This window comes from Chaetodon trifascialis, chromosome 23 (genome assembly GCF_039877785.1).
Source record: "Chaetodon trifascialis isolate fChaTrf1 chromosome 23, fChaTrf1.hap1, whole genome shotgun sequence".
Taxonomy (NCBI): domain Eukaryota; kingdom Metazoa; phylum Chordata; class Actinopteri; order Chaetodontiformes; family Chaetodontidae; genus Chaetodon; species Chaetodon trifascialis.
In genome coordinates this window covers 3,323,053-3,385,167 of record NC_092078.1, presented here as the reverse complement: position 1 = coordinate 3,385,167, position 62,115 = coordinate 3,323,053, and the positions used below count along the sequence as shown (strand labels likewise).

Genomic DNA, 62,115 nt, shown 5'->3' with positions numbered 1-62,115 from the left:
AATTATGGTCTTTATTTCAGTGTCAGACTTGGAAGGCATCTTTGGAACTTTCTCTACTATTTGTAGTAAGGAAATACATCCAGTCCCAGAAATTGCATTATTTGGAGTAATATTCAGAGTGTCTGCTCTTACAGGTGCACAGGAGGATGCTTTAGCCTTTCTGTCTTTACTAGCACGAGGTTTAGCGTTGATTCACTGGAAATCTACCAGAGCACCGTCTCACAGTAAATGGGTGCAAAGTGTTGTGGCACATCTCAAGCTTGAAAAACTTAGATACTCCATTAGGAGCTCTGTACAGACCTTTTTAAAGTCTGGAGGCCTTTCCTTTCTTATTTTGAACACTCTCAACATTGTTGAGTTGTGATGCTGTTTGATGTGATATATGTCAGGAGCGTATGAATATGTTTAAAAAGTTCAATAAAAAGACTTCAAAATAAATAAATAGACTTGGAAGCCAGCAGCACAACAGCTGTTCAGGAAACGCTTTCTCCTCACCTGAAGAAGAGCCTGTGTCTGAGCCTCCTGGTCCTGAGCGAAACAAACGGCTGGTCCCCGACAGGTGAGTCTGTTTCCTGCGCCAGGTAGGTGTTTGTTGCTGTTGTTGTTGTTGTTGTTGTTGTTGTTTTTAAAAAGCGCAAATGTTATTTTCGGTGTTTTTAATTTCACTTCCGCTGCCAGTAAGCAGAGGAACGAAATTGAGTTACTTGTCGTAGTAAATTTACTGCGAAGAGAAAACGGCGCGGGGACTCCCTCGATTATTTCCAGTTTCTTCGACTTATTTCCAGTTTCTTCGACTCCCCCCCCCCCCCCCCCCCCCCCCCCCCCCCCCGGTAGGGTTATTTCAGGTTCCCTTACAGCTAAGACGAACATTACTGGAAGTCTGCCACAGAAACCCCGCGGCAGTCAAAAGTAATTTCTCTCTCGTTGACGTTTTATTTTGAAATGGCTAAATTCCCGACGGCACCTGAGGCCACGCGCAGCAGACACATGCACATATTAACGCATATTAAATGTACACGTGCAGAGGCAGGTTACAGTTAGAGTTTGAGGCAGCAGTCTTTGAAATCATCCCAAACAGCACACATCTGTGTTGTAAACCAGCCTTTAACTAAAGGTGCTGCCCCAGAGAACAAAGACCTCTCCTCGCCTTTACAGGAACCACACTAAACATTTCAGTCAATCTCATGTAAATACATGTCTTTCATTGCATTTCCACGTGGGCTACTGTCACCTTTATAGACCTGCAGAGCCCAGCAGTGACAGGGATTTAACCTCCCAGCGTCCAAATATGAGCGGACATGGAGTTTGGCGAGCAGTAAACTGGTTTTCTGGAGGCAAACTGTCTTTCTGTCTTTCCTATGTACATTATACACAAGAGCAGCACTGCCATAAAAACACAGTTGCCATATTGAATTGCACGAGTCAGATATGCATGATGAAAATAGTGTTTTGTGTGATTACACAGTGGAAAATATAAGATAAAATATAAGAGAGTGAGGAGATATTTAGACAGCCTAGATATAGATGTAAGTAAATATGCATTGTCCTTAATTTAGATGTCTATTACATTTTATTTATATTTAATAATAACATAAATATAATAATGGTAATGTGTTAATATATATTCTACATTAACTTCATATTATCCATGACCACCGCGTTTGCGGTTCCTGCGGTCGGTCCTCCTCCCACGGCTGCGTCCTTCCTGCTGCGCGCGCGGTCGATTCCCACCTGTGCCCTCCCCCCTCAGTCCACCACGTGAGTTTCCCCCGTCATAAAGACAAAATAACCACGAAAATGCCCCAAACACATAGATGTAATGCGCTTCAATTACGCCGTAGGTGAGTGAGCGTCTGCGCATGTGCGGCGGGTTTTCCGCGCTGGGTGAGTCACCTGTGACGCTGAGTTTAAGGGCTTCGGGATGGCAGCTGTCGACTTCAGACTCAAGTCAGCTGGCTGAAGCTACAACAACGTGTTCAATGGATCTGATGGAGCTCAGTGACTCTCTCTCGCCTCCAACCTTAAGATGGACCATCGTCGTTGTTTTCCTGCTTTACTGTCACACGTCTGCCGAAGGTAAGAGCAGCAGCATCCGCCCCCCAACCCACCCATCCGCTCATGGAGGGGCCAAATCCTCTGATTCAGTTCGATTTCTAAGATAATTCAGCCTGCTTTAATGTCACACAGCGTCGGTCAGGTTCGTGTTTTTCACCTCTTGTGCCGCCGTTAAATCACCGCTGACTGTTTGTTCATTGGACGTGTCGATTCATTTGTAGCCTGTTAATGAAATCAGCTCATCAGACAGAGTTCAGGTTGAACTGGACACTTTTCCTTTAGTCTTTAGTTATTTCATAAATTCGTCTTTGATGTGTGTGTCTGGACCTTTGGTGACCCTTCAGCACTTCCTAATGTTCAGCTTCTGTCAGTTTGCTTACTTTACTACTTACATTGTAATGTTACTGGATGTTTGACCCCTTCGCTTCTCTAATTTGGATAAATATACCTCAAATTAAAGAGTAGCTTGTTGTTGTTTAGAAGAAGCTCACGTCCTGCCTCGTCATCAGCGGCGGCGGTTTGACCTGCGCTCGCTGTTTTGGGGTTGCTGCCTTCTTGCTGCATACTGAGTTTAGCAGTTTAAAGGCTGTGTGGTCAGAGTGAGGGCAGTCGACAAAAGCATGAGGCAGATCTTTTAACAAATGAATCATTGTTTGAGTCATTTGTCAAGAAAAAGCCCCGTCTGGTGTCTGGTTATAATTTCTCAGACTTGTTTGCTTTTCTCAGGTTTATATGGTAGAAAACTAAATATTTGTGGGTTTTGGACTGTTGGTTGGACAAAACGAGACATCTGAAGGCGCCAAACCATTAATCAACTAATCATGATAATGATTGGAAGGTTGATAAAAATGATTGGTTAATCAGATTTTTCCTCCATTTCTCAGGCCAGTTTCAGGTGATTGGGTCAGGTCAGCCAATCGTGGCCGCTCCGGGCGATGACGTCATCCTGCCGTGTCTCGTGGAGCCTCGGCTCAACGTGGCGGGACTGACGGTGGAGTGGTCGAAGCCCGACCCCAGAAACCGGCCGGGCCCGGTGGAATACGTGCACGTGTACCGGCACGCCCGCGAGGACGCAGACATGATGAGCTCGACGTACATCCGGAGGACGGAGCTGTTCGCGGACGGTCTGCGACAGGGAAACGCGTCGCTCAAGATCCTCAACGTGACGCTCGCAGACAGAGGGAGGTACAGGTGTAACCTCCCGAAGCTAGGAGGCGACAGCCACGCTTCAGTCGTTCATCTGGTTGTTGGTGAGTTGATGTGTGAAAATGTCCAGATTGTCTTGAAAGAGCCAAAAAATAAGACACATAGAAGACCAGTGTCTTTAGAACTGTGTGGGTCATGACGCTTTTTGCTCATTTCAGACCCAAACGCTGCTAAAGCCTCGACCACAGAGCCGCCGCTGCAGCCCGTCAGTCTGCAGACTCCTGATCCGACGGAGGAGACCTCTCGCAGCAGACTGATCTTAGCTGTGGTCCCCAGCGTCTTGCTGATCCTGGGTGTTGGCGTGGCGGCGTATACGAGATGGAAGTGTCGAAAACAAGAAGTAAGTCAGGATTTCGCTTTTGCCGGAAAATAAACAAAGAGCTTCTTTTCTGGGATGCTGATCGTTTCCTCTGCTTTGTCCCTCCAGCTCGTGAAGCTTGTCATCTAGGTGCCTTGCTCAAGGGCGCGCTGATCGGTGTAAGACGAGAGCTCCACCTGCTGGGAGGCAGTGGATCTGCGGAAGGGCTTTCATGTGGGGGGAAACGGACCACCGCCGTGAAATCCTGTTCGTGTCTCTGACTTGGACGTGAACTTTGACCCCTGTACTGACGGTGCCTTCAGTGTTTTGACCCTGTGACATCTGGACCCAGGTCAAGAAGTAGTGCAATTAAGTCATCACAAAGTATATAACTTTTAAACAGATACACTAATTCTATAGTGTACTAAATTAGAAATTTGAGTGTACTTCAAGGTGACAGAAACAGTTCAAAGTGTGCTAAATGCATTCTTTAAAACGTCTAATGTAAGTAGAATATTCTCTCACCTGGTGGTGCGTTTAAATGCAGCCCGTCACTTGATCAAATGCTGACACCGACACTGGCTGTACTTTCGTCTCTCAGCTGCTGTGCATGCAGCTTTTGGACGTTGGACGTTGGCACAAAGCAGCATCTCATCTCTACTTTCCTAACTTTGCATCAGAGATGAAGGCGTTTGAGCCTTTGAGCAGGGCGCCTTCCTTCCTTCATGCCAATATGTTTAATATTTGTTGTTGTGTTGTTGTTATAAGCTATTTTTTCTTTTCCACTAAAAGCTGGTCTTTTTTTGGTTAGACATTGATCTCGCTGTGATGTTGTGGACTTGACTACCTCCTGTTCATTTTGCACTCTGAGTCTGAAGTCGCGTCGTGTTTGACTGTTCAGCTGTTAAAAGCTACCTCATGTTAACGTCATGCTGCTCGTGCAGGCGCCACGTTTGTGGTGTGTGTTCATCATTTAAGCTGCTGTGAGGATGTATCAGAGTCCACCTTAAAAACGCCTGTTGTATCCTGTTATTTCTGTTTGTGTTCATGTACATCGTTCAGTTCTGAAAAAGCTTCATTTTAGAAGTTGCCAAATAAAGTATATTTGAACAGTTGCAGTGTGTTTGCATCATGTGTGTCATGGCTGGTTTACAGTATCTGTGCTAAAGGTGTCAGCAGCTGCTCACAGTATCTATCGCTGATCTCTCACAGCTGTTTCTCTAACAGTTAACATCCTCACACCAAAGTATTACACATTTGTTTAGGCGCTGCTACCTCATAATATAGAACACATTCAGATTTAACCTCGTGTGTCAGAGTGGTCTCCTCTCAGCTGGATGAGTCGGGTGTTTCTGAGCTGCGTCAGCTCTGCTGTGGGTTCAGCAGAGTCATGATAACGAACAGCAGCGCTGCACTAACTCTGCGTGCTGACGCTCTGGCTTCAGGTTTTGCCAGTGAGTGTCTGAGAGCACGTGTCAGGCTAAAAACTGAAAGTGAAAGTCGTTTACTCGTCATGGGACCTGAGCTGAGGGAAACTCTGGGTTTTTCGACGCTCTCACTCCGAACCCCCCGATGACACTGGTATTGTGTGGGTGTTACACTTTCTGTGTGATTCAGCCACTAATCAGCTTCTGTTTTCATTATTGATTTGCGGAGGATGTGAAAGGAGAAGACGGCTTTCCCGAGGAATATTTCTTCTTGCTGTTTTTACGCAGGATCATCTTTCGCATTCACTTGGCACACAAATGAACAACATCCCCGAAGAAAGGTTAAGGTTTGAACAAACTTGAAAAAAAAATTTGAAAAAGCTTGTGATCAGCTTTGACTGATGGGTTCCTGGAAGCAGCAAAAAGAAAGCGCAGGCACAAATGTGTTTTTCCGTGGCAAAACTGTAGGTTTGGTGTTGACGTTTACATGCTCGCTGTTCTCTACCCACGAAAAGAACACTGAGGAAACGTGGGCCGATGGAAAAAACAAATACAAATGTCAAAAATTGTGCCATCAAAACTAACCACGGAGCCGAGATGCTGAGTGTGCTCAGACACTTCCCTCCTCAGGGTGTTCCAGGATGGACAATACAGGAAGAAAGAATTCACAGCATTTCTACAAGCTGCTGTACAGCAGTGACCGAAGAGTGACCGCAGACTTCATCCGAGCTGAGCAGGCAAAACGTGCTGTCCAAGCTTTTGAAACAGATGAAAAGTAACTCTGCAAAAAGTGTCTGCTGGGACATTCTGGACATTCATCAGTAAGGAAACAAACTTTTTTTAAATGTCGTTCATTTTTCAGCTATTGTTAAGTATAACTTTCCAGATTAACATCACAGTATTACATTATTTCCTTACATTTATTTATTTATTTATTTACAACAGCGATTATTGATAGGCCTGGGCTTTCAGGGACCTCTGTTGGTCCCTGGACCTCACTTTGAGAACCACTAATCTCTTTTTCAGCATTCATCTCAAATGTCCCAAAAATTGTGCATTTATGTGAGTAAAAAACAAATTTTTGTGGCGTGCACAGGTGGGGTGGGGGCCCCAGGGACTTTTTGCTTGGAGCCCCAAGAGACCCCAGCAACACCACCGCGAGACGCATGAAAGCTGTGACTGAAAATCAGGGTTTTTCCACCAAATGTTGATTTCTGAGCTCTTCCTAAGTTAAAACATTAGTGTTGTGTTGTTTAAAAATGAGTATGAACTTGTTTTCTTTGAGGTCTGAAAACACTGCATTTTTTCGTTATTTGGACCATTTGGGCATTTTCTGCCAATAAATTCTCTAAATGACAATATTTTTACTTGGAATTTGGGAGAAATGTTGTCAGTAGTTTGTAGAATAAAACAAAAATGTGCATTTTACTCAAACACATACCTATTAATAATAAAATCAGAGAAACTGGTCATTTTGCAGTGGTCTCTTGATTTTTTCCAGAGCTGTATATTTATATTAATGTATAACCCTGACAGAGGTCACTCTGCTGAGTACATTCTGTCACTCTCACCACTGAGAGGCAGCACCAGTCTGCTCCACTGATTTATTTTTATGTTGTTTTTCATGTTGCTTGTTGTAATTTTGCTAGAATCCCTCTGTGTTTTACTACAAAGTTGAAGCTGTGACTCTCATGCAACTCGCATTTCTGCTCAATTTCCATGCTTTAATTGTTGTAAGTTAATCAGAACCGCGGCTGAAATCATGCAGCGTATTTATTTAATAGGTTAAACATTAACTCTTTATTTGAAGGGTTGTAAAAGGGTTGAACTTAAGTCTGATCATAGCTCACTACAAAGACAAGGGAAAAAATTAATTCATGCATTGTAGAGTTTTCTTTTTTTTTTATTCCAGGTGATATTCAAAGATAACTTTCACGCGCAATGAATTTCAAAAGCATCGTTTCATTATTTCATCCCTCTGGAGTTCGTGGAGTTCCAAATCTCGTGACCTTCCCTGTCCACCAACAGTTTGCCGTCATCCGTCAGGTACAGACGGCACATGTTGCAGCTGGAGCTGAACGAGTTTGTGTGCCATCTGGGCTGATCACATTCGTTGTACATCACCAGGTTGCAGTCAGCCTGCATGCAGAGACGAGCAACATCTGTTCCGGCAGTGTCTGAATCCCACACAGGCTTCCAGCCATACAGGACGAAGTTACCGTCTTCCTGCAGGCAGACAAAAAAAAGACATTTGGTGGTCTCAGTATGTGCACTCCTGAACAAATGTTCTCTTACTTTTGCATGTACTTTTACACAGACCTTAAAAAGTACATATAGTGGCTATCTTTAATCTACATGTTTCTCACTTCTTAATATAACCACCTTCATGACATAGACGACATGAAACTGTTTTACACGCTGAGTCACTTCCTGTTAATTTGTTGCTAGTCAAGGAAAACTGCACAGGAAGACGAAAGGAAGCTCAGAGGGCAAAACAAACAGGAATAAAGTCACACAAAATATTCAACAATATTCCCTGACCCTAAATTTAAATATTCTCTCATTGTGCTCAACAAGAACCACAATTTAACAGTAAGCAAATTAACTAAATGATGAATGGCGCTTACAGTACACATCATGCATCCTGATAAGCGTCTCAGAAGCAGGTTACTCACCTGGAACACAGCTTTCCACTGGCCATTGTTGGACAGGAGAAAGTCTCCCTTGCGGAGTTCATCATTTTTGGACAAGAAGTTCCTGCTCATGATTCTGCAACAAAAACAAATCCTGTGTTGCACGATTTTTTTTTTTTCGTTTTGCAGTAGCTTAAACCCACAATAAGCCCTATAACTTCACATCAAAAGGCACAGATTTAAGAGAAAACTGTAAAGACTCACTTATGCATTAAACTGATCTTGCACAGTGTGCATGCATGAATCCATCCATCGGTGTAATTGTACAGAGTACTTACAGGCTTGAATGTTCCACCTCAGTTGGACCGCAAAAGGAGCGAAGTGTAAGACGAATTCAGTCCTTTTTTATATACCAAGGTGTGGGTGGAGAGAGAAGAGGGGACAGTCAATCCCTCTTTTTAACTAAACACTGCTGGTAGTGAGGAGTCTCCTTCAACTTGTCCCCCACAGCATCATACCATGCACTCATGGGTTTAGGCTTTCATGACAAAAACATGATCCTTGAAGGGTGACATGTTTGAAAGGAACACTTAGGAAACGTGCTTTTATTGTGAAACGTGTCCCTGGCCGAGTTTAGCGCTGACATGGATTCAGATTCGTCAGGTGGATTGTCCACTCGCAGCAGACTGATCTCAGCTGTGGTGGAGGCAGTGGATCTGCAGAGGGGCTCTCGTGTGGGGGGAAACGGACCACCGCCATCAAATCCTGTACGTGTCTCTGACTTGGACGTGAACTTTGACCCCTGTACTGACAGTGCCTTCGATGTTTTGACCCTGTGACGTCTGGACCCAGGTCAAGAAGTAGTGTAATTTAGTGTATTATAAATATGTCATCACAAAGTATATTTGACATAAACCTTTAAACAGATGTATTAAAAATGAATATACTAATTCTTCAATACGTAAAGTGGTATTTTGAAGTACTTATTGTAAGTGTATTATAAATTGTACTTAAGTGTACTAAATTAGAAATTTGAGTGTACTTCAAGGTGACAAAAACGGCTCAAAGTGTGCAAAGTCTAATGTAAGTAGATTATTCTTTCACCTGGTGGTGTGTTAAAATGCAGCCCGTCACTTGATCAAATGCTGCCTTTGAGTTTAAAGATTACACTCTGATACTGGCTGGAGCTTCATCTCTTAGCTGCTTTGCATGAGGCCTTTGGACGTTGACACAAAGCAGCATTTCATCTCTACTTTCCTAACCTGGCATCAGAGATGAAGGCATTTGAATACTTTGCGCCTCTCTAGATAGATACAGATGAAAAGTAATTCTGCAGAACGTGTCTGCTGGGACATACTGGACATTTATCAGTGACGAAGCAAGCGTGCTGCACAGGGAGGCTTCAATTCTAACGTTTCCTCATCGTTGGCTGTGTTCATAATTTGGGTACAAGATAAAATGAGTTTAGATAAAAGGGAATTTTTCTCATTTCAAAGGCAGATACATGGTAATGAAACTGTCAGGATACTTTATATTCAGTCATTTGTATGCATGGGCTTTGCATAGTGACTCAGAGGCTCCTGGTTCATGTGGTTCGCGGTAATGCTAAATAAAATTCTGCCCATCTTGCCTCCCAGGGGCCTCAAGCAGTCAAGCAATTGTTTTATGGATCTGATTGTTCTTATTCTTAAAATTGTTCCTGTAAACATGATAAAAAAATAAAGAAAAAATAAACTGTCGACGGCTCCAACACTATTTTGTTTTTATTTTTTTTATCTTATCTTATGACGTCAAGGGATTACCGGAAGTAGTTCGGCTAGCTTCGCTTTGTCACATGATTTCTGATGAAAAAACAAAACAGACGGGCTAGCAAGGAGCTGTAATGAACCTGAACCACAAAACTCAGCTTTCACCGAGTTTACCATGCGTAGGATTACGGATTAGGCGGTGAATTAGCTAACGACACGGGAAACTAATGTTGGTCAGCTGAAAAGCCCCTTTTCCACCATGAATTTAAGAGGACTGTTTCAGGACTTCAATCCCAGGTAACGTTAGCTACGACCTAGCACTTGAGCTAACTGTGGAGCTAGTTAACGCTGCTCGTCTGGGCAGCGTTTGTAGCGTGTGTTTGTTTGTAGCATACAGAAAATGAATGTTTTCTACGTGTGGAAACATATACAGATTTGTCTGTTAGCTGAACAGTTAGCGTAAACTATTAGCTAACTGAGTACAGAAGTTAAAGCGAGAAGGAGTCTAGCTAAACAAGGCCTGGCTAACATGCTAGCTGAGATAACGTTAAGGTTTGCTAGCTAAAGCTGTCTAACGTTAAGTGCTGCTGTTAAGTCGGTTCCTCACGCATGTTTTCATTATTCACGCTTAGCTAAACACGTGTTTTTCTCAGGTATTACATACAGTTAAAGTCACTCAAATATCTTTACAGTAAGTTCGGGAAATACTTAATAAAAAAGAAGAAATAAAGACATGTCAGGGATTACAGCCACGACAGTTAGCCTAAAGTTGAAGCCAAACTACAAAATGCACCAATTGTTGATTCTTACAAAAACGGAGTGCAGCCCAACAATAAGTACAGTGCTCATGCTGCAGATCCAGTATGTGAAGTGTAAATGTTTAGGAAACAGATCCAGGTCTTCACATCGTGAGGTGGCAGGTGGGATTTATATGCAGCGTCCTTCACATTGTGTCAACTGTCAAACATGTCTCTCTGTCCCCCGCTGCAGTAAGTTCCTGATTTACTCCTGCCTGCTGCTGTTCTCCGTGCTGTTGTCTTTGAGGCTGGATGGGGTCATCCAGTGGAGCTACTGGGCCGTGTTCACCCCGATATGGCTCTGGAAGCTGTTGGTCATCATCGGAGCCTCTGTGGGCACTGGAGTCTGGGCCCACAACCCCCAGTACAGGTAGACACTGGGGGACGTTTGTGGCTTAGTGGTCAACGCTCAGGTTTTGATTTAGCCTTCGTGAAAGTGTGCAACGTGTGTTGATGTTGATGTTTCTTGTTTCAGGGCTGAAGGGGAGACGTGTGTGGAGTTCAAAGCCATGCTGATCGCAGTCGGCCTCCACGTGCTGCTGCTGATGTTCGAGGTCTTAGTTTGCGACCGCGTGGCGAGGGGAAACTACTTCTGGCTCCTTGTCTTCATGCCTCTCTTCTTCGTGTCCCCCGTCTCTGTAGCAGCCTGCGTTTGGGGTTTCAGACACGACCGCTCCCTCGAGGTAAGGACTCCGGTGTGTGTGAGGGTTCGCTGAGACCAGAGCAGGAAACATTTAAAACCACAGCTGAAAGATGCTCATCTGAGGTTTGTAAAGTAAACAGGGGAGAAAAAATGCTAAATCTTCCTCTTCCTCTGCTCAGCTGGAGGTGCTGTGCTCAGTTAACATTCTTCAGTTCATCTTCATCGCTCTGAGGCTGGACAGGATCATCAACTGGCCTTGGCTGGTGAGACTTTCTCAGTGCTTTTTGCATCATTTCTCAACCGTGTGTTCAAAGTTAAGGCCACTGTCAGTCCTGACCTTCATCCCGTGTGTCACAGGTGGTGTGTGTCCCACTGTGGATCCTGATGTCCTTCCTGTGCCTTGTTGTCCTCTACTACATCATCTGGTCCGTCCTCTTCCTTCGCTCCATTGACATCATCGCCGAGCAACGGCGGACTCACATCACCATGGCGATCAGCTGGATGACCATCGTCGTGCCCCTCCTCACCTTTGAGGTGAGTTTGGGTTGTTAATGTGTTGACCCGTGTTTGGGAGCACGTTTTAATAGAAAGGTTAACAAACATGTGTAACAGTTACAATAACGGCTAATTATTGTAGAAAATTAGCTAGTTTACAACATTTACAAATCTATTTTTAGACAGATTTTCTCGAACCCAAATCACAGCTTTTAACTCCTCTCTTTAACATCAGTGAAGTCCACACATGCCGATCAGATGATCACAATTAGTGCGCTTCTCTAACCACATAAAACAGGGCAGTTGCACCTAAAGCGAGTTGCTTTAGTAGTAACATTAGCCTGCGCTTCCCTCTGCTGGCTCACAATGTGCACAGCTTTCTTTAAAAGTCCATTTACACTGCACGCAGGAGGTCTGAATAACTTCTAAAAACCACATGGCTCAATCTGTGGGACAAAAACAGAAAGCAAAATCTCAGATGTGCAGGTCAGTTTGTGATAGAGTGAACGTGAATGAATCAGGTTTCTCAGCCTGTGTCTGCAGCTGCAGTGATCGGGTCTCATCTTTGGGATCTTTGGTTAATCAAAGGCTTTAACGTGAATCAGTGAAAGCAGCAAACACCACGCATGCACCCAGTGACGCCCACGTCTCTCTCCAGATCCTTCTGGTGCACAAGCTGGACGGCCACAACAGTCTGAGCTACGTGTGCGTGTTCGTCCCTCTCTGGCTGTCCCTGCTCACGCTCATGGCCACCACGTTCGGTCAGAAGGGAGGGAACCACTGTGAGTATCTACAGGCAGAGACGTGCCGCTCAGTGTTTCCACCGCTGCTCTGTCCTGATGTTGAGCCGCTGACGTTGAACTCTTCAGCTCAGAATATTCACCTGTAGTTGAGTTAAATGGTCTTCTCTCATGCAGAAAGCAGGAAGTAACGATTATTTCCATTATTGATTCATTTATATTGATTTCTCAGGCTATGAGAGCTTGTTCTGGCTGATGCAGAACGCAAAGATATTCAGTTAACTATCATCACATGACTTTCATGGTTAAAGAATAATGGACATTTTGACCAATGGCGTCACTGTTAAGAACCGCTTTGTCCTGATCTTCCTGCAGGGTGGTTTGGCATCCGTAAGGACTTCTGCCACTTCCTGCTGGAGCTCCTCCCCTTCCTGCGGGAATACGGTAACGTGTCCTACGACCTCCAGCGCAGCGAGGACCCCGAGGCGGCCGAGGACCTGCCCATCCCAGAGCCGCCGCCAAAGATCGCCCCCATGTTCCACAAGAAGACGGGCGTGGTGATCACGCAGAGCCCCGGGAAGTACTTCGTCCCGCCGCCTAAACTCTGCATCGACATGCCCGACTAACGCGCGGCAGGGCTGGCGCGGCAGGGACTGACGTGCACAAGTCGTGAGGCCGAAACAGCAGAGGGCGCTGTGTTTGGTTTTATCCGCTGTCCTGAAGGATTTGGTCCCCTCACCTAAAACTCTGCATCAGCGTGACTGGCTCGGGCGACACTTGAGCGCCAACATGGCGCTGGATGATTAGTGGATCCAGAATTGTCCCGCTGGTTTCACGGCTGCCTCACCCCGTCAAGGACTGAACCACAGAACCAAAAGAAAGGACCGCTTCGTTTTTCACCTGCAGGGGACGTCTCACTGTGTTACTCACTCCTGATTTTATCCGATCTGAAGGCGGACGTTTGGGGGGAAACCGACCACAGAAGCGTCTCAGACGAGGCGAAACAGAAGAGTTGGATCTGCGAGGACTCCTGAAAGCGCAGTAGATCTTTAGGTTTGAAGCGTCTGAATCCCAGAGGACACTTGCTTTGCGATGGGGACCACTGGAGACTCTTTAGCTTGAATTTGGGATCAGCAGACCCTCATTGCTCCTGTTGTCTTTCAACACGTGGGTGGAGAAAACAGGTGGAGTTAAAAGGAGGCGTTCAGGTTTTTTCAGGTCTGTCTTATGCCAGCACCCACGTGCAACGAGCCGCCGACAGCAGACCGCCTCCATGTTTGATGACGTGTCCTGAGGAAACACTACTCCTCAGTTTATAGCGTGTGCGCTCCTGCGTCTCGATCTGTCCTCACGTCTGTGGCCTCCCTCGTTTTTAAAGCAACACTCACGTGGACTCTGAAGAAGTGACGCCTTCCTAACTTGATTCCACTTTTAGAGATGGAGGTAGATCCACGGTGCTCATGCAGCCGAAGCTAACGTGAGGCTTCGTCTTTTCAATGGGACATTCCCTCTTTGTGTTTCATGCTAAGCTACGCTGGAGACAGTAACACAAAGAGAGGAATACCACGTTCTGCCTTGCGTAGCTTCAGCTGGACCGCGGATGTCGTCTCGCTTCAGTCGAGCCAGGATTGGATCTCCTCCAGCCTTCATTTGTCATAAAAGTAATATTTTAAAGACAGACCTGAAAAAACAAACTGAGAGAAAAGAGAACAACAGAAAAGGCACTTTGTTAACCCGTCAGCTTTTTGTATTCCTTTTTGTTTGTGTGTAAATAACAGAAGTTGTCGTGTCAGGGACCAGACGACCGGGTTCAAGGTTGAAGACGAGTCCCGTCTTAGTTCGTTCTGTCGCTGTTTTGCTTTGTTCAGTTCAGTACGAGTCGAATACTGTATCCCCACGTGGGACTCACAGCACCAAATTACTGAATTTCTGGGTGTAGAAGCGTTAGACAGTCCAGTGAACTCGTGTATATTTAGGGGCCATCGGCTTTGACGTGTTAAACTCTTACACATCGGCTTTAACAGGTTTTTTTAAGTCTGATCCTTTAGAGAGTAAAACTCCTCAGAAAAGCAAAAGTAATGATCCCACCTCTTCTTTTACTTTGGACGACCTGATTGCTGGAGTGTCCTGCAGGCTGTGTGTACATTTTTTCTACATGTTGTCCTTTTTTTCCATTAAATTGGTCTGATTTACCCACTGATCTCCCTTCATGCTGCAAGTAGAGCGTCACTGTTTTGTCCTCGTATTTATTTTAGAGTTAAACGGAGACAAAACGCACCTTTAAACTGCGTGATGTCGTGATGGGACATCAGGTTTTACAGACCCGCTGGTGTCAGATAATATGGTTTCGTGACTACTGGAAGCATTTGGGTGAAGTGAGTTTATCAGTGTGTTCGCAGGTTTCATCTCTCTTTGGTTTAAAGTCGATCTCTTCTATCAAAAATAATCAACTTTATTGATGCGGCAAAATTCTTCAGTATTTTACAGGATTCAAAACATCAGCAAACGTACATTACAATTTAATTCTGTTCCAGTAAAACAGGAAAATGAATGGATCGACATTACGAGCTGGAGTTCGCGTCCGTCTGCGAGACAGGAAGTGACGCCCAGTCGCTGCAGCTACGACAGAGCTCCTGGAGAGCAGTACAGCTGGTAGACTGTTCTGCCCAGAGCTGGACCCAAGTTTCTGAAAAACAGGCAGAGTGAAGCTTTAAGCACCATTAAGACGCTCCGCTGTGTCTTATTTAGTGCTGTTTAATGTGTAGTTTTACAGTAATTAAACTTGAGTGTGTTATCAGTTACGTCGCAGCACTTTGACTCAGCTGTGATATTTTCTTTCTCTCAGCCTGTTCACACTCACTGTTCATCGATGAACATGAATGAAACTGGACTCTACAAACCTTTTGAGCTTCCCGTATCGGACGGAGGACAGAAGTTTCTCTTTCTCTGCTTCACTCGCACACCGATCATAGGCTGTCAGAAGGCTGAGGCGGAGGGAAGAGAGGTTCAGGAAATCACCGTAAAAATCTGTTTTTACGACACAAACATCTGGCCTGGCCTCACAGAAGTGAGAGTGAGTGAAAACCCCCCACGTTTGGAAACGTCTGGACTTTCTGCACAGAAGTCACCCTCTGCTCTACAAACGAAGCTGATCTTTCTGATCTCAGCAGATCTTTGTTGTTGCTGCGTGAAGTCACTTCCTGTTGCAAAGACCACTAAAACGTCGGCACAAACAGTCATGTGTGAGTCACCTGTTGGGGGTGTCGTAGCGCTCCAGTATGGCAGCTGCTTTGTCTCCGGACAAACCGCTGATCTGCATCAGCTGTCGGGCAAAAGCCTCTCTGACTGTCTGACACTGGGCGGGAAAAACAGGGATTCACAAACACACCTGCGACACGACGTGCTTTGAAATGTGCTGGGTGATACACACGCACCTTGTTTTTGACTGCTCCGTGGTTGAACTCTGCAAAAGAAATAAGGGAGCACGAGGGGGTCCCCCTCTCCTCGTCGGCGCCGCCTCCATCGCCCTCCAGCTCTCTGGAGCGACAGATCAGCGTTCGGTTCTGAAAGAAACGACAAAATGAAGCGTTAAACTGCGTCAAAGAGGAGGAGGTGAGGCTGTGGTCCGCCGTCTGGGTGGAGCAGCCCGATAGATCATCTTCCTCTGTGCCACAAAAACGTGTCCGAAAACTGTTAAAAACACATCATCGAGCCTCCCCGTCGCTCTGGATGACGTGTTCCTAAACACACACTGTGACTCAGTCCCACAAACATCATCATCCTGACAGAAACGTTAGCTCGAGCACCAGATGTGTATTCCTCCGCAGCTGAAAGTAGTCCCCAACAAACACACTATTTAACCCCTTTAGAGTAATGTTTGTTAAAAGCTACAGCGCCTGTGTGTGTGTGTGTGTGTGTGTGTGTGTGTGTGTGTGTGTGTGTGTGTGTGTGTGTGTGTGTGTTTTTCACCTCATACAGTTTACTCAGGTATCTCGTCATGACGGTGAGGTAGGCGGCCGACTCCCTCACATCCTGGACTCTCTTCACAAAGAAGCCGTCAACGACCTGACACACACACACACACACACACACACACACACGCGCGCGCACACACACACACACACACACACAGATTAGAGTTTCCATCCAGAGCTGGTGGTGATTTGAAGGAGTTTGAATGAAGTGAGGTTTACGATGTTTAAATTACTCATTTTGTAAATGGAGTCTGGTGGCTTTGGCCAAAAGGTCGGTGTCTGTTGGGATCCATAATGTTATCAGTCAGTCTGAGCCTGTTGGTGTGGACGTACGCTGACGGTCACATTGCAGCCCTCTCGCTCCCTCAATACAGTTTCAAAAACTGTTGTCTGCGTTGGTCATTGGTAAAACAGGATCCATAAACACAGATAATATCTGGACTTTGTCCCTTTTTTCCAGGACGCTGAAATCTTGAGGACACGATCCTGCGTTAAGGCGGTATTGTCCAATAACATTGGCTCATAAGTGGGTCTGGATCGAGTGTGTGTGTGTGTGTGTGTGTGTGCACGCGTGCGTGCGTGCTGGCACCTGTGTGTTGACTATGGCCTGCTGCAGTGTAGCTTCAGGCAGACTCAGGTGGGAGGCGGCTGTCCCGCACTCCTCCACCAGGTAAACGGGCTTACGGAGACCACACCTCTTCAGTCGAAACTAAAGCAGGGAGGGAGAAAGAGAAACGTTACGTACGGTTTGGTTATCGTTCCTAAACGAGCCACGAGGCTGAACGCGCACCAACCTTCTGCTCCCTGAAGCGTCCGTCGATGATGCTGCCGCACAGGTCGTCCATCCTCTTCCTCTCGATGACGTAGTCGAGGACGAGCTCCCTGCCCACGGGAGCTCGCAGCTGACCTGCGTGCAGATAAAAGGTGGCATTCATGATCCAATCACAGAGCCTTTGAGGTCCACGTGGTTTGAAGGTATTTCCGTCCCTGTTACCTGGAACCGGTGCCACTTTTTCGCGGGCGACCCACAGGAAGTCCCCCACGTTCAGCTTCCTGACGTCGAAGTTCACTCCGTTTCTCTGCAGCTCTTTGACCAGCTCCTGCTTCCGGTGGAGGCCGACGCTGCACGAACGCATCAGGGTGAGAAAAGCTTCAGTCTGAGCTACAGACACACGAAAGCTCAGGTAACAACATCCAGACGGCTCTCTCACCCTGTCGTCTCAATAAAGTCGACACACAGGACGATCTCGTAGCTTCCAGGTCGAAGACTTCCTGCATTCGCTGGTCTGCTCGCCATCTGTGGATTCTGGGCTTTTCCTGAGCTCGTCCCCTCTTCCTCACTCCTCCTCGTCATCCTCTCTGCAGGACTGTGAGGACGTTCAGTTTGTTCCAGCAGCAAAACTTACCTCTAAAACATCCTGTATTTAATGTACACTCACTGTGCTCTCTCCTCTTCATCGTTATCACTCCCAGTCAGGTCCACCAGCCTGGGACCGCCGTCCTCTTCCTCCTCATCCTCCTCTCCTTCACTCCTGGCCTCCTCTCCGCCCCCCTGCGGACCCTCTTTGGTCCCTTGCTCTGCTGACTCCAGTCGCTCCGCCAACGCCAGACCCTCGTCTGTCAGAGAATACCTGAGCGAGGAAGGGGAGTGAAGAAGAGCTTGACTGAGTGGCAGAAATGACCATGAAAAACCGTCCTCCACTCACTGGCTAACCATCACCATCATCATCATCATCATCATCATCATCATCATCAGTGAGCCTGAACACCACAGTTAGCTCAGGATGAGCTCCACGTGTGTGTTAGCTTCATTGAGCCTGCAGCCGTGATGGCAAGTGTGTTAGCATGCTTAGTAAGCTTAGCACACCAACACACTCGTGACAATGCTAACATGCTGAAGGAAACAACAGGGAATCACCAGAGTCATTAGATTTCATCCTCTGGACGTCTGGGATACGTATGCTGCCAAATGTCAACAAACACAAACCAAAGGAAAAGAAGAGACGGACGTCGGCAGACAGACACGCTCGTCTGAAGTGCGTCTGCTTCCTGTGTACCTCGCAGGGTTGTGGGTCTTCATCAGCAGGTTCTTCTGGATCAGCGTGCTCACCGACGACCAGGCCGTGTATTTACTGCCCAGATCTGGCTGCAGACGGACAAACAAAAACAAACAACAAAAGACCCAATTTCAAAATGAAGCTGCTGCAACAGCAGAAGATCGACGGCAGGGATGAGCCTGAGCGACAGGCGGGCTGGGCATGTTTGTTATCAGCCACTTACGACAGAGAAAGACTTGTCACAGAGCCCCTGAGCTTCTGCTTGTAGCTCCATCTTAAACATGTAACCTTTGCTGCCTGAGATCTAGAAGAGAGGAAGACAACACATCAATGAAACCTGGAAACACGGCAGCTGGACGTGATGGAAAAGGCGGTGCGGCGTACCTGCGACTCTCTGTAAAGGGTGAGCAGTACAGCGTAACCTCCAGACCTCTTCTGGGGCACATAATCCCTCTTCTTCTTCCTCCCTCCTCCTCCTCCCTCATTGTCTTTCCCTTGATCCCCCGCTGCATTCGTCTACAAGGACAGGTGGATCATACAGGTTTGCATACAAGGCTGCAGCAGACTGACGAGACACTATTTCCTGATGATTATTAGACTGAATAAAATGAGTGTACGTCCTCTAAAAGCACTGATACTCACACCAGGTGTCGTCTCCTCATTTGAACCCCTGATCAAAACCTGCCATGATCTAAAGATTGCCTTTAAAATAGCTGTGAGGAGGCTGAACACTCAGGTATTTGAGTCTACATCCTCACAGTCTTCATGGACATTTATCTCCAAGGAATTTATACATTTCCACAGTTTTCTCTTTGGAAAGTTTACGGCACATTGGTGCAAACTGTGTGTTTACACGCTGCCTTGTTTACCTTTCTGGAGGGAGCCAGGCTGTTGTTGTCCTGCCTGCCAGGAGGGGGCGCTCCTTCCGGGAGCGCGTGAATAGGAGCGTCTGGACCTGAAGAAGAGACAAAGAGATAAGGTAAAAATCTCCTTCTGTGACATGAACAGCTTGATCATACAAATTCACTTCAACATCTGTTTAATGTTATTGCATTCTATCTTTTATTTCGGCGTTTTCTTGTATTTTGTCCCACCGTTCTCTCTGTAGTGTCGCTGCAGCTTCTCGTCCAGTATTTTGCAGATGCCGTCTCCAAAGCTCTGGAGGATCTTTGCCTCTTTGGCGCTTTGAAGCGGTAAAGGATACTTGCTCAACGAGCTGATGGCCTGGAAAAAACAACAACAACAACAAACAAAACAAAGACAAAACGTCTTATCCTCTGTATCTTATATAATAATGACAAGATGCTTCCATGCATCGGTTAACACCCCTACAAGTGCTGTAGACCTCAACCGCCTGTCGATCCATTTCTAACTGAAAACACTTAACAGCTGCACACAGAGACAGAAATGTAAACATCAGAGCTGAAGTGTGCCTGTTTACCTTCTGGTAGGTGTACTGGGTCTTCAGGCCCTTCTCCTTCGCCTGGTCCCGCAGCTCGGTGAGCCACTTGAGGAACAGCGGGTTCGGGCAGGAGGGCAGGACGCGTTTCCGACCCAACCGGACCGGCTCCGAGGCGGGCATCCCTTTGGAGGAACGACACGGTAGACTGACAGAAATACTACAACATCACCACGACAGAAGATGACTAACACGTAACATTAGACAACAAATGCAGCTTTAGCTAACACAAGCTAACGTTTGAGGACCCTAATTAGCTATTTGAAAGTCGTCGTCACGCCACCAAATGCAAAAGTGACACGCAACATAAATTCAGGGATTTAGTCGAGAAAAAGAAAGTTAAATCGGGCCTGAGCCGGGAAATGTGTCTCACCTTTCACTCGTAAATTTGCAGCAGCTCCTGGCGCCTCGTATTCAAAGACACAGCGCACTTCCTTGTTGACGTCGTCACGTGGCCGGAAGAAGAAGGCGGGGCAAGGAGCAATAATACGAACAGTGACATCTAGCGGCGAAACGAGCAACAAAAAGACAAATACAGGGATAAACGAGTAAATAAATAAAGATTAACGAACAGGAAGATTGGAAAACAGATGAACATGTTGATTGGTATCATAGATAAGTAATCAATAAGTAATAATAACTCATCCTGAGACATTTCACTGGAACAAAGTGGAGCAACTGACTAATTTACCCTGGAGCTACATCTCCAGCATGGCTGAAAACAAGGACTGCTCCAGTGAACCCCAAAAACCCCAAAAGGCCTTCTATAAAAATAATAACAATAATAATAATAATAATAAAAATAAAAAAATGTGAATGAATGACCACTAAAATCAATAATCAAACAAACCAGTGAAGCTTTAGCTTTAAATATATTCTGAAGGATCAAACGTGATTTTATTCCGAAGTTGGTGTGAAAGGCAAACTGACTGTGTCGGTTAACCTTCGAGACCGTTATCTAGTTGTTACCTGAATCTTTGCTCCTCCATGTGTCCTCAGGCTGAAGGGAGTCTGCAGGATTCCTCCAACAAGACCCAACAGGGACCAAGAATCCAACCTCACCCTCCCAACCGCAGCCTCTCTCTCTGCAACACACTGAAGCTTGGGGGGAAAAGCAGCATAATTAGTGCTTAACAGTGCTTTCATGCACAAGTTTGAAGAGGCATTGACGAGTGTAACCACTCTTTTATATTCAAAGGAGACATGGCTGCCATGCAGACGCATTTAACGTGATAAAATGAGGCGCAATCAGACTGAAGAGTTAAAAAAGAGGAAACGGTTTGACTCAAAACTCCACTGAGACCTGTGTGCAAATGCTGCTTTCACAGGAAAAAGTAGTATTTTAAAGGTTGGAATGACCTTCGTCTGACTCTTCAGCACTGAACGAGCTAATTTTCTAATTGTGCAGCACTGACCACGCTGATTTACAGCCCTAAAAACGTCAAAGACAGCCATACCAGGAATTCCTTTTGTGCCTGTCACTCAGATTCTGGAATATAAATATTTAGTCATTTTTTCCTGGCGTGCAGTGAGTCCACTTTCTCAGTGTCAGCCTGCATTTTCTTGCTTGTCAGTTGTCTGAATGTGTCACCATTATAGAGGTAAACTGCACCTACATCTAACTGATGTCTAACCACCGTAACAAGTCCAGTCTTGGCAAACTATGCACATGCATGTGTGAAATGGGTTTATTGTACATTGCACCTGTTCGTGTCAGGATATACAGTACGCACATAGTGGGCGTCTGTGCTCAGAGGCATTTTTAAGTGACAGGAAGATTACATACCGTGCATGAGCCATGTGCATTTATGAGGGCATCATTTGTGTCTGAGGAATCTTACATAACTGCCTGCTTTGTGACAGTTACATGTATGCATGAATAAAACATTTGTGGTTATTAACAGTGAGGAAATCAAACCCGTAACCTCGGAGCTATTTGTGCTGCACTTAAAGCTGAACTTAATTCTTAGTGTCTGTAACAAAGAATGAACATCTGGACTCAAACTCGTCCTGCAGCTCATCGCTTTTTCATTTCTGTCACATCCAGGTTTTAACGCCTGAGAAACATTTCAACCGAGTCCTGATATTACGTTTACATGCCACTAATTTGCATCCACGATCATGTTGTGGTGGCATCGTAATCACAGGCTGGATTATGATCAGACACGTTTCTCTGAGTGATGAAAGTCTACATTCATGCGCCGTGCTGGAGCAGGACTGTGAGATCAGAATCACATCCAGACTGTGGTCTGATCGAGATCCTGACGGCTGCCGAGTGTTTCTGCGTTAAACCGGACTCTAACGTTAACCAAGTGATGCCAGAGCTGAAACAGAACCATAAAAAAGATGAATAATGCTGTTATCTTTATACTCTTTTGTACATAATACACATATATAGAGATAATTTTATTCTGCATGTTTTCTTATTGTCTATTTGTGCTTTTTCTACCTCTCCTTTTTATTCTTGCTTGTAAATTTCCAGATGTGGGATCAATAAAGTTTTATTTTAAGATTGCCTGTAGTGGTGAAGAACATATGTTCAGCATCAACATTTGTGCAACTTGACGAGTACGTTAATCAACATTTTCTCATTATATTAATATGAAATACAATTCAGAAAGGCGACAGCAAGAATAAATGGTTTAGCACAGAATCCCTGTTGGACAAATAAGCTGAAATGTGTTCATTAGAGGTGCTGACAGGTCTGTTTTCTTACCTTTGAACAAGGCCGGACGAGCGGCTTCCCCGTTTCCAGTCTTTATGCTAAGCTAAGCTAACCAGCAGCTGAGCAGCGGCCTCGTATTTACTGCACAGACACGAGAAACCTGAGCTGAAACCCCACAGGCTGTTAGGATGAGGGTGGAAGAGGAAGTTTCCAGTGGACCTCAGACCTCAGGACTGCTTCAGACGAGCAGCTGTGGCTCATCACTGACACCAGAAAGAACTTCAGCCTTCAGACAGATCTGTGAAAGCACTGATGATGCTTTACTGAATCTGCCTCAGCACGTTTTTCTCATAAATCTCATGTTTTCATCTAATAAGGCTCATTTTTTTTGTTCTGACCGCTCTCATTAAGGAGCAGACTTGTTTTCAGACTTTCTTTGAGTGCACTTCAATGGCTTTGTATTGATTATCTGCTTCTCTCACTCTTTGGTTGTAATTGGATGCTAAATTCAGAACTTTATGATGATGATTCCTGATAATCAACAGGAGAAAAACTCCATAATTTAAAAACAGTCCTACAGGCGGAAAGCGAGTTTGCTCTTTTTAAGACGTTTGACTGGTAAAACGCTTTTTTTAGGACTCAAACAGGAAAATCACGTCCTAGAAAACAGAATTAAATCAGCAATAAAAGAAAGAAAAGTCATCTTTGTGTAATATATTACTCCCTTTAATGAACAAAAAGTACTTTTTCATAAAAAAACTCATCTTTTGTCATTTTTGCTGTACAGAGAAGCCCACAGGTAATACTCACATGCAGTAGAAAAGAGGAAAAGTCGGTTGGTAATGTCACACGTTAACGAGCTCATCGTCCTCATCACGGTCCCACGCACATACATTAATAAAATTCAGACTTGGCCTTGTTTGGTGCTTTTGACCTCACAGCCTGCGATATATACAGATACCCACATCCACACACACGTACACACATATATACATACATCAGCCTTTTCCCCACTGTGATGTAATATGATTTCATCCACCGATCGCTTAAAGTCCAGCAGCTAACACGTCCATCCGTCCTTCATCCGCCCCCCCCGAGTCTGTCGTCTCCATGCTCCGAGGCCCCCCTCCGCTCCGCTCCGCTGCTACGCCGATCCGGCCGTATCGTCGCTGTCCGCTCCCTGAGGAGAGCCCGGGGTCGACCCTCCGACCGACCCCTCCTCTCTCGGCCCTCCTCCCGCGGCTCTCCTCGCCGCCTTCCCCTTCAGGAGGTGGCTGTCGGGGTGAAGCGAGTGCAGGTGGAGGAGCAGCTCGTCCTGAGTTCCCGACGTGTGGCCGCACTCCTCGCAGACGTACAGCTTGCTGCGGCGCTCCTTGTAGGCGTACTTCTGCGTGACGCTGTGGATCTTCTTCATGTGCGACTCCAGGGAGCAGCGCTGGGTGAAGGCCTTGTCGCAGAGGGTGCACTTGTAAGGACGGACTCCTGTTGGAGAAGGTGAAAGACGTCATTCGCTGTCCTGCGTGTGTTACCTGTGTGTCAGTGCGAACATGGAGGTGCGTGGCTACCTGTATGCGTGCGAACGTGTCTCTTCAGGTCGAAGGTGTCGTTGAAGCCTTTGCCGCAGAAGCTGCACAGGTGTCTCTTGGTCTCGTTGTGACACTTGACGTGTCTGTTTAACATCCGCTGGTGGTGGAAGGTCTTCTGGCAAATCTAAAGTATGAACACACGTCACCTCAGCAGCTTATAGCGCCATTAAAAATGTTAACGTTCAGTGTGGGTGATCTTGGCGTACCTGGCACATGAAGGCCCCGGTCACCCCAGGCGAGGAACTCTGACTTTGACCTGACGACCTGGTTACCATCGAGGTCACTTCCAGGGGGGCAGGGGGTGTCGTCAAGGCGAGCGGCATCACGGGGGCGTGTGGGATTAAAGACGGCTGGGCGGGAAAGGGAGGAAGAGGGAGAGGAAGAAGAGAAGGGCCGAGAGGTAACTCGCCTGTGGTTACCTGTGGAGCAGAGAGCAAACACGGATTTACATCCTGACTTCATTCATCTGCAGTCACGCAGCGACTGTTTAATTTCCACCAGTTTAACTGAAACACGAGCTGCAGTTTAACACTTTCATCGAAAAATAAAATCATGATTTGATAACGTCACGCTTGCATTGACAGAAACGATAACTGCTGTGACCTGCATGTGTCCATCTCAGACCCCCAAATCTTCCCCCCATATTGCTATTGTGCACGAAATCATTGATTAGCATCACTGACGCTCGTTTCCTCACCTTCATTTTGGATCGGATGTACGCAGAGTCTCCCTGCGACCTCCTTCTGACCTCCGACTTCTCCTTCGGTGAAGCCGCCGGGCTCTGTGGTCGGCCCAGCATCGTGCTGGACGGCAGCTCGGCGTGTGTTTGCACGTCACAGAGGGATTCTTTGGTGAGGCAGAGCGGCGCCGTCTCGGCGGGGCTGGCTTCAGCCTCCATCATCAGGCCGGACGGAGGGAAGATAGAGACTGGAGGGAGAGAGGAGGAGGGTCAGCGCCACCATTACCTGATTTTTGGAGTCAAGTTTTTAGTCATCTGAGGACAATTTACTCTCTTTTAGCCCTGTTTCTGGTCCCCACCAACACCTGAGAAAGCTAAACAATGACCTGAACCTCACAGTAAAGGTGTGTAAAGGTGAGGAGGAGCTGCAGTCTCTGCAACAACCTCAACGATAGCAACATACACGCTAATCTGTGCTGAAAATGCCAAGGTGCTTTTACAGATAAACGCTTTACTCGGGCCTGAAGGTCACAATATCTCAGCATCTGTCTTCTTGTGAGTCACCAGCTTTGTAAACATTAATCACTGGACAGCTCCTTTAAAAGGGAAAATCTTGATGGCTTAATTATTCTGATTACTCACTGAGCTTGTGTTTCGGTGCGTGCAGCAGCTCATCGCACATCATGCACCCGGTATTTCTAAATGTAACCGCGAGCTTAAGAGACGAGAAATCTCTTTGAAAACAAACAGAAACGGAGGTCAGAGGGTGAAGGATGCGTCAGACGGGCTGACGCTTCGTGCACTCTCGACCTTCACGGCGAGCAGCCACCGCTCGTATGTTTGCACAATCTCCCAATTAGCAAACACGCCGAGTTAAATATGTGTATGCATTTATGAGTGTGTGGGTGTGGGTGTGTACATGTTTTGCCTATTGTTTAGTGCAACTTATTCTGCACGCACAGCCATGCCCATGAGCGCACACACACACACACACACACACACACACACACGCACGCACACACACACACACACTCTACCACTGCAGTTAGACTCGTCCGACCAGACGGTCTTGCAGCACCGGCTCTGTACCTTCCTCAAACAATCCGCCTCCACAGGGGTGGATGCCTGTCTGTGTGTTGTGTGTGTGAGCACAGTATAATAAAACACCACCCAAAGGGGGAGACGGGGAGAGATGGAGGGTCATAGAAACCTTTATGCAGGTGTGTGTGCACGTCTTTGTGTGTGCGCTCAGGTAGCCCGAAAGGCAGGTGTGGTCCTGCTCGGTGAAGACAGCGAATCAGTGAAGTCCGCACGGCCTCAATCAGATAAAACGCAAATGTCGATGCAAATGAAGCCTCACAGCGAGCTATGAAGATGGAGAGATGGAAGAAGCGAGTTAACGGTACGCTGTGACGCACTGTGACGGCTCCGCGAACACCGTGAAGGCCTCAGCAGCGGCTTCCTGTCACCTTCAGGACAGACGTCACTCACAGAGCCTCCGCGGGGCTGAACGATGTGTGGACAGCGGCGAGGGACGGCAGCGTTTCAGATATCAGTACTCAAACTTCTAACTAAGATCAGGACCAAAGAATAAACAAGACAATGCAAACGTCTTCTTGTTCAAAAGCAACAAACTACTGCTTTTATCTCCATATTGCTCTTATCATAACGTTCCCAAATAAAAGAGCTGCTGCTGTCACAAACAGTGTCCTCTGAACGCTGATACGTGAGAGACGTCTTCAAATATCTGTCTGTCTGTCCAAAAGCAGCTAATTCTCACATCTGTTGGTCTGTCGATCCTTCGTAGGCTCGACTAAAACCAGAAAGAGGACTTGGCCGCTGGGCGGTATTCAGAGACCTGCAGCTTTGCAGAGATCTGCATCTTCGGCGTCTTTCTGGACACTTGTGGACGTGGAGCTGAGGATCCTCTTCACCTGAGCTCAGCCTGTTTCAGATGGTCCATCCTTCAGCGAGTCTCACGTCTTATCGTGAAACGTTTATGCCTCTCTGGCCTTTCTTTATTATTTCCAAACACTGCGGGCTTGTAACTATGCTGCTCTGCGATCTGTACATGTAATGCACGTACAGGATGTTTTGTCCGGGAGGCAGAATTTGGGAAATCTGATCTTATTGGCTGATTATTTACCAGATTGTTTTAAATCTTACTTAATGATTTCTGAGTGGTGATAGTTTCTGTGGAGACGGCTGCCGGCTGGACATTTAATCTCATCTTGTATTGTTTGTTCGCCCCACCTTCCCCCTCACCAGTGAACGAGTGTGTGTGAGTGAGTGTGTGTTTGAGAGGTTGGTTTAACACATCCTGACTGGGGGAGAGTCGTGTTCAAAATGCTTTAATATTTTCTTTGTATCGTCGTCGCTCAGCTGCGAGAAAGAGCCAACAATCAGTAGATAACGTTCTCAAACACAGGGTGTGTGTGTGTGTGTGTGTGTGTGTGTGTGTGTTTGCTAAAGGCGTATCGTCTGCAGCAGTAGGCTCTCTGCAGGGTCCGTTACATTTCCTCCCAGCCAATAAACATTAACCTTGCAGCAGCCTCAGAACAAGCTGAGCGGAAACCCTCCTGATACATGATTTTAGCCCAGCTGACCAATCAGCTGCTGACGATAGTTTTGAAGTTTTGGGAAATATTTGATTCAACATTGAAGGTTAGATGAGAAGATCGACATCGATCTCTTGTTTGTGAGGAGAATACGAAGCTCCAGCCACACCTCTGTTTCTGTGCTGTAGGCTAGCTGCTTTCTCCTGTTTCCAGCCTCGATGCTAAGCTAAGCTAAGCTAAGCTAAGCTAAGCTAAGCTAAGCTAACCACCTCTGGCCTGTAGTTTCACATGTAACAAACAATGGTGTCAATCTTCTCATCCGACCATCAGCAAGAAGACAAATGAGCGTATTTCCCAAAATGTCATCCTGTTCCTTAACACCCGAATTTAAAGTTTCTTTATTCAGATGTTTAGTTGTTCTACAGCTGGGAAACGATCACTTCCTGTCCTCGTGTCCTCCAGCTGCACTAAGGTACAAAAAGACCATTTTCTTTAATTTTTTTGATTTTTAAGATGGAGGAAAGAAACTGTTTTACTCTTAGACTTTTTGTTTTTAGAACGTGTGTTAATTATAACTATGAAGGAGCAGGATGACCTGAAGGGCCTTTCATCACCTGAAGACGTATGGATCACAAAAGCAATCAGCGTCCACTCACTTCCTGTTTTGATCGTCTTCTTTGTGGTTTTATTGATTAGCTCATGTTCAGATTTCTTCCTGTCGTGTTTGAACCAACCCGCCTGCATCAGTGTCTTTTTGAAATAAGATTTAGATCTTCTTTCCTTTGTTCTCTGCTTTGTTTCTTCCTTTGGTTTTTCCTTCACTGGCTTCTTTCCTCTTTTTACTCAATGAAGCCTTTTTATTGAAATCAACACACAAACCAGCTGCTGTGACTCACTTGTTACGTGTGTCTGAAGTAGACTATCAACTAAACAGAGGCTGTTTTGGACTGACGATCCATCAGAAACAGGCCCAGGCACATTGGGAGATAAAAATAAACTCCTCCATACACACGCCTATACGCACACACACACCGTCGAAACCTATGGCGCCTCATAAAGTATTCAACCTGCCTGTTTCTGAGGGTAATTATCATACCTCTCTGCATGAGTGTGAGTTTGTGGCCTGTCACACAAAAACACACGTCGGGCAGGTACGTCAAGTAACGGCACATACCTGAAACTTTAGCCGAGACCGTTGCTGTGTTTGGAGAGGAGTGTTAACTATGCGTAATTACGCACTGACGCTCAGTGTTTTTTGTTTTGTTTTTTTTAATCTTAAAAGCAGGTTCTCATGGAAAATTGGCTGATTTGATTAAAAAATTGACTCTTCTACAGCTGATTCTCAGGTCTGGGCGCTGCTTAAGAAGTCAGTTAACCAACAGTTAAGTTTACGACTAAAGCAGGCCTCAATTGGCTCTAGGAAATAATTGCTTTCTGTGCGTAAAATTAGCTTCACATGCGCCGTTGATCAATCCAGAAACACCTGCATGCTTCTACTGAAACCACTAAACCTCCTTTGACAGGATTACTGGCTGTTTGCTCTTTTTACAGGTGTTGATAGAAAACCTGAGAATTAACAATCGGCGGGGCGATTCGTTCAAAAGTTCCGGTTTGAAACGCCAGAGAGGATGTTAAGGTCAATGATTAAAAGTTAACGGTGATGAGATGTGGAGGAAAAGACACACGGGGGGAGGGTGGGGGAGGGAGAGCGGCACAGAGGTTTTGGGTGTAGTCCGTTACTCGTTATCTGACACCGACGTGGTCTTACAATAAAAACTCTGCTGGTGGCAACAATGGCGACTGTTCTCAAGGAAAGAGACAGAAAGAGCTGCTGGGAAAGAGGTGGACTCCATTAACGTGTCGTTTCAATGTGAAGGCGGTGGTAAACACACCCGAGCTGGAGCCAAAGAGCTGACAGTCAACACGTCAGGACCAGGATTTACAAAACGTCTTTTTCTGTGAGACAGAATCAATGAAGACTTCACATGTCTTTATTTGACCCAGAGTTAATTTAATCTGAATATGAGGACAAGTTGAGTCTGTAAATTTGTCCTAAAAATCGCCTCCATCAAAGCTCAAACCTCCCAGCAGGCCAGAAGTGAATGAGGAGGCTTTATAACAGGCCAGGCAGGCTGTATAAGGAAGAACGCTGCAATCTGGGGTTGAAGGTCGATACGTGAAAAGCAACGGGCCCTGGTGATAAGCCACGGCACACAATGAGTTATGGCACACATGGAAATAACGGCGATACACCCACTCCAGGCCTGACTTATTAAATCTGACGCAAACAAAACATCGGCGCAACTTCACCCTGCACTCCCTCTTCACGGCCCGCTGTGTTTCCCGTTATTCGGTGGCCCCGGACTGCAGCCGCCCCGTTACAATCCCAACCGAACCCCTTCCCCGTCCCCCGCCACACTGACATTCCCGGTGCACCCAAAAAGGCATGAAATCCAAAAAACCCGCGCGTAAAGTACCCAAAGGCGCGTCGGGTCCCACCACAGCCAACGATCCGGTCGCTTTAAAAGCATATCAACAACAAACAGGCCCGTGGCTCATTACAGCAGCGTGGACTCACCTGGGATGTAGACGTCCCCCCGTTCATGATCAGGCAGTTCGCTCCAGTTCCGCTTTACCGGCGAAACATTCGCCTTTTTCACCAGAAAGGCCCTCGGCATGCTCGATGGAGCCCAGTCTGTTATGGGAGGTTTGTAGAAAAGCCGCTTTCCGCGACGTGGAGGCAAAAGTTAGAAAAGCAGGAAACTCCAAAGTTGGAGGAGGAAAATGGAAGGTGTCGCTCCCCTCTTCTCCTTCCTCCGTGCACCTTTCTTCTCGTTTCGAAGCCGCGTTGCGCTTTTATCTCCTTTTCCCCCCTCACACACCTTCGACCTGAGCCCGATTTTCTGTTCAGCTCTGGCGCAAAACAAGAAAACACAGAAGAGCCTTTCGGCGTCCGGACAGGTGAGTCTGCTCAGGTGAGTTACCCGGACAGGTAAAGTCGAATATCGACTGCGGCGCTCTGAAATAACGGGAGTGTGTGCGAGTGGGTGGGAGAGCGTGCTGAGAAAACACACACACACACATACACACTAGATCCTGATCACACACACTCAGTCGACAGAGGTGGGTCAAAAGCAGCACAGGTACTCATTTGAAAAGCAGGAAACTGACGCCAGCGCGCATGCGCGTCAGAAATAACGGTGACAAGCTGGGTTCAGGCCTCTGTATACCTGCTGAACCGGTTTACCCCTCCTCTCCCGCTCCGCCTCAGCCTTTCCTCTCTGTTCCTCCACCTCTTCTCCATTCCGCTTTAAGGTGTGGGGAACGGTGCAAACGACAAGGAGAGGAGGAAGAAAGTATGGGGGGCTGATGAGGGGGCGAGCCCCCCCAACACACACACACACACACACACACACACACACACACACACACACACACACACACACACACACACACACACACACACACGTTGCCCTGCATGAAAACCACAGTGAAAAGACTGAAAGAGAAGAAGAGCAGAACAGAATGTGAGTCTCTGACAGCTGATTTGTGGAGGTGGAAGCACTCAGATGACTGTACTGAGGTAAAAAGTAACAAGTTCACAGTGTAGAAATACTCAGTTACAAGTAAAAAATCATAAAGCATCAAATTATACTTGAAGTACCAAAAGTGACGTATGCATAATCCCATTTTTCAGAATAAAGCAGATTATATAATTGGATTATTCTCACTGATGCTTTAATGTGTTTCTGGTGAAGGTGTTTTTTTTAAGAATCTGTCCTGCCTTTTGGCTGTTTTAGGTTTTCTTGGTAAAATGTTGAAGATTCAACATTTCAGATGAACTGAAATGTCGCATTTATTCAGTTAGAGGCTGATTTTGTGCTGTTTTGGTTTCCCACATCTAGTGAAAATGATCACTCGTGACCTTTGAAAATGTACTTTCACGTATGCTGTCAGGATATCTGACTTTTTTACTCTTTGGTCTATGATGTCATTTCGTTTTTGTTTTAGATGGGGTTTTGCTCTGGAGCTCGCCTCTGGATAAATGGGTTTCTGTGCTGGCCATTCGCGTAATGTTGTATTTGCATAATGTCGTCGGTCAGTATCTTCTGTCACTGTGCTGAACAGACATAAACCTTGAGGAGAAACTCACCAGCGAAGGCAATAATACAGCTACAGCAGCCTTCAGAGGTAACACACAAACTTTACTGCGACCTCAGTACTTTCTCCACTCATGTAGTGAAATCAGACCAAACAGGACGCTTGTTCTTTGGGCTTGGATCTTTTCTCTTTTTCTTATTTTTGATACTTTATTTGAAAAACTAAACCAGTCACAACGCTGCCTTCAGATCCTGCAGGAAATATCAGAGTGTGTGAACGAGCCAGCGAGGTGCTGAACTCAACTCTGAAACAAAAAACGTTCATAGAATAATTTAAGACAAATGATTTTAAGACAAGTGACTTTTCCTCATATTAAGACTGACTGCTCCTTACTTTACTGGAGACACACACGAGCCCACCAGTCAGCCTGAACACATGTGAAATACTGCCTGTAGATTACATCTGAAAAGATGATCAATGAGCCGATCGACACATGATCAATCTGCAGCTACTCTGAGAACGGATTAATCCTTTCAGTCGTTTGTCAAAAAAAAAAAAAGTCACCTGCTCCACCTTCTAAAATATGATATTAAAGTGAATATTTTTGACATTTTTGATTATTGTTTAGACAAAACTAGAAATTTAAACCCGCCACCATCGGCTCCAGGAAACTGAAACAGGCATTTTCTATCATTTAATACACAAAATGATTGATTTATGAAACGTTTGCTGTGCGTCTCAGTAAAGCTGCTGTTTAACAGCAGTATCACAGTAGTTAATGCAGGTGAACAATATTAACGGCTGAAGACACACGAAGGCCTGCAGGACTGTGAATGACTCTGACTCAAAGGTCAGTATTTGCCCCACCTTTCCCTCCCTGCTGTGTGTTTACAGCCCCCTCCTGCTCCTCCACTGTTCTCTTGTCTTTGTAATTAACCCCCCCCACTCTCTCTCACCCACACACACACACACACACACACACACCCACACACACACACACACACACACACACACACACACACACACACACACACACACACACAAACACAAACCTAACTTTAACCCAAGTCTTCATCCTTAAAATTTAATGATTTACATTATGTGGACTTGTGGTTCGTCCTCATAAAGCAGGCAAGTCCCCACAATGCCGGTAATACAGCGACACACACACACACACACACACACACATGCACACACATACAGACACACACACACTCTCCCCAAAAGGCCTCTTGAAACACCTGGAAACTGAATGTAATAACACACAGGAAGTAACGGAGGTGCAGACATGTTTTCTCTGCCTTAAATTCAGCTTCTCCGTCCATCAAACAATAAACATTTGACTCTAATGTACACAGGTACAAAAACCTATTTCTTTGTATTGGACGCAACAGTGAACAACAACAACAACAACAACATAAAATCTCTCTTTCTAAGTGTTGATTTTGTTGACATTTCCTTTACTTCCTCATTGTTTGTTGTCCAACCAGCCTTTTTGTTCCTATTAGGTTGTTTTTTTCTTTGATGGAGGTGACAAAATATGGAAATGACCGTAAAGCATCAATATTACACCAAATAAGCAAAATATTTAATATTTTTTATCTGCACATGAACCAAACTATTAATTTTGTTGGCCAAAAAGCCCCTCACAAAGGTAATGGCCGTCATGTTTGGGCTCAATTCCTGTTTATATTTTTTGTTTCCTGTTCATATTTTTTGTTACTTTTTGGTTACTTTAAAAAACAAACAAACAAAAGAAACCACTTGTATATATTCTGTGTTTGTATGTTTTATTGCTACTGCAACAAAATCATTTCCCAAATTGGGATCAATAAAGAAGCAGTCTAAAGTCTAAAGCAGTCTAGTTCGGGGGTCCCTGTTAGACCTCTTTCTGTTATAAAACTCCAGCAACACAAACCCAAACAGACTTATTTTACCACTGTGTGAAAAACACTCAAACATCAGTCACAGATGTGAAAATCTGCTGTTTTCAGGTCCCCAGACAGAAGCAATGCTTCATTTTCTGCAGCAGAAACATGCGTCACTTCAGTATAACCAATTCTCATACAGTTATCAGGATGATAAAACATGTTTTTTAACAGCTAAACAGTCAAATTCAGGATTTCGTCACTTTTTCCTTGGCCGCCACATGAACTTATCTTTTAATCCCCTTTTCTTGTTTTATATTTAAGTGTTACTCATATTTTCATCACTGAGCGAATGATGTGAAAAGATGATAAAAAGTAGGTAACAAGTACCCACACCCGCAAAATAAGGATACTACTACTAATAATAAATGGGACAACAGGTCTGGTTTTATTTTGTTTTTCTGATTTCATGTGCATCAGGAACATGTTGGTGTTTTCCTCCTGTCAGTCAGGCAGAAGTTGACACTTCTTCTTGTTTTTATTGTTGATGTAAATCCTCTCTGTTCAGTATTCCACCTCTTTCTGATTTTCGAGCCTTCAGCTTTATTCTCCCCTCAGCGAGCTCCTCTGTGCCATCATTTGCAAAGTTTTTCTATTTGCATGTGCAGATAAAAAAACATCTGACATCCAACGCAGACGCACTCGCAGCACAGAGTTTGCCAGCTGTGAGCTCCTCTGGCTGAGCCGACGAAGAGGAGTCACAGCAGGTATGAAGGAGAGGTGTCTGATGAGGGGAGTGGTGCAGCACGAATGAATGAGCGGTATGCCGCCCGGGCTGTCGGAGTAGTTTGGGCGGATGAGCTGCCTGCCCTCTTCCTTCTTCTTCTCTTATTTTTCTTTTACAGCCCCTTTCTAACAGTCATTCACACCCTTTTCTCACATCTTCTTTAACATTTTCTTGTGTCTTTAGTGAAAAATACCTCAGTACATTTACTCAAGACAACTAATAAAATATATAATCAAGAAATGATGAAATAATTCTTATTACAGGTTAAGATAAGATAAGGGCTAGCAGTGAATAATGTAGTCAATATTAACCTTACCTTTATCAACTGCAACATTACAGTGATGTGTACATTAATGCATTAATAATTACAGTCAAATACATTCTAAATATGTAAATAAATATATAAAATCATGATTTAATATACTCTGTTATTCCTTGGCCTGTTTATTGTGAAACTTTTTAATGCATCTTTCATTTACCTCCATTGCTTTATATGTAATTTTAAAGTAGTTTTATGTTTTACTTATAAGTTTTAGGTGTATTTTATATGTGTTGTCATCAGCCTTGCACCCTGTTTAAATAAAGGTTTTGTATATGTATTTATATTCTGAAATGGGTCACAATGATTATATTTCTGTTTCACATGTACTCTAAGTACACTTGGATGCTAATAGTTGTGTATTGTTACTCAAGTAAAATGTTGAATGCCGGACTTGTAATAAAGTATTTCTACTATAGTACTATTTTACTTAGATCTGAGTACTTCATGGCTGGAAAGCTCTGTAAGTGAGTGGAAAACCTCAAACATCGTGTGTTGTTTTTGCTTTTGCCCAAATCTTTTTTAAGCAGCCTAAAGATATGTTTAAGTCCGTTTAAAGAGAGATAATGCAAAGACAACAGGATCAAGAGAGAGAAGTGTACTTTAGACCAGTCCAACCTGATCGACAGCCTCATCTCCGGCCTCTTCCACATAACTGTTATTTCTTTCTCTTTCTCCCTCTATCATTATGTGTCTGTTACATGAGCACACAGATTTTTCAGTGGAGATGTCATATATGAAAATGACAGACGAGGTGGAGGCAAAGAATGCAACAACAAAGTGAAATGTGACGGTGTTTCTGCAGAGCTGTTATTTTCCATGTCAGGGGCCCCCGACCGAATTCATGTGTTTATGTCATGGTTGCATAGCAGAAGAAAAGCTGTGTTAAAGTCTGGTTGTTGACAGTGATTTTAGAGCCGCTGACCTGAATTGTGAGATGTCTAAATGTCTGATTTTGGCGGCCTCTTGTGGTGGTATCGAAAAATAATACCATGGCATACAGTAATGCACATTGTACCCCCTAAAAAACACCAAGAGAGTCTACTGCCATGCTTGCAGCTGTGTGAGGCTTTGAGCTAAATGCTAAAGGCAGAATTATAACATGCTTACAGTGACAATGCTAACACGCTGATGTTTAGCAGGTAATGTTTAGCCAACCATGTTTTCCATCCTAATTCAGGTTGTTAGCGTGCCATCATTAGCTAATTAGCACCAGGCAAAAGGAATAGATCTGGCATTTAGCTCGAAGCACCACAACAGTGCTTCGAGCTAAATGCTATAACACAAGAATGATAATGTGCTCACATTGACAATGCTAACACGCTGATGTTTAGCAGGTAATCTTTAGCCTAACACGTTTGTCATGTTAGTTTATTATGCTAACATGATATTAGCCAATTAATGCCAAGCAAAACTTATACATAAGGCATTTAGCTTTCAGCTAAATGCTAAGATCAGCATGATAACATACTTGGAATGACAATGCTAACATGCTGATGTTAAGCAGGTCATGTTTAGTCTATCATGTTTGCCATCCTAGTCTAGCGTGTTAGCATAGTATCATTAGCTAATTAGCACCTGGCAAAAGGAATAGATGTGACATTTAGCTCGAAGCACCACAGCGGTGTTTCGAGCTAAATGTAAACGGTGGAATGATAACATGTTCACGACTATGCTAACATGCTGATGTTCAACAGGTAATCTTTCGGTTACCATGTTTGCTATCTTAGTTTAGCATGTTGGACATTTTCACTGGCCTACTTATTCCTATTTTTTGACTTTCGATCCTCCTCTCGTGCCTTTCTGTGTCCCTCCCTGTGTCAATGTAGTGGGTCAATGAGCTTGTCTGCACACTTTATTTTAATAGGTTTCATTTTCTCAGCAATGCGCACTCGTCAGGTAGCATACCTGTATGTGTGTGTGTGTGTGTGTGTGTGTGTGTGTGTGTGTGTGTGTGTGTGTGGTTGTTTACACAGAGAAAATCTTGTGTGATAATATCATATGTGTCTATATTTACTCCAGCGTACACTATCCGGGCGTGGGTTGTGGTGAGTGTTTGTTGTGCGTTTGGGTGAAGCTTTTGACTGATGGATACAAGCTGGATTTTTCTCTGAAGAGAAATGAAAGCAAGAACCTGCAAAAGAAGCAGAACAAGTAGAAAGCGCTTCGAGACACATTGAAAAGAAAACGTCAGCCGACCTTTGACAGCTATGAGGCGAAGCATCTCAGGTATTGCACTCAAAAAAACATGGAGCAATTAGCCGACACCCTTTGAGATTTCACACGATCACAGGTGTGTCCTTTAAAGGTGCTTTGATTGATTTCTGGTCACTCTGGAGCGACAGAAACAAGCTGTAAACAGGGAGGTATTAACTCCTCCTAAGTCAAGATTGTTAGCAAGCGGTTGCCAGTTTACAAATCTGGAATAAAGAAAAAAACATTTAATATTCAATATTTACTTACTTTTATCTCTGTTTTCGGTCTCTACCAACTCCTATGGGAAATATCTGGGTCTTTAGCTGCTTGTTGTTTATTGATTATCTGTTTGATGCTCAGGAGGTCGTGTACAGTTTATTTATCAGAGCTTTTTCAATGAAACCCCCACTGGGTGAACCAAAACAAGGAAGTCTTGGGCCATAAAACAGTAAGCTTAAAGATGCTGTAAATCAGAGTGCAATAATAACTCTGTGTGGGTTCATCGTTACAAGCTAACTCTGTCTCATTACACATTGACTGTAGCAGCTTTAAGTCCAGAAACTGTGTATTTAAATGTGAAGTTTGTGAAGCAGATGATCTCTATCTGGTAAAACAAGGCAGACAGGACAGTGAGGGCTTTTATTTTGAAACAGGCAGATGTCGAACACATGATACAGGAGAGATAAAGTGAAATAAGGCTGATTTTACTGTAATGTCTCAAACAGAAACTCCCTGAGCTCACAATCCATTGTCACCATGTCGTGTCTTGATTATGTGATTTACAGTTTCCATTTAATAATTAATTATAATAGTGAGGGCGTGCATCTCAAACCAGACACTTAGTCAAAATATTTTCTGTGTTTGTGTACAGATGAACAGTACAAAGTATTAGGAAGTGATCCTGTGTTACACCTACAGATTAAAACACCTAAAGTGACTAAGCGCAGTTATGTATGAAAGTATGACGCCTCTCCAGTCATCATCCCTCAATGTACAAAACAGCCCATTTCCTGTCGGTGTCCAACAGGTGGCGCTGTTTGTCAGTTGAAGAAAAGCCAACCACAATACAGCTGTTGACTTGCTGCAATACCCTTCATCACACGAATAGTTAAAATCCTTTTAAAGGTAAATTAAAGAGCTTTTATTTTGAAATGGTCATTTTTCTGACGTTTTTGAGTAGTTTGTTTGTTGTTCTTTGCTGTGTTGCTTTTTTTTTTTTTTTTTTAACATTTCTGCCAACATCACTTTCTTAAATGAAAGTCTTGTAACATAAATTTGCAAAAAATAAAAACAGAGAAAGTGGAAGAAGTACTCAGGTAATTAACCTAAGTAAAACTAACATTACTCTGTACAAATACTCAAGTAGAAGATGTCAAATAAAAGTACAAAGGTTTTTAAAATGTACTTCAAGCATTAAAGTAAAAGTACCTTCAGAAAGTTAAATATTTATATTACTGGAATATTATTACTGATACTTACACCATCTAAGCAGCATTTTAATGTGTGAGCTGGTGAAGGTGGAGCACTTTTTATCTGTGTAAAATCAGTGAAGCAGTTCCTCAAGCTGCCACGTACATGCAGTGGGTTTGAGGATATGACATTTGAAACTGAAGGATTCGAGACTCATTGTTCCTGCTGGTGAAGAACATGCAAATAAGAGGATAAGTGACATACCAACTTCATGTGACCAGGATGTCAATAGATAATAACAGTAAAGAATGGGCGTTAATTAAGGCACAGTTACGTAACAGGATTCAGTTCCAGTCATTCAGCGTGACGCTGGAAATCCACTGCTGTGACACACCTCTCTCTTTAGGTGGAGCACATTCATTGTCTGACATCAATAAGAAATCATAAAGAAAATCTAAAGCGTGCACAGCAGAGGCATTGCTTAAAGGAAAAAACAAGTATTGACAGCATAGTTCAAGGTGTTTTCTATTGATTTTACTTAGTCAACAGCGCTGTTGTTACATTTAAATTCACTGTAAAAGGAAAACATTGACAGATTGTTTTGATTATATTTTAAATGAAATACTGAAGTACGTTTTTCTACAATACTGTGTTCAAAATAATAATAAACAAAACATCAAAAATATGTCTACCGAGCATCACAATATGTGTCAGCAGTCCAGAAAAATCACCATTAATCCATTTTAGGACTGAAATTAAAGATTATTTTCATTGTTTATTATCTTCTCGAGTTCTTTGGTCTAGAAAATGTCAGAAAAAGATTTAAAAAAAACCTGATTCACAAAGATATTGAGTTAGCTGTGACAGAGGAGTGAAGAAAATGGAAAATATTAACTTTTAAAAGCCTGAAATCAGAGAAATTCTTGAAAAATTGCTCAAACCGATCATCAAATAAATGACCGATTAGCCTAATAGCTGACACGTAATCAGTTGATTGATTAACTGTTGCAGCTCTAATCAGTTTTAATATGAACTCTATCTTATGTGACACTTCCTTGACCATGTTTGTTCTCACCAAAGATCAGACCCGACCAGAAGATTTGATGAAACAAAAATAAATAAATAAAACTGTCATTTGTACCTGATGTCAAAAGGTGGCGCTGTTGATCAGTTAAACACTAGAAGGTCAGAGGTCAGCAGACTGATCCGGTCTCTCTTGTTGCTCCAGTTTTCAGTCATCCCTCGTCTCATAACTAGTTTGAAGTTCAGCGGCTTCGGTTGCAATCCGCCGCTTTAACGCCATGTTTCCACACCGCTGACACTGAACGCATCAGATGTCTCTCTGACTCACAAAAAGGTGACAGAAAAATGCAAGAAACCGGCGGAGGAGCGGGAAAAGACCTGAAGAAGAAGGAGACGAAGAAGAAGCGATGGCAGAAGTACGCTGGTTCTCTGAACGTAAGTACCAACTCTGAGGTTTCTCAGGAGCGTGATGGTGTCGCTGTTGTCTGCATGTTTTCAGTCGCTCAGCTCTTTCATGGATCGAGTTTTTTCCCAAAGCTACATTTTCCCAAACATTTATGGAAGTCTGAACCTGTGACTCTTTCGGCTGCTAAAATAAAACTACAAAGATTTAAGATTGATATGGACTTTGTGTTTTTTGTGGAAGGGAAGACGAAACATTACAGCACCTGTTCTATAAATGTATGTACTCTGAAATATTCTGGATGGACATTCAACACTTCATAAGAACAACTGGTCAAATGATCATTTTACAGGAAAAGGACTTATTTATTTATTTTGAAAACAATAAAATGGACAAAAACACGGCATTTTTCATACAACTGATACTGCTCATGGCCAAATTCCATATCCACAAAAAAAACAAACTAAACAAACTGTGTCTTTGAGAGGCTCAATATCGCCCCACTCTAAGAACAATTATAACGGAGGCTATTTATGTACATTTCTGGCAATGTCTCTTTTTCTTGTCTGTTTGTTTGTGTTTTGTTTTGTTTTGTTTTGTTTTGTTTTGTTTTGTTTTGTTTTGTTTTGTTTTCTTTTCTTTTCTTTTCTTTTCTTTTGTTTGGTTGTTTCTTTTTTTCCCCCTCTCCTCCTTCTTCTACCCCTTTTATTCCAACATGTCCTTTCCCCTGTTTTTTTTGCTGTGTATGTTTAGTTTATATACTGCTTTTCTTCAATGTTGGGCGATGCTGTTATGGCTATTATTCCTAAATATACCTAAAAAAAAAAAAAAATCAACAAATGGCGCCACGGCCATAAGCAGAAGCACTTCCGTATGACCGTGACGTCACGTCTGCCTCATACCTGCGACGTCTGTCACGCGTCTTTTCAGTTTGCTTGATGGAAATAAGGCAGCGCGTGAGGACGGAGGGGAACCGAGCACGAGGGAGTCTGGGCGTTTATTCTTTTTCGACAATGATTTGAGGTTTCAAACGTGCCCAAGTCTGAAGTGAGCACACCTATGAGCACAGGTGCGCGCGCACACACACTCACACACATTAACACACACGCACTCAAGACACCTGCTTCTTGTTATTGTGTGTTTTGTTTGTTTGTTTTGATGCCATGTCGAGTTTGGAGCAGTTAGAGCAGACAACACAGCTTATTTTTTAATTAGCAACATTAGCATGCTACATGCTTGTTAGCTTAGCTCACTACACTTTCCAAGTATCTTGACTAACACTGAGCAAAAGTGCTAGTACAGCACTTTAAAAAATACTGTTAGAAGTTAAAGTCCTGCATTGAAAATATTACGGATCCGCTGATTATTTTCTCCATTAATCAATTGATTGGTTGGCTTGTAAAAGTGCCAAAATAAAAAAGCTGAGAAATGCTGTCACAGTTAAAAAGCGACACCTTCACAATGCTCGCTTTGTTCAGTCAAAAGTACAAAATTACTAACAATAAATTAAAATAATTAAAAGGAAACGCAGCAAATTCGTGAAGATGGAAACATGAAAACCTTGATATTTTTAAATAAATGTCTCGACTACTTCATCCTCCGCGGCGGCAGGTGGCGCCAATGAGCTTATAGTCGCCAAAGTCGCGTCCAGAATAAAATAAGAGAAGAAGAAACATCTGCTGTTGTTCCGTTACAATTCCGCTTTTCCAGCGACATTTCAGCGATTGCTTCACCGCGGTGTTGCCTGCGGTGCTTTTGGCGGACCCCTGAATTTATCTCGCCGTTATGGCCTCCAGGAAAAGATGCCTCCCCGGCGATAACGGCGAGCTGGACGGACCGCTGCCCGCCTGCAAGCAGGTCAAGTCGGGTGAGAAGAGACACGTAGCTGCGTTGATTCTGGCGAGGGGAGGAAGCAAAGGGATTCCTCTTAAAAACATCAAAATGCTGGCCGGAGTGCCGCTCATCGGATGGGTGCTGAGGGCTGCTGTGGACTCCGACATGTTCGACAGGTACATCAATAAATGCAGGATGTGAGAGTAATAACAAAACCCGAAGAGCATCCAAATGTCCTACAAACACTGAACATGGCTGCCTTAGTCTATGTATACCTGCTTATTTGTGTTGTTGTGTTGTTAACAGTTAGGTTATAGTTAAGGACAGATAATTCATGCAGAAAGTCTACATGAAATCAATAGCTAGCTATATTATGAATTCATCATAAAAAGGTCTAACAGACGCTATTTTGGATGTGTGGATTTGATGCTTTTCTCTGCTTTATATCATGGTTTTATAATGATAACTTTTAGGGTAGAAATAGTTTATATTAATCCTTCTGCTCCTGTTAAAATGTCCTAATTTAGACACCAGTAATAACACGATAATAAAGACTAGTTTGGCTTTAATTGAAGGGGTAGGAAGCACTGATCGCTTTGTGTTTGTCTGTTTGTGGTCCAATGAATTAAACTATAGAGGAAGCAAACGAGAGAGGACATATAGTTATGAAAACATAAATAAAAACGCTAATGATGCACCTTCCTCTATCTAGCGTGTGGGTGTCGACAGACCATGATGAAATCGAGAAGGTGGCGAAAGCGTGGGGCGCCAAAGTGCACCGCAGGAGTCCTGAGGTCTCCAAAGACTCCTCTACGTCGCTGGAAACCATCCAGGAGTTCGTCAGGCTCAACCCAGGTATGCAGATCAGCTGTGGCGTCACACCTCTAATCTAATCAGCGCACGTCTGTTTGATCAGACGAGTCACCGTCTCGCCGCTGCGTTTCTCGTAGAGGTGGATGTGATATGCAACATTCAGGCTACGTCCCCGTGTCTCCACCCGTTCCACGTGAAGGAGGCCCTGGAGATGATCACGCTGCAGAACTTTGACTCGGTCTTCTCGGTGGTCCGGAGGCACCAGTTCCGCTGGCAGGAGGTCAAGAAAAGATGTGAGTCTGCCGCCTTCGGCTGTGCTTGATGTAGATCACATGACCACCCCATGATGGAGGTGACGTAGATTATTGTCCAAGCTGTTCGTTGTGGATTGACTTTTAACTGTCACCCTGCCGCCTTGTAGCTGGTGAGTTTACCAAAGCGCTCAATCTGGACCCAAAAAAGCGGCCGCGGCGGCAGGACTGGGACGGCGAGCTGTGTGAGAACGGATCCTTTTACTTCACCAAGAGAGACCTCATAGTAAACAAAGGAGTCCTGCAGGTAAGCGGACGCCACAGTTCACTGCAGTAGGTCCTAGTCTTGTTCATGTTCACATGACCTGCCTTTGAATGTGCAGCGCGCGTCCATCCGTGCGAGGTTTGAAAAGCTTGAACGTGTGTTCGCCTCCCTGCAGGGTGATAATGTCGCCTACTACGAGATGCTGCCAGAGTACAGCGTGGACATCGATGTGGACATCGACTGGCCCGTGGCAGAGCAGAGGGTCCTCAGGTGAGATGACGCACATGCTCTGTTGCCACAGCTGGTTAAACACCTTTGACAGGTGGATGTTTGTGTACATGTTTGCTCATCTTCCACTAAAAAGTCTGGATTTTTGTCAGATTTGACTTGATCTTGTCACTCCGTTTCTGTTCTTTAGCATTTTGCTGTCCTACCTGTTCTACCTGTCTGTACATCCTCCTCTCCCTCAACGTTTTCATGCCTCTGCGCCCTCGACACACGTGGCCGGAGGCGACGTGTTTTCGGGTTGCCGCCCTGATAAATTAAGGTCAACACGACATGTCAGGAACGCCTCGAGGGGATCCCTTCAGATTTGGCACAAACGTCCACTTTGGTTCAAGGATGATTAGATTTTGGTGGTCAAAGGTCACTGTGAGCTCACAAAGCACATTTTTAACCAGAGCTCAAGAGTTCATATGTTAATTAGGACAAAATTTCACACAAATTTCTCATGAAATAATATATAATATAACATATATAACATTTTATATCCAAAAGGTCAAAGGTCAGCTCCACTGGGACATCATAATGTTCTGCAAAAACACTTTTCTGGCCGTTACTCAGCACCGTATATTTCACATTTGCTCAGATACTGAATTGGTGACTCTACCTTCAAACTGTGCTGATCGTCGGTTGAACATGTGTGAAGCGTACATATTTTACAGTTTGTCTCTGCAGCAGCGTCCATATGTGAAGCCACAGCGTGTTTCCACCTGGACATTATTCACTGGAATCAGACATAAAAGTATTTCTTGAGTCCATCTCCTTCTGTTTTCATCCTCTCTGTGCTTCTTTCCACAGGTATGGTTACTTCGGCCGGGACACGCCGGAGCTGGTTCGTCTGATGTTCTGTAACGTGTCCGGCTGTTTGACCGAGGGACGGATCTTTCTGTCTGTGTCTGGAGAGGAGATGGTGTCCATCAACACCAGGGACACCATGGGCATCCGCATGCTGCAGAGGGCAGAAGTGGAGGTGGGAATTTGAAAAGGAGCGTTGGTGAATTGGCTCGCGTCACACGGCCACATGTGACCCTCTGTTGCTCCATCAGGTGGTGCTGTTGACCTCCAGCGCCGACCCCGTGGCCAAGTCCCTCACCAACACACTGGGCAAGAGGACGGGCTGCCAGGTGATCGAGGTGGGAGAGGAGCCGCTGGATGATTTGAAGCCATTGGTGGAGCAGAGGAAGCTGCAATGGAAGGATGTGGCGTTCATGGGTAAACTGATTTTCTGTGTAATTTACAGAAACACTTGTTGCTCACTCACATGATGTGTTATATCTTTATGTATTGTGCTACTTTACATTCATGTACGATGTTTATCTCTGTCCTCTCTCAGGCAACGATAAACCAGATGTCAACTGTCTGAACCTGGCGGGTCTGAGCGCCGTCCCCGGAGACGCTCCGGTGGTCGCCATCAACGCTGCCAAGTACACCTGCCACAGCGTGGGGGGAAAGGGAGCCATGAGGGAGTTTGCTGAACACATTCTGCTGCAGAAAGAAAAAGCAAAGTCGCAGATGAAGCAGGACCGCATCGACAGCAGCAGCTTCTGATCCGAAATACATGAAACCTACACAGATTTACACAGACAGCAGTAATCAGACTGCACATTTCAAGAGAAATATAGGAGTATTACCTGTGAGTACTTACCTGATTTTAGAATTTAAATGATTCACTTTGTTTACAATCAAATCTCACGCGTTCAAGTAATCCGGTCGGTAGCTTTTTTTTTTGTTCAAAAGATGAGATTCTTGTGCATGTTATTCAGTTATTTTCAGGAAAGGGTGAATTTAAGTCATGCTGTGAATACAACATCTGAATCTGAAATGTACAAACCTTGACGTATTGTCGCACTGGGCTCGAGGCTGAACTCCTGTCAGCTGATTTTGACCCCAGTGCAAACAAAACCTCAAGACTGAAAACCAGATGTGAGCGTGTGGTGACGACTGATGCACTTAAAGGTTTGTTTTGTACAATCCTTTCTGCAAAAACACCAAATAGTGCCCCCGAATCTGAAAATACGATGTTACAGAACAGAAAATGTGTTACTGTCATTATATGTGTTTTATCAGAGAGGTGGCTTTTTAACATTTCAAATGATATTTTATACAGAAGATGAAGCATTTGAAACCAAAATATGACATGGTCCAAAGTCTTCTGTCCCCTCTGTACCTGTCAGTGTCACACCTTTGCCTCGTCATCCTGTTTGCACCCGGTTTTTAATATTTCTCATTGGCCTTTAAAGTATTAGTCAAACATTTTGGGATATAATGCTTTCCTGCCAAGAGTGTTGATGAAAAGATTGCCTTTATGAACCTATAGCCAGCAGCTGGTTAGCTTAGCTTAGCATAGAGACTGCAAATAGGGAAAAACAGGTCGCCTGGGTCTGTCTAAAGGTACCAAACTCTGCGTACAGTTTGCTAATTAATGAACATATCCTCCTTATTTAATCTGTAGAGTGTCGTTTCAACTGAACAAACTATATATGCATAACTAGTTGAGCTTTGGAGATGCAGAGAGGTGCTGCTTCAGACCGAGCCAGGCTAGCTGTTTACACCCATTTCCAGTCTTTATGCTAAGCTAAGCTAACCCAGATAGATAGATATGAGTGCTATCATGCCTTTCATCTAACTCTCGTTGGGAAAGAGGATAAAACTATTCTGCCAAAATGTTGAACTATTTTTTTTAGCTTGCACCTTAATATCCAGACAGCACCTGAAGGCATCATCAGAAAACTTTGACTGTGCACCTGTTGCTTCATGGCAACGTCCCATTTCTGAATGGGAGGATTACTGATCATCAGTTTGTAGCTGCTGACTGTTAAGAGATTAAGTTGCCTGGTTGGAGTTTTTGTTGGCTGGTTTTTGGGTAAACATTTCAGGAGCTGGATTCGCTGCTGTGTGCTGTCATTTCTACTCATCGTTCTTTTGTCACCCTCCTCAGAGACGGCTGATTGTTTTGCTGCAATGTTTATGTGTCATTCGACTGATTTTATGTGATTTAATTTCACTCTGTTTATTTAATAATTGTGGTTTTGCTGCGTGAATAATTTTCAATGAAGTTGTTTACTGGAGATGACTGAAAGTTCTGGTGTTGTGTTTTTAATATTCAGCAGACAGACAGTAATACCAAACCTTTCCATCCCTTCAAGGAATAATTCAACCTTCTGGTTGCCTGGCAACCAACCCACAATCCAGGAAGTTGAAATGTCACCAAATTTTTACATCTTCACGCAACAGGTACCACAAACAGAAGAGGTGACTGAGTTTGACTGAGCAAGTTGTCTTGTTTTGAGTTTTGACTCCTCAGTTTAGGGGAAAAATTATAAAAGTCTGGTGATGTTTGACATTTTGCTAATTCTCAGCAAATCCCATAAAAAGCCAAAAAACACCACTTAAATAATAAAATTCAGCTTTATTTATACAGCGCTGTCCATACAAACATGCATCCCAAAGTGCCTCAAATAGCAAAACTACAATTACACAGATGAAAAAATAAAAAGACAATTATTATATTTCTGAGACTCAAAATTACAACAATGAAACAAAAAAAAATTATTCTCAACCTGTCACATTTGCGTCAAATATTGCCCCAAATTGTGCTATCATATGCACCAGGTAGCTAGGAAGGTAGCTAGCTAGCTGGCTAACATATAGGCAGGTTAGGGAAATTATTTTCAGGTTAGAGCAGTAACAAAATATCTATGCACCTCGCTGCTGGTATGGATTTTATTAGCAAAGGATGGAGCCAGGCTAGCTGCTACCCCCTGTTTCCAGTCTCTATGCTAAGCTAAGCTAAGCTAAGCGTCTGCTGGCTCTATTTACAGGTGTAGCAGCTTCACAGCGGTGTTAACGATCGTCTCATCTAACTCTGCAAGAAAGTGAAAGTCGAACTATTCCTTTAAAACTCAATCACGACATACATGTAATGAAGCTATTGATAGAATAATGTCAGATCCAGATGTGTGAATAAATGATCAAAATCATTTGAAATACACTATTAAAATGTCTCAGCTGTTTTAATAAACTGTCCACAGTCAGACAACATCTGCCAATAGAACGTTTCAGGAAGCTAACATTGACTTAAGTGGATTAAAAACGAGGAAGAAACAGCAAATATTTTGCAGGTGTTGTTCTGTCACCCTGTCATGTCGACTGGCGTGATGATCAGCGGCCCGTCGTTCTTCCCAGATTTGTTCGTGCAGGGACTGAAGAACGGGTAGATGCACTCATTGAACGAGTCATTGAAAGTGTAGATGTGGACTCTAGCATCGACGTTGTAGAAAGACACCTGAGGACACACAGTGTTACAAGAAACCAGAAAAAGACAACAAGCTGAAAGAGACTGGACGTCTTGAGGCAAAGGATTTCCCATACTGCACCTGTCCTTTCTTAAAGTCCACGAATATCCCAATCTTTCGCGGTCGGAGGTTCACCTGGACGTCTGTGGAGGGTTCAGTGCGAAAGGCGTACTTGCTCCTGAGGAGAGGAATGAGGGTCAAGACAAGAGAAATGTAAAAAATGAATAAAATGAGAAAAGGAAGGGAAAAGCAGAAGAGAAACAAGTACGCAAACAATTTTCTCTGATGTCACAGTTTTGCTTGAATAGCTTTAATATGTAGTACGTAAAGACAGATGGATTCAGATTCTTTGGCCAATTAAAACTCATGTTTCATATCAGAAACACTTTCGTGAGCAGGTCTACCAAACTAAAAGCTCTTTTTTAGGTAATTAACTGACGGCTCACTTGTCTCTCAGGCTGAGGAACCAGTATCCGTTGCTCGGGGTGACGTCAATCTTTCCCTTCCTGTTGATTGATTGCTTGGCCACGCCAAGATCCCAGTCCGTCTTCCCACCCACCTCCACCTGTTCACAGGAAGTAGTAGGAAATGACTCGTTTTTAATGTATTTCTTTCAATATTATGTAATCTCAAGAAAAGAAACGAATTAATTGGGGTGTTTTCAGCGTCAAATAAAGAGAGGCCTCTTGCCTCCCAATAGTGTTTCCCGGAGGAGATCGCCTCCCTCCCCAAGACACAGACGACTCTGTCAAACCTCTCCAGGTTGTCTGGAAGCAGCTGGTGTCGATCTCCACACCTCACCTGCACAGAGACGGGCAGTTTATCACACCAGACTTCAATGACACATGATGCAGATTCATATATCTTCTTGTGACATAAGTCTCTCCTGAACTGTACAGCCTCCCAAAAACCAAATTTACACCAAGATTATATCCATTATTTTTAGACAAGTTTTCAAGATCGTTAACAAAGTTCATGTGGGTTTGTGATTGTAGGTTTTGACTCCCTGAATAAAAACTCCATATTCCTTCAGAAACAAACTCTCACATGCAATGCTAACAAAGACATTCTTAGTAATTAATCATTCAGCGATATGATCATTTAACAGGCGTCTCACACTCTTCAGATCCTCTGACATGATCAGTCTTGGATGGGCGGTGTTGGAGTCCAGCGTCACGGCCACTGCGTGAAGAAAGAAAAATTAAGAGAAATGTATATTTTCTATATTGAATCATGTCTGCGGGTTGCATGATATTGTTTTCACTGAATTCAACCTGTGTGAGTGTGACATACTTGCGTACTGCTGCACACTCTTCACCCCTGCAGAGAAACAGCCTCATTACAACGAGACAAAACGTTAAAATGCTAAACTCACCAATCCACTGCATGGATTTACATCATTAACCAGTTTAAAGAAGAATGCACACATGATGATGTGCAGTCTAATGTGTATGTGAGGGGGAATGGGAGTGCACACTCACTGGGAAGTGATCGGACTGGACTGGGTTCCAGTACTAAGGCGGGAAAACCTGGAGGGAACAAAGAGACACACAACGAAATATAAACTACAGTGAAGTTTAACTCACAAACTACTGTTTATTGTAGTTGGTGCCTTTCTGTGTGTGATTTGGAAAAGCTAAACATGCTGAATAAACATGAACAGCTCATACTAAGCTCTACCACCAGAGGGCAGTATTTCAGTACTTTGACAGTGCCTTGCTAAAGGAGTGATCTAATGCCTGATGATACCAAGTCGGGAACGTCTTAGTTTAGGTTATAAAACCTCTTTTGACTCTAGATGTTGATTATCAAGCAGCTCTGACCACTCCTTTGTGTCTTCATTGTTATCTTTGGACGCAGGCCTTGTGTTTCACAGATCACTGACCTGTTTCTGCGATGTTTTTCAGTTCTTGCTGGAACTTCTCCACCTGGACTGCCAGCGACCTGTAGATGGTTCCTGTTCCCAGATCACAGTTCACCGACACCCCGGACCAGTCTTTGGCAGGTGGAGGGCTGTTGAGGATGGGGAACGTCTGCAATGTAGGTGAAGAAAATGAGTTCAGTTCTGCCTCCCACAATGTGCGGTCTATGTCAGTATTACACCAAACTGAACCTCTTCAGATCCTCGCCAACCTTGACGCAGTGCATGTGGTCGTCCGACTGGGCGAGCTCGGAGAGGGCGCTTTCTCTCCTTCGTAGTTCTTTAACCTCTAGCTCCAGCTGTCGTATCATGGCGTCGGCCTGGTGCTCGGCCGCCCTCCTGCTCATCTCCATCACCTCCATCAGCTCTGCCTGCGAGCGCTCAATGGCAGACGCTAGCATAGAAAACAGGCAAACGCTGCCTGCCGTCTCTCGCTCCACCGCCATCTTGGGAATTTTTTAAATTGTTGTTTAATTTTTAGTAGAATCAAGATTCCCTTGGATGGTGTCAATCTTTGAAAACTTTGGTAAAACCTTCAGTAACTGGGTGAAGTCCTCCAAAGGTTAGCAATAAATATGAAATTTGAGAACCGTGAATAATCATGAAGACGCTTAAAAATCGGTCAAACTTGGAGATTTTATGTTTGTCCTACCTCCACTTCACTCACTGACATTCTGATCTCCTCCATCTTTCTGATTCTCTCTCTGATCATCTCCTGGATCTCCTGCTCAGAGACACTGAGCTGGTCCTGCACACACACACACACACACACACACACACACACACACACACACACACACACACACACACACACACCCTTATTTCATCATTTCTGGGGACTTTATATAGACTTGCATTCATTCAGTGGAGAGTAATGCTAACCCTAACCGCTACTTGCCTAACCCCAACCCCAACCCTTTTTGGTTCAAACTTGTTGGAACCAACACCATGTGACCCTGCGTTGTTGGGGCCCCACAAATACAGAAAAACATGCACACACACTTCTGAATAGCATTATCTATGGATTTATATTTGTGCCTGAATTCTGCCTATGCAATGGCTGATTGGCAGCTTAGAAAAAAAGACTTTGCATGCTGGGCTAATGGGAATAGGTATTTGAATGAACTGCATACATTACTGACAGGAAGCTGCTTTGTCTCTGCTTACCAGTACTTCCTAATTGTCTTTGAGTCCAATAGTCCTACTAGCAGTCAGATTGGAGAGAAAACGTTCAATCATGTGCAGGTGTTTCATAGCAGTTCAAAATCAATGTGCAAAGTAAGGCGTTGCTACAGGGCGTGGACGCAGGATTATTTGTGTAACTGCATCAACAGCATGCACAAATGCAGCGCTGTTCTCTGTTCTTGTAGGTTTCACTTCTAACCATTAAAACTCTTCTGGTTTGGCTGGACGAATGTCAGACATATTTTATGACATTTAAACAGATATCAAACGACCACTTCCTTGGCAGGTGTCCATGGTGTAAGCAGGATATCCTCCAAGTTTGTACATTCAGTGACTTTGGCATCACCCATTGCAGTCATGGACAGGCTGCATTGTGCCCTAACCAAACATATTTTACTTGGCTCAGATTCCAATGAGGAACCTTCTGCCATCACCTGCTTTGTAACATTTTGTGATTTGTTGTTGTTCTTCCTCGTACGGCCATTGTTCTCTGTTTCAAACAAAGGCGCTTGAATGAAAGTCTGAATGGTTCACTTCAAACATCAAACAAATGTTTCTCTGTCCTGCTTTCTTACCTTGATTCCCATCCATTCGTCTTCGATAGGCACTGTGTCGTGATCCTGATGGTCGCTGATCTGACATTCAGGACAGATGCATTCTCTGTCTGTCCTGCAGTAAATCTGAAACCAGTGAGGGAGAGAGTTGCAGTGCCAAACCTTTATCTACCAGGAAATCAAAGGTAGATAATGGTTAATAGGTAAAAGTATTGTACCATTATTCCTCTGTGGTGGATCTCACAGATAGGGAGGCTCTGGCTGCTTGCAGCCCCACTCACGGTGAACCTTCTGCGGCCATTGGAGCGGGTGTAAGGGGGAGGCAGCGGGGGAGGTCCGCAGGTGTGGCTCATGGCAGCGATCGGACTGTCGTTTGGTACCGAAGAAGCCAATGAGGTCGTGAATGTATCAAATGACATCGAGATGGTCTCGCCTTTCAAGGTAGAAGATGCAGGAAATGAAAGGAAAGTCAACATCACTCAAAAAGCTGTGCACCCTCTTCTTTCGCTGAGCTTCTTTAACACTCCAAAAAGACTTCTGTTCAGTTTGCAGTGGACCTCAGGGGATTGCAGTGTTGGTCAGTCAGCCAGCTGGTCCACCTCTTTTGTCAGGATGAAATGTCTCAACAGTTATGAGGTGGATCGTCCTAATTTTTTTAAACATTCATAGTCCCCTAATAATGTTCCCAATGAATCTCATGACTTTTCATCTACTGTGGAGCCAACTAAAGTCAATTTGTCAGTTTATGATCAAACACCTGCAGAACTCATTACTTTCCCATCAGCCTCGCCAGCACTTTACATTATGCTAATTAGCAGTTAAACTTATCAAACATATCTGCTCACCAACAGCATGTTAACATTGTTATTAGAGCCTGTTTACATGCGACGTCAGCGTTTGCAGCCTCACGCAGCGCCTAACGCTGCAGCTGCAGTCGTGTTAAGGATTGCTGCTGTGCAGCATAGCTCTGACAACAAGGTCACGTATCATCTGCAGAATGTGCGACAAAACTGAGCAGACTGGCTCTGCGGCTGCCTGTGATGAATGAAGGCATGAAGGATTTTTGAAGTGTGATAAAAGCACACAGCCGCTTTTAGACTGAGGTTGTCAGTGTTATTCATCTGAAAACTTAATTACATTGCATACATTCATTTGGCAGACTCTTCGTGGATTTACAGTGAGTGATACAGCCTCTGTAGCAATAAGAGCTTCAAAATGTCTTCAAATATGTAAGTGTGCTTCCAAAGCAAACAGCAAATTTCAGTGCCATATTAAAGATGACTTTAGCAGGACGTGGTGTCGAGGAAAATGTTGGTTTCAGAAAAGTTGATGTATGCGACAAAGTGCAAGGGAAACAGTCTTGGCTCATAGATCACAATGTTTGAAGCGTATGACTTAAACATCCTCTAAAGAGATGAAAAATGGTGACAGATGAAAACATCACATCTGTGTGGAAAGATGAAGAGACTGTAGCCTTCCTGAAACAAACATAGAAGCCATGTTTCCATCATGTTTCCTACATTTTATACCTACAATGTGGGGTTTGACTGGTGCAACTTATAACTTACTTACTATACTGTCTTGTTGCATCGTCTTCTTTTCCAAAAGTATAATGGCATGGACTGAAGGATTTGGGCCACCTACAGCTTTCCTTAATGAACCAACTCCTGACATTCACATACAGTAATGGATGGAAATGGAAATGGACACTAACTGGTCAATTTCAAAAATTTGACTGAAGGTCATTTGTAAGCTCCGTCCTACGTCACTTTACCTTGAGTCTCACAGGGCAGCATCACTGGCACCTTCAGCAGAGGTCGAGGCAGCTTCTTCTTCAGTTCATCAAACAAACTGTCCGGTATGCCTCCGTCTCCTCCTCCTCCTCTTCCCCCTCTCTTCTCCCTCCCCAGTCCTCCTCCTCCTCCTCCTCCTCCTCCTTTCATGGATCTGAACTGCTCGGTGATCTCTCGCAGCGTCCTGTTGATCTGGAGGTCTGGTCGCTTCTGGAAGGTCTTCTTGCACAGAGGACACTGGCAAACCTGAGGGACGAGGGATGATGGAGGAAGAAGTGATAAAGGGACCGAAGAAGAAAATAAATATAGAGGAAAGATAGATGCAAGAGGAGGCAGAAAGGGGGATAGAAGGAATGTGGAACAGCGCAGGAAGTGAGTCAGGATGAATGGATAGATTTTGAACAATGAACACAATCTAACCAAAGTACTTCGCTTGATGTTGCATCGCAGAGAGAAGCATCAGTTTCTCTTAAAGATAATTAATCTGTCATGTTTTTGAATGACCCTTTCAAACACTTACAGTTGTTCTTAACGAATCTCCAGTATCCAGAAAACTCTTAAATCGGCTGAATGATGAGAAAGACCTTTAACCCTTTTTCCCAAGTTGCACCTCTGTTTCTGAATCAATACAAAGGTGGCAGCCCTCTGGCTCCATGGACAGATAAATAGACAGAGGAGTCTGAGGATTCTGAAAATACCAGAAGAACTGGGGTAATAGTTTCTGAACAACCTTCAGGGTGTGAAAGGCATAAACTGGGTCCTATAACACACATGCACACATGCCAGAAATAACATGTAAACAGTGCACACAAGTGAGGCAAAGGAGGGAACAAAGGAAGGAAAGAATAAGACGAGAGAGAGAAGAAAGAAAGTCTTTGTACAAGCTGAGGGAAAGGAGGAAGAAAAGGAGGCTAACAAAGGATGGACGAGGACAGAGCGAAGAAGGAGACAGGAGGGGAAGACAAAGACGGACTGACACACCTTCAATCCGTCCCAGTATCTGCTGATGCAGCCCATGCAGAAGCTGTGGCCGCACGGCGTGGACGAAGGGTTGGTGAACACATCGAGGCAGATCGAGCACTGGAACTGCTCGTCAGACAGAAAACTACCGTGGAAGGACATCCTGCTGACGGCGAGACAGAAAGTAATACACAGCTGAACCAGTACCGACCAGCGACAAAAGCCAGAGGCTGCAGAGTTTTTACAAAGGTCCTTTGAAGAAACACTCTTTGATAGGTCTGTTTATTACTCTCATATTGATTTAAAGACAAATACTCTTCTGTATTTTCATTAGAATTTCTTAATTCCCAATGTGTAACACGGTCAGGTGAGGGTGGAGACGACTCATGCTTTCTTTCTTTCGTCTACCTTGAACTTGTTGTGGTTTGCACATGACGTGAGCGATCGGCAGGTTCTTCCGTGATAAGCTACCAGGTTGTTTGTGGGCTGATTTGCAATGAAAAACCAGTGACGAAAAAGAAAAGGGGCTTTTGTTGGAGAGCTCCAAAAACTGTCAGCAAATGGAAAATCAGAGCTAAAATCATGAAGTGAAAACTCGCTCTAAGGGGTAGATTGCCTTAAAAGTAGGTTAACACCTGCATGTTCTTGAAGAGATCAACCATTTTCAGTTTAATGATCCCATGGCCTTTACTGCAGCGTCAAGCTCAGGACAACATTTTGTTTAAAAGTAGAGTGAAGGCAGTCAACAGCAGAGGTAAAGCTGAAGTTATGAGAGGACACATTATGGACACATTACATAACACACAAATCACCTGTGTCCCCACAAATCAGATTAGGATGGTCAAAAGACTCTAGGAATGAAGTGGGGTGAGATTCTACCCATCTATCACTTACACAACACACAGACGGCTTTAATGGTCTTTTCTCTTATTGACGGATTCTAAATCATGCGGGACAACACAAGTTAGATGGCAGTTATAATTACTGCTAAAAGTACAATTTTAAGTGCAAAGTACAAAGCAGCTGTGTCTGTCTGCTCCATTATCTACTCCATCAACCCACTTTCTTTGCCGGCGTCCTGTAGCAGATAACCAATCTCAGAGCTCACACACTGTACAGATGTTTACTTTGAGACCGTGGGACAAAACGACAAGAAACCCAAGCAGACAATGAAGATTTCGCATGGTAAAATAAACAGAAACTCATTGTTTTTTCCATTTTCTTACATCCAAAAATAGGTTTAAAGATGCACGTGTGCAGCAGATTAATTAAGCACTTGGATGGAATTATTGAAGGAAATATTTCAGTTGTAAATGGAAATTATTATCAAATTATTATTATTATTATTATTATTATTAAAGGAGTGCTCCATTGGTTTAACACTGCATACACTTTTTGTCAAAAAAAAAAAAAGCTTCCTCATTTCCAAAACTTGTCACCAACATTACCCACAATGCAACTCAACCACTGACAGTTTGGGGAGAGAATACGTTGTGTCATGCTAATAGCGCCTGATGTAGCCTCAATGCCTAAATTAGCACACATTTAATAGATAATGGTTTCGCTGCATATTTAAACATAAAATTTAAGAAAACTTGTAATGAAAATAGTTATTATTGTAACGTAATTAATCAACAGGAGACGTTTGATGGTGATAACTATAGGTGATACCCTATTTACCTTATTGTTTGTCTAAAAATGGAATTTTACCATACACTGATCCAGAAATCTCCACTTCAGTGAAACTTATTTACACCCAACTTTCCAGTTTTGATCCTGTTTATACTCTGAGGGGTTCGTTCACAGATCATCAGCCTGATTTATTTAACATTTATTTCTAAAAACAAGGTTTATTTAATTATATAATTAATATTTTTGAATGGCTGTTCACACTATTTTCTGAGTTACAGAGTGATAAAAAGTTTTCCCAGTATACAAATTTAAACATTAGATTTGCGAAAACTGGTAATACAAAAAATAATTGTCTCAATGCAAGTAATCAACACAGGAAGTTTGATGGTGATGCCTATGAGTTAAAATCCTTACCCTGTTCACCTGCAGTGCGCCCTCTCAATCAAAGAATCAAAGAGGTGATGTGATGTGAACCTTGAACTAAAGAGCCTTTCAGAGTAAAGTGTTTGGCTTAAGTACACATGCAAACATGTTGACCGACTGTTGGGCCTTTTGTTAGATAAGTAGAAAGAAAACTACACTTTCTTTTCAGCTAGCTCCCCGGAATAATGATTTGGGAGTTTTGGAAAGCGAGTTTAACGATAATAACAACAACTTAGAGCTTAATTAATCAATTAGTTGATCTCGACCAAAATATTTGAAAACTTCCAGACGTTTGTCCAACACATCAAATCGTCAGTTTACTGACTTTGACATTTAAGACCAATCAAGTGACATGTGGTATCTCCCTCTACAACCTGCACATACGACTGTAACGCTAAATGCTTTCTGCACCTGTCGCTTGTAAAAACACATTTTCTTGAGATGCTTCAACTGTCAAACATGAAATAAGACGGTGATAATTGGTACCTTTCTTGTTGCCGGGTAGGAATTGTATGGAATGTATCCAAAAAGCTCCAAAAACTCGATTTCCAGCCTGTTTCTTGATCTTTGGAGGTTGTGTCTTGATGGCTCACACTCTCTTATGACGGCCGTCTTCTCAGGCTCTAAAATATAAAGGTGTGTGTGAGAGAGGGAGGATTGTGATTTTCCTCTCCCATGGAAAGGAAAGTCACACCACGCCCACTCACCTGTCTCTCTGTTTGGCAGGTAAATGTGGCAGGACTGGTTAAGGTGGGAGTGTGACACACACATACCCACAGAGTAGGTCAAATGACCACAGACTCAACCCCAAACCTTTTGTTTCCCTCGTTTTTTGTAAACTTTCCTGGAAGCAGATCAGCTTCCTTCAGTAACGAGAGGCCTGACAGATTCTGTGTGAGGACATGAGGAATAAAATGCACTAAATTTCATCATCAAAGCTGTTCTAATCATTATTTTATATTGGCGACGGATGAAATGAGTACGAATGATGTGACTGAGAATTATCACCCTGTTCTGCAGTTCCTGGCTCTTTAGCCCTTTTTAGCATCTTTCAGCTCGTTGTTTTGGTTTTCTTGTCTGCAGCTTCACTGTTTTGGTTCTCGTTGGTGTATTTCCAGCCAAAGCAGGAAGGTGCAGCACACTACCAACAGCAGAAAGACAGTGTTAGCATCTAGCTGGCGAACGTGGTGGAGCATTTAGCAGCTGAAGATGTTTCCCTCAGGAGCTGGTGACAGGTTTGGGCGACTGGACGAATATATCGGCTTCCAGCAGTTGTTCCATTGCCGGTTGTGTTTTTTGGGTGATTTTTTTGTTGATTTTTATTGGGTCTGCTTCTGAAGAAATGAGAGCTGCTGCTGTTTGGCCTGTTATTTTAAGCTAGGCTAACCATGTCCTGGACTGACTCTGTGCAAGACAGCTAACAAACTCATGTCTCTTCAAGAAGGCCGACATTAAATCACATATTGTCTAAAACAGGGACCTGAAGCTGACATAAAGACGACTGACAATGACATTTTAGCAGCAGATATGAATTAATCACTGCTGATCCCAATTCAATATACAAGCACATTCTTCTGTATCTACTGTTTGTAAATACTCAGTTTATTATCTATTTTTGCTTTGTTTTGTGTATACTTATAGTTTCTCAGTATATATATTTTGTCTTTTATATTTTGTTTATATATATATATATATATATATTTTATTTTATTTTTTTCTTTTCTCTTCTAATTTTATTCTTGTAAGGAGCCCCTGCAACAAAAACAATTTCCCCTCGGGGATCAATAAAGGAATTCTGATTAAAAACAGAGTTCTTATCAAATCATTGAGCACGTTTTTTGTTTTGTCTTTTTGTCTTGACAGCCGTCTCCTTTCTCGGCTCCGCCCTGCAGCTCATCATTTCTGTCCTAATTGTTGTGGTACCAATAGAATCGCAGTAAGGTCCAACTTCGTGAGCTGAGGCTCAGCGATGGCATGAAGAATAAAATTAGCTCCTCTTATCGTGCCCTCCTCTCGATTCTTTCACCTCCGCTGCTGGTGCCTATTTCGTTAGCATTTGTTGACTTTCTCCAAGTGCGCATGTGTTTAAACCATTGGCATCTCACATTTTTCAGGTTTGTCATTCCTTTTGGCTAATGATGCGCTGCCTCCAGAGAGAGATAAGGGGAAGACAGCACCCACATGGGATGCTGCTTTTAAAAAACATCTTCCTTAATTGTGCTGATGATTCAGCTTCTTAGTATTTACAACCTTTGGTGTACACCAGTACTTTTTCGGGGTCATCTAGGTCAAAACATGAAAAAGGTGCCTGATGATCAGCTTGTAAATATGATACTTCTGACAACAGCATAAAAAATTAAACAGTGTTTACCATCGTAGTAAATTACTGGGTTGCTGATTAACTTGTATGGAAGCATTTTAATATGCTCATTATAAACTATTGCAAAGAAATTGGAACCTGTGGTGGCGAATAAATCTCTGACTGCTACAATATTTCACTCTTAAATGTATAAATTAGCATACAAGGGAAAAGACTCAAGAACCTCAAGTACCTCAAAACTGTACTTCACTGCAGGGCTTGGGGGTATAGTTACGTTGGAGAACTGGTGTGTTTTGATTTGCCGGTGCTGCAGCGGCTCACATAGACGATGTGGCTTCAGGTAACTTTCCTTCACTGTAAAGACTGAACTATCTGCTGATCAGCAGTACCAGCAGCACTTTTCCTCTTGTACATTCCGCACTGTTGCACTTTTTCACCGCCGCTGCCAACTGATAACTGTACCTGCACTTACATTTCAGGCATTTGACACACATTGGCTGTTGCCAAGAATGAACCTGTTTTTCTGTGTCTGTCTCTTTAATGACATCATGATGATACTAAATGGCCTCCGGTGGTCATAGTAATTATGACGGAACAAAAGAGGTGACAGGTGACATAGATGTAACAGTAACACACTTATTTTAACCCACATCATTGACTACGTTTACATGCAGTCAAGTAACCCTTTCATAACCGGAATATCAGCAATAACCCGGTTGTGCACAGCCATGTAAACACCAATAACCCTTTTTAAAAACCCGAATATGACCCCTGGGTTACTCCTTTGGTCATGTACACGCCTATCGGAATATCCCCATTGAACGGAACATTAATTTGTGTTGTGTGCATGTTCTATTTGCAAGGAATTTTGGTCTTTTGAGTGCAGTTAGCATGGATATGGATGGCACAGCTCCGACTCCATTTCCTATTTCTTCACGTTCTCACCTTCCATTAATGAAGAAAGTGAGACAGAAAAGTGTCAAGTACTGGTGGTGGGTCAGCACCAGCACCAAAGCGCAGACGAAGGCGGTTGATTATCCGCCGTGCTGCTGTTGTTGTTGTTGTTGTTGTTTTTGGATACAGGAAGAAGAAACTGAAATGACACGCATTGCATCATGAAGTTCTCCGTCCGTCGACACGTTGTCTGTGTGTCGCTGTTTTGATCGGGATATCCCAGTTGATAACCCTGTTTGCTCACGCATGTAAACACGTTATTCCGAATGTTTCAGAAACCGGAAAATTGACCATAACCCGAATATTGACTGCATGTAAACGTAGTGACTGTCTTTTCTAAAGTAGTTTTGGTACTTATACCTGAGCAAACTGCAATGCTTTCACAATGTTAACCCTTTGACGATGAAGGTCTGAAATAATGACAGTCCGGCACACTGAAGGTCCAGTACACCTGCTGCTGGTGGCCTACTCTCCATCGGTTATATAAGTTGGCCCATATATGTCATTTTGGGAGTCATTGTCAGTCACCTGTTCAGTCATTCAGGTATGAAGACCTGTTGGAATGGCACAAGGGAAGGTACATAAAGTTCTGTGAATTAGCAAAATGGAAAGTTTTATTTGCAATAACTTCAAAACTTTTTTTTTTTTTTTTTTTGGCCACAGCAAGTTGTGAACACACGAGATATCATCACCTCCAATATTTACTCTCTCAGCTCTGTTTTGGGACTCTACTAACCCCTGAGGGAAATATCTGGTACTTCAGCTGCTAAATGCTCCAAATGATCATTTGTTTGCATGAGACAGAATATACTGCAATTATTACTGACTTGTTGTCAGTAAATTAGATGTCTAAGTTAGTACCTGTTCCCTCTTTTCATTGACAAAGATGTCATGAATTGATAATCCAGGTTTGTTCTGCTCGTGAGTTTACAAAAAAGACTGATGTGAACAAACCTCTGAGATACTTAAAAGCTTCTTTTAAACGTGTATTTGGATCACAGACATGAACTTTAAGTTTCTCATATCTGATAATGTTGTCTGTACGTGTCTTTGTGTGTGTGCACTAAGTTCTCTGTTTGATAATGTGTTTGCTGAGTAAAGCCGATGCGATAAGCTGTTAATGCTACATCATCACGGCGATGTGTGTGACACACCTCGGTGATGCACAAGAGCCGTTAACAGCCAAAACCTGGTTAAACATTTCCCTTTAAAGCGCTACAAATAAAGAATTGTTATTGTATCATCTCATGCGCGCTCAGAGAGGAACAGCCAATCAGGCACATGGATAATATGCACACCTGCCCCGTTATTCATGCTTTAAGACTAGCGATTCTGTGAAGCCGAGGGCACAGAGGTGTTTTGAGCTAAATGCTAACATCAATCCTAACATGCTCAAAATGACAACGCTAAGATGCTGATGTTTAGCAGGTATAATGTTTAACAATGTTGTTAGCATGCTATCATTTGCTAATTAGCACTGAATGACAATTTGTTTTGCAGATGTTTGGTCATGAACCAAAAATTCAACAGATAAACCACAGAGGTTATTAAGAGTGTGAATTCAAGAAAGGAGAAGTCGATGAATTGCATCAGAGTTACTGTGTCTTTGCCGCCCTGTTCCTTCTAGATCAACAGAGAATAAAAGATAGCTTTATGTGATTATTGATAACACGTCAAAAGCCAAGATTTCTTAATACCCTCAAAGCTGATTGGAAGTGTAGCTGGACATATCAGAGGATTATGCCCTGGATTTGGATCAACACATCAGTTGATTGACAGAACTCTCAGAATAGCAGGAGATAAGTTGGTCTAAGTTAATCATTTGAACAATAACTCTGATATAACCCTTAAACATTTCTCAGAAGCAGCAACGTGTGAAGTCAAGAAAGGAGAAGTTGATTAAGTGTTGCTTCACAGTTAGCGTATCACCTTATCTCTGCCCAACACATTTCAGAGTGATTCTTCCTTAAAGCAGAAGAAGAAGACTTACTTTATTAATCACACAACACAACACGCATATGCCATGCTTTGGTGAAATGATTTCTTCTGCATTTGACCCATCCTGGAAGTCCTTCCTCCACCAGGAGCGGTGGGCTGCCAGCCGACAGCGGCGCCCGGGGACCCAGTTCTTTCTTGTCACCATTGGTCAGGTGGTGATCTTCTTGTATGTCTTAGTGGGGTTTTTTATGGAGGATCCCGAGGTGAACACGGGGAGAACATGCAAACTCCACGCAGAAAGGCCTCAAGATAGGGGCAGCAGGCACCAAAGGCATGGTGGAGGACATGCTGGAGGACACACCCACAGAGCCCCAAGCGGAATCGAACCCGGGACCTTCTAGCTGTGAGGCTCAAGGCCTTTTATGCTGAGCAGTCGAGCACAGAAAGCCTCTCCAAACCCAGTAAATGTCACTTTCTGAGTACAATACTCCAGAGGTTAGGAGCACATTTTAAAGTCCAGTTGAAATCAAATTGCGTGGATGTTTCGATAGGGAGGGAGACGTTTGATGGCTTTGTCCTTTGTCAGAATACTGATAGCTCTCCATTGATATAAATGTGGATATTGTTTCCATACAGTCTGTCAAATTTTGTTTGTTACCACAAGAGCGACACATTCTGAGCAACAGTCCAACTTCATGCTAAGCAAAGCTACGGCGCACTGCTGACATCTGTTTGCAGGTTTACCAGCCAGTTAGCTGTTCAGCTGCAGCACATAAAACAGCATAACCAGTCATTTCTATTATATGCATATTATTCATTAATTTCTTTTCACTAAAAACATCTGGCGGACCAAATAGAAGCGTAGCCGAGGAAGCGTGAGCCTGTCTTGAAACAGATGGAAAGATAACACATTTAAGGAGTGGTCTTTCACGCCTTCACAGCAGACGGTCAAAGCCACAGGCCAGCGGTGAAGATGATTCTGCAGAAAGTTCACTTTTCTCTCTCCACCCCTTTTTGTCGGCCTTTATAACACGTCCTCTCCTCACAAGCCTCAGTGGCTCGTCTGCGTTTCTTCATCAGAGGTCATCGCCATCTGCATCACCTCCACGATGAAGATGCTAAAGGCGTCCGTGCTTGTTTTTGCCGTAATGTTTCTGGCAACAGCTTCTGGTGAGTGTTGACGCGATGCAAGCTATGAGTAATTTCAAGAGAACGTCCACATGAACCCAGTCACAATGTCTTTCTTGGGTTTCTCTCCAGCAAGGGGTCCAAGGGCCAGGTGGATGCATTGTCCCAGAGGTTGGACTAACGTCCGCGGTCGCTGTTTCTACTATGTTTCAAACATGTTGCCTTGGGCTAAAGCAGAGGTAATCATGATGTGCATGCACTGCACAATATCGTCACATGTTTTTTGCCATCATCTGACTTCCTGTTACTTAGATTTATTTCTTATTTATTTAATTTTTTTAATCTTGTAATTCCTCTGTTTATCTCCTGTATAGAAATACTGTCAGTCCTTGGGTGCAAACCTTGCTTCTGTGCACAACGCCTACGAGTACCGTATGATTC

The 62,115-nt window shown here is 43.8% G+C and overlaps 8 protein-coding genes across 10 annotated transcripts in view; 4 read left to right on the top strand and 4 right to left on the bottom strand.

The window, feature by feature from the left end:
* Nucleotides 1–1,816: 1,816 nt before the first annotated feature.
* Nucleotides 1,817–4,674, top strand: LOC139351645 (myelin-oligodendrocyte glycoprotein-like). The gene is made up of 4 exons (XM_070993629.1): nucleotides 1,817–2,076; nucleotides 2,940–3,305; nucleotides 3,420–3,601; nucleotides 3,689–4,674. Exons 1-4 carry the CDS (start codon nucleotides 1,860–1,862, stop codon nucleotides 3,707–3,709), a joined length of 786 nt encoding a protein of 261 aa, XP_070849730.1. The 5' UTR covers nucleotides 1,817–1,859; the 3' UTR covers nucleotides 3,710–4,674.
* A 2,256-nt stretch (nucleotides 4,675–6,930) lies between these two features.
* On the bottom strand, nucleotides 6,931–8,033 carry LOC139351542 (B-type lectin plumieribetin-like). The gene is made up of 3 exons (XM_070993485.1): nucleotides 7,958–8,033; nucleotides 7,662–7,755; nucleotides 6,931–7,212 (listed from the first exon to the last, which is right to left on the bottom strand). Exons 2-3 carry the CDS (start codon nucleotides 7,749–7,751, stop codon nucleotides 6,952–6,954), a joined length of 351 nt encoding a protein of 116 aa, XP_070849586.1. The 5' UTR covers nucleotides 7,752–7,755; nucleotides 7,958–8,033; the 3' UTR covers nucleotides 6,931–6,951.
* A 1,418-nt stretch (nucleotides 8,034–9,451) lies between these two features.
* Nucleotides 9,452–14,234, top strand: tmem185 (transmembrane protein 185). Its single transcript, XM_070993842.1, has 7 exons — nucleotides 9,452–9,664; nucleotides 10,358–10,534; nucleotides 10,640–10,847; nucleotides 10,987–11,070; nucleotides 11,165–11,341; nucleotides 11,961–12,084; nucleotides 12,418–14,234. The coding sequence occupies exons 1-7, from the start codon at nucleotides 9,627–9,629 to the stop codon at nucleotides 12,666–12,668; spliced, it is 1,059 nt and encodes a 352-aa protein (XP_070849943.1). The 5' UTR covers nucleotides 9,452–9,626; the 3' UTR covers nucleotides 12,669–14,234.
* A 241-nt stretch (nucleotides 14,235–14,475) lies between these two features.
* mus81 (MUS81 structure-specific endonuclease subunit) lies at nucleotides 14,476–19,985 on the bottom strand. Of its 2 annotated transcripts, none has more exons than XM_070993157.1 (17): nucleotides 19,906–19,985; nucleotides 19,515–19,680; nucleotides 19,168–19,297; nucleotides 18,943–19,028; nucleotides 18,458–18,589; nucleotides 18,297–18,377; nucleotides 18,074–18,162; nucleotides 17,456–17,647; nucleotides 17,228–17,383; nucleotides 17,011–17,138; nucleotides 16,811–16,923; nucleotides 16,606–16,725; nucleotides 16,012–16,107; nucleotides 15,477–15,605; nucleotides 15,294–15,397; nucleotides 14,943–15,026; nucleotides 14,476–14,728 (listed from the first exon to the last, which is right to left on the bottom strand). In XM_070993157.1, exons 2-17 carry the CDS (start codon nucleotides 19,653–19,655, stop codon nucleotides 14,662–14,664), a joined length of 1,848 nt encoding a protein of 615 aa, XP_070849258.1. In that variant the 5' UTR covers nucleotides 19,656–19,680; nucleotides 19,906–19,985; the 3' UTR covers nucleotides 14,476–14,661. The 2 variants fall into 2 exon arrangements, with proteins under 2 accessions (XP_070849258.1, XP_070849259.1); XM_070993158.1 differs by having other exon boundaries at nucleotides 19,515–19,657; nucleotides 19,906–19,966.
* A 3,017-nt stretch (nucleotides 19,986–23,002) lies between these two features.
* On the bottom strand, nucleotides 23,003–29,899 carry ovol1a (ovo-like zinc finger 1a). The gene is made up of 5 exons (XM_070993487.1): nucleotides 29,599–29,899; nucleotides 24,481–24,710; nucleotides 23,990–24,202; nucleotides 23,763–23,907; nucleotides 23,003–23,679 (listed from the first exon to the last, which is right to left on the bottom strand). The coding sequence occupies exons 1-5, from the start codon at nucleotides 29,696–29,698 to the stop codon at nucleotides 23,342–23,344; spliced, it is 1,026 nt and encodes a 341-aa protein (XP_070849588.1). The 5' UTR covers nucleotides 29,699–29,899; the 3' UTR covers nucleotides 23,003–23,341.
* Nucleotides 29,900–40,788: 10,889 nt separating this feature from the next.
* Nucleotides 40,789–45,647, top strand: cmasa (cytidine monophosphate N-acetylneuraminic acid synthetase a). 2 transcript variants are annotated; one of them, XR_011603590.1, is made up of 9 exons: nucleotides 40,789–41,136; nucleotides 41,673–41,815; nucleotides 41,911–42,066; nucleotides 42,195–42,331; nucleotides 42,465–42,559; nucleotides 43,370–43,541; nucleotides 43,618–43,783; nucleotides 43,905–44,887; nucleotides 45,147–45,647. XR_011603590.1 is itself a non-coding variant. In XM_070993744.1 (8 exons), the coding sequence occupies exons 1-8, from the start codon at nucleotides 40,913–40,915 to the stop codon at nucleotides 44,117–44,119; spliced, it is 1,308 nt and encodes a 435-aa protein (XP_070849845.1). In that variant the 5' UTR covers nucleotides 40,800–40,912; the 3' UTR covers nucleotides 44,120–45,647. The 2 variants fall into 2 exon arrangements, 1 of the variants encoding a protein (XP_070849845.1); XM_070993744.1 differs by having other exon boundaries at nucleotides 40,800–41,136; nucleotides 43,905–45,647.
* A 730-nt stretch (nucleotides 45,648–46,377) lies between these two features.
* Nucleotides 46,378–55,943, bottom strand: LOC139351325 (E3 ubiquitin-protein ligase TRIM39). The gene is made up of 15 exons (XM_070993164.1): nucleotides 55,821–55,943; nucleotides 53,301–53,442; nucleotides 52,301–52,565; nucleotides 50,745–50,959; nucleotides 50,548–50,652; nucleotides 49,440–49,535; nucleotides 49,000–49,233; nucleotides 48,752–48,899; nucleotides 48,348–48,395; nucleotides 48,160–48,201; nucleotides 47,984–48,048; nucleotides 47,557–47,667; nucleotides 47,313–47,431; nucleotides 46,948–47,044; nucleotides 46,378–46,856 (listed from the first exon to the last, which is right to left on the bottom strand). The coding sequence occupies exons 2-15, from the start codon at nucleotides 53,439–53,441 to the stop codon at nucleotides 46,704–46,706; spliced, it is 1,839 nt and encodes a 612-aa protein (XP_070849265.1). The 5' UTR covers nucleotide 53,442; nucleotides 55,821–55,943; the 3' UTR covers nucleotides 46,378–46,703.
* Nucleotides 55,944–61,605: 5,662 nt separating this feature from the next.
* LOC139351491 (galactose-specific lectin nattectin-like) overlaps nucleotides 61,606–62,115 on the top strand; it is a 1,552-nt gene continuing 1,042 nt past the window's right edge. Inside the window, exons 1-3 of the mRNA XM_070993423.1 lie at nucleotides 61,606–61,716; nucleotides 61,807–61,913; nucleotides 62,049–62,115. The exon at nucleotides 62,049–62,115 is cut by the window's right edge and continues 68 nt beyond it. Of these exons, the coding sequence (XP_070849524.1) occupies nucleotides 61,656–61,716; nucleotides 61,807–61,913; nucleotides 62,049–62,115 (235 nt within the window). The 5' untranslated portion in view covers nucleotides 61,606–61,655. The remainder of the gene's footprint in view (nucleotides 61,717–61,806; nucleotides 61,914–62,048) is intronic.

Bases quoted from the DNA above. Each gene is read 5' to 3' on its own strand.
- LOC139351645 (XM_070993629.1), top strand. From the start codon at position 1,860: ATGTGCGGCGGGTTTTCCGCGCTGGGTGAGTCACCTGTGACGCTGAGT. The intron at 2,077-2,939 runs GTAAGAGCAGCA...TCCATTTCTCAG, and splicing joins CTGTCACACGTCTGCCGAAG to GCCAGTTTCAGGTGATTGGG. The intron at 3,602-3,688 runs GTAAGTCAGGAT...TTGTCCCTCCAG, and splicing joins GGAAGTGTCGAAAACAAGAA to CTCGTGAAGCTTGTCATCTA.
- LOC139351542 (XM_070993485.1), bottom strand. From the start codon at position 7,751: ATGAGCAGGAACTTCTTGTCCAAAAATGATGAACTCCGCAAGGGAGAC. The intron at 7,213-7,661 runs GTGAGTAACCTG...GTCTGCCTGCAG, and splicing joins AGTGGAAAGCTGTGTTCCAG to GAAGACGGTAACTTCGTCCT.
- tmem185 (XM_070993842.1), top strand. From the start codon at position 9,627: ATGAATTTAAGAGGACTGTTTCAGGACTTCAATCCCAG. The intron at 11,071-11,164 runs GTGAGACTTTCT...CGTGTGTCACAG, and splicing joins TCATCAACTGGCCTTGGCTG to GTGGTGTGTGTCCCACTGTG. The intron at 12,085-12,417 runs GTGAGTATCTAC...ATCTTCCTGCAG, and splicing joins TCAGAAGGGAGGGAACCACT to GGTGGTTTGGCATCCGTAAG.
- mus81 (XM_070993157.1), bottom strand. From the start codon at position 19,655: ATGCCCGCCTCGGAGCCGGTCCGGTTGGGTCGGAAACGCGTCCTGCCC. The intron at 19,029-19,167 runs GTGGGACAAAAT...TCTCTTCTTCAG, and splicing joins GCGACACTACAGAGAGAACG to GTCCAGACGCTCCTATTCAC. The intron at 17,384-17,455 runs GTGAGTGTACAT...ACGTCCTCACAG, and splicing joins GATGAAGAGGAGAGAGCACA to TCCTGCAGAGAGGATGACGA.
- ovol1a (XM_070993487.1), bottom strand. From the start codon at position 29,698: ATGCCGAGGGCCTTTCTGGTGAAAAAGGCGAATGTTTCGCCGGTAAAG. The intron at 24,711-29,598 runs GTGAGTCCACGC...CTCTCCCTCCAG, and splicing joins GGGGGACGTCTACATCCCAG to TCTCTATCTTCCCTCCGTCC. The intron at 23,908-23,989 runs GTACGCCAAGAT...TTCATACTTTAG, and splicing joins CCGGGGCCTTCATGTGCCAG to ATTTGCCAGAAGACCTTCCA.
- cmasa (XM_070993744.1), top strand. From the start codon at position 40,913: ATGGCCTCCAGGAAAAGATGCCTCCCCGGCGATAACGGCGAGCTGGAC. The intron at 42,067-42,194 runs GTGAGTCTGCCG...GCCGCCTTGTAG, and splicing joins GCAGGAGGTCAAGAAAAGAT to CTGGTGAGTTTACCAAAGCG. The intron at 42,332-42,464 runs GTAAGCGGACGC...GCCTCCCTGCAG, and splicing joins TAAACAAAGGAGTCCTGCAG to GGTGATAATGTCGCCTACTA.
- LOC139351325 (XM_070993164.1), bottom strand. From the start codon at position 53,441: ATGTCCTTCCACGGTAGTTTTCTGTCTGACGAGCAGTTCCAGTGCTCG. The intron at 47,668-47,983 runs GTGAGACGCCTG...GTCTCTGTGCAG, and splicing joins TGTCAGAGGATCTGAAGAGT to GTGAGGTGTGGAGATCGACA. The intron at 46,857-46,947 runs GTGCAGTATGGG...GTGTGTCCTCAG, and splicing joins TGGACTTTAAGAAAGGACAG to GTGTCTTTCTACAACGTCGA.